Source organism: Haplochromis burtoni, unplaced genomic scaffold (assembly GCF_018398535.1).
Source record: "Haplochromis burtoni strain Fernald_Lab_line unplaced genomic scaffold, NCSU_Asbu1 Contig_107, whole genome shotgun sequence".
NCBI classification, from domain to species: Eukaryota; Metazoa; Chordata; class Actinopteri; order Cichliformes; family Cichlidae; genus Haplochromis; species Haplochromis burtoni.
The window spans coordinates 1,223,775-1,295,863 of NW_024582468.1; the positions used below are offsets into that span (position 1 = coordinate 1,223,775).

The 72,089-nt window shown below is 40.4% G+C and overlaps 3 protein-coding genes across 4 annotated transcripts; all 3 read right to left on the reverse strand.

Moving 5' to 3' along the window:
• Positions 1-20,279: 20,279 nt before the first annotated feature.
• Positions 20,280-29,391, reverse strand: LOC102307867 (TNF receptor-associated factor 2). The gene is made up of 11 exons (XM_005929817.3): positions 29,027-29,391; positions 27,392-27,601; positions 26,488-26,566; positions 25,999-26,097; positions 24,913-25,074; positions 24,726-24,800; positions 24,272-24,346; positions 23,011-23,583; positions 22,249-22,426; positions 21,905-22,053; positions 20,280-21,740 (listed from the first exon to the last, which is right to left on the reverse strand). Exons 2-11 carry the CDS (start codon positions 27,577-27,579, stop codon positions 21,522-21,524), a joined length of 1,797 nt encoding a protein of 598 aa, XP_005929879.1. The 5' UTR covers positions 27,580-27,601; positions 29,027-29,391; the 3' UTR covers positions 20,280-21,521.
• Positions 29,392-31,013: 1,622 nt separating this feature from the next.
• LOC102292384 (GRAM domain-containing protein 2B) lies at positions 31,014-40,183 on the reverse strand. 2 transcript variants are annotated; one of them, XM_014335998.2, is made up of 14 exons: positions 39,932-40,183; positions 39,261-39,395; positions 38,726-38,813; positions 38,533-38,602; positions 38,355-38,458; positions 38,169-38,264; positions 37,605-37,676; positions 36,534-36,614; positions 36,282-36,393; positions 35,752-35,868; positions 35,113-35,203; positions 34,859-34,963; positions 34,634-34,718; positions 31,014-32,418 (listed from the first exon to the last, which is right to left on the reverse strand). In XM_014335998.2, the coding sequence occupies exons 1-14, from the start codon at positions 40,024-40,026 to the stop codon at positions 32,380-32,382; spliced, it is 1,290 nt and encodes a 429-aa protein (XP_014191484.1). In that variant the 5' UTR covers positions 40,027-40,183; the 3' UTR covers positions 31,014-32,379. The 2 variants fall into 2 exon arrangements, with proteins under 2 accessions (XP_014191484.1, XP_005929915.1); XM_005929853.3 differs by having other exon boundaries at positions 31,021-32,418; positions 39,270-39,395; positions 39,932-40,182.
• Positions 40,184-46,197: 6,014 nt separating this feature from the next.
• LOC102308191 (zinc finger protein 703) lies at positions 46,198-56,553 on the reverse strand. The gene is made up of 2 exons (XM_005929818.2): positions 55,837-56,553; positions 46,198-55,040 (listed from the first exon to the last, which is right to left on the reverse strand). Exons 1-2 carry the CDS (start codon positions 56,077-56,079, stop codon positions 53,487-53,489), a joined length of 1,797 nt encoding a protein of 598 aa, XP_005929880.1. The 5' UTR covers positions 56,080-56,553; the 3' UTR covers positions 46,198-53,486.
• Positions 56,554-72,089: the final 15,536 nt, after the last annotated feature.

The window sequence follows — 72,089 nt, forward strand, 5'->3', positions numbered from 1 at the left end:
AAAAACTCATCGATTATTCTTATGGTCCCCCATAGACCTGCCACTTCCTGTCTCTCTCTCTTCCTGTCTCTCCTACATGTGAGTATATGCTGCCTTTGTGTTTACTCGCCCACCTGATCTCTATCTGCTCATCACCTACCTGCGGTGTAACAGGACCAGCTCTCCGCCACATCCTTCCATCACTCTTCATGGTGGCGTCGTTCAGCTCACTTAGTGATAACAGTTTTCCAGTTGTTTCCAAGTTACCAGGTGCACTCTTGTACTTCAGATTCCTACAACCTCTTAAGTTTAGTCCACAGTTCGCAGTGCACATAAACACTTTAAACTGACTTCCTGTGTTTCGTCTTGCTTCAGAGTCTGCCAGTCCTAACACAGAGCAGGGAGGACATTCTAACAGAATTGTTTCCAGTACTTTTATATCAATGCATCACAAAAATGTACCTCTTTGCCACATTTAAGAAATTTCGATCAGTAGAGCTATTAGGGGGAACACGTAACAAACTTGAGTTTTGTTTAAATGCTTGACTGTTTAAATACACACTGTACATGCCCACTTGGATATAAACTGGCTTCCAAGTTTGGAGTTTTCAGCCCGAGGTCTTGATCACTTTTGTCAGCCCTGCAGGCCAGCGGTCAAAGTTCTCGATGTTTGAAGTAGAACATTTTGAACAGTTTAACATGACAGTGGAGCTTGCTCTCCTGCTTACTGCAGAAATATATTGTACAAGATACATGGTAAAGTCTGATTTAGACTTCTGCAGGGAATATTCTCGAGCCTACAATGTAAGTGGCTGATGTCATTACCATCGTTGTGGTCCCAGCTGTTAAAAACAAGTAAAACAAGTGTGTTTCTGTGTGTGTGTTTCAACTTCTATATACACTCCATCAAGTCCAAGTCATGTTGCTTGTATTATGATGATTCTCTCACTGATAGATTCAAAGACTAGGGTGGAAAAAGTAGCTGGAAATCAACACGAGGCATAGAAAATACTGAACTGGACAGTCACAATAGCTGCATCGGCCCAATGTCACCAAAAGTTCTAATGAGCTGCACGTCAAGTTATGCTGTTTTTGGTTTTCTGTTTTCGTTTTGGGTGAAAACAGAACAGAGGTATCGGAGGTACCATTTGTTTTCCAGACACTGTAAAGATAATAGCGCTGTTCATCTGAATTAAACTGACAGCATTTTTATGATCAGTACATAGCACATACTTGTGGTCTTTTTTTTAGGACAAGTCACTTAGTTGTCACACTTCTTCCATAATTGAAGACCTATAACGATTATATTATCCCTAAAGGAGGACTTCGCTCTCAGATCGCAGGCTTACTGGTTCCTCTGGTTTCCAGTAGAATAGAAGGCAAGTCCTTTGGTTATCAGGCCCGTCTACTGTGGAACCAGCATCTGTAAGTTATGCTGCTATAGGCTCAGTTACGTGAAAATAAAGCACAAGAAGTCTCTTCTGGAAGACTACCCATAATGCACTGAACACTTCCTGCGCTTTTCTGTGCCATTATTGCATGTCATTAGTTTTTTTTTTCTATTCTGTCCTGCATTTCTCTTTTTTGTCCTGTTTGTTGTCCTTTTCTCTTTTCTTTTTACCATCACCCCCACACATGTCGCGTCATATGCCTCATCTCCCTGAGCATCCGTAGAGGTCACTTCCTGTTAAAAGGGAGCTCCTCCTCCCCACAGTCACCAAGTGCTCGCTCATACTAGATGGTCTGACTGTTGGAGTTCTCTTCCTTACAATATAAGCATTTTGGGACAACCGTTGTGATGTTTTGGTATTGAAATAAAATAGAATTGAATTGAACGAAAAATGGGAAAACAAGGAGGAAGGTTTGGCAAAAGTGGTGGACAAATTAAATGCGCAAGAGTGACATTCTTAATATGTGGTGCAAAGAAACGCTGCTGCAGATATTTGCTGGCAGTCTAGTAAGTATGATTAGTGTTGGATAGCAAATAGTTTGCCCATTGTAACTGGGTTTTATTCATTGACAAAGCAGCATGGTACATTAGCTTTCTCAGCAGTGTGAGTTCACCATGACCACACGCCGGGATTCTCCCTGCCTGAGAGAAAAATCATGGAAACGCATAAACAGTTTGTGTTGAGCCAGATGCCTTTTAACTGATGTTGCCATAAGCTAATCTTGGGAACAACTGGAAACTTTGAATGCTCCATTTGAGATGATGTCCATTGTTAGGTCGTTCCACAAAATAACTTTTAAGCCAGTAAGTTCCCTTGTCTTGTAATATTCAGACAATGATCTGTAGTCAACAGCCCTCAATTCACTCAATTCATCAAAAATCCCCAATGGCTAATGTTTCTATTTTTTGAGGTTGTTTCCATGAAAAACCCTCTGACAAAGCATCATTTGTTTCTAAAAGTTGCAGACAACAGTGCTTTTACTGTGTATTTTTAAATAAGCTGTAAACGGTCTAACCATAGAAGAGCATCCTACTTGGCACCAATCAGATGTTTGACACCGCGCTGAACTATGGTTTATAATGTTTGCAGCAACACCAGGCCTTTACTTTCAGAAGGAATCAACTAGACCAGGTAAAAGGTTGAGCAGGTTTTTAAGAGGAAAACAAGGCTGCCAACAATCTTCTGATAATGATCTGATTATACAGGCAGGATTATACTTGTGCAGAAAGCTGAAACAAAACTAACGCAAATGCAAAAGCATGACGTTCTTCTCAGAAGCTTTCTCTTTATTTGGGGATTTTTGTATAAAAACATGACTTTGGCAGTAATGTTATTGACATGTCTGCTCATACATATATAGACCCGGGATGTATGATGGAGTCACTGTAGATTAACCTGTTGGCAAGGTGTTTCACAAACTAAATCGCATCTTGCTGCAAAGACATCATTTGACTGCGCCACCATCTGTTCAGTTGTGATGCTGCTCTGCTACATTTGCAGCAGACAGTGCTGACAGGATTGGAAAACAATGGGTCAGAGATCCTTTGCTCGAAAAACTGCATTTCACATTTGAGAATCGTTTTCCTGCATACATACGTACATGTTGTGCTATTGCTGCAAAATGGAGAAAATTCAATTCAATTTTATTTTATTTATATAGCACCAAATCACAACAACACTCACCTCAAGGTGCTTTATATTGTAAGGAAGACCTTACAAATGGTAAATGGTAAATGGCCTGTATTTGTATAGCGCTTTTCTAGTCCCTAAGGACCCCAAAGCGCTTTACACAACCTGTCATCTGACAGGTTGTGTAAAGTTTAATAAAAAAAACAAAAACAAAAAAAAACAAGACCTGGCCACAGTGTGTGTCTTTGAATGTACTCTCAAATATCTGAACCACTCACAGCACTTGATTCATATCAGACACTTGAACTGGCCTCAGGGGGGGAACGGAAAATCAAGCACCGCTTGCGCTTTTTCAAGCGCAAGCGTATGTATCAAAGAATACATACAGAGAAAAACCCAACAATTATATGATCCCCTATGAGCAAGCACTTTGACGAGAGAGGGAAAAACTCCCTTTTAACAGGAAGAAACCTCTGACAGAACCAGGCTCAGGGAAGGGCGGGGCCATCTGCTGTGACAGGTTGGGGTGAGAGAAGGAAGACAGGATAAAAAACATGCTGTGGAAGAGAGACACAATGTAGCCATTTGATGCCCAGCACTGTCTGTATCAATTCCAACTGTATTAATTCATGGAAAAATTTGATCACATGCTAAAATGAAACTATTTAAAGTGCTTTGCGGGGTCCCTGGGTTCACTGGATTCAGGAAAGAATTCTTACCCCGAAGCACTGTTGCTCATCTTCAAACTTTTGTAGTTTTGTATACACAACCATCAGGGTCATACATCTGAATAAAATATGGCATACACGTTTCAAAAGCTCCACAGATTGAAATGAATGTTGGACACAATGAGTGTTGGACACAGTTTTAGTAGATATCCTCAAATGGAAATGGGGAAAAACTACAAAAAAATAAATCTAAACAGTCTCAGCTACTGAAGAACTTTTGGCTTTTTGATTGGGATGATGTAATAATGCTTCTCTAAATTTTGTAAAGTACCCTCTCATCAAACCTCTCTACATAAACAGTGTTTATAAAGTTGTTTAGAAGTTGCTGTGAATTGATATGGCCAAGCTGACACTGATCAGATAAGCCAGCCTGCTAGATCAATTAAGTGGAGAAACACTCAAACTGATACCACTGCACAGTTTTCATAGGAGCATCCCACATTCTCAACTCTGCTGCTCAACCCACAAATGTGGTGCCATTTAAGGATAAATAAACAGGTTTTCCAACGGTATAAGGTTTATTGCCAAGAAGCCTCGTTACACAAAAAAATAATCAACCAAATTATTTTCTTTATGATTATTGTGAGAGATTATACAAAAGTATTGGGACACCTATACAATACACTTACATGAGCTTTTATCACATCATTCTTAATCCACACATATTAATATGGAGTTGTTCTTGCATTGCATTTGCTTCCATAAGATCCTGGAGTGTGTTGTTGGAATTTTTTTGGGCTCTGTGTGAGCCGGTCAAAACTTATCCAACCATTTTTTTTATGGACCTTGCTTTGTGAATTGGAACACATTCATGCTGGGACGGAAAAGGGTTTTCCCAAAAACTGTTACGGCAAAGTTGGAAGCATAGAATTGTCTAAATTGTCCTGGGAAGCTGACACATAAGATTTTCCTTTATTACCAACCTCAGGGAACAAAAAAAAAACAAAAAACAACCCCATAGTGTTATCCCTCCACCACCAAACTTTATTCTTTGCATGGAGTCAGACAGGTAACATTCTCCTTGCAGATCCAGTCAGTACCAGTGATACCACTTACAGTTGAAAATTGACCTCTAGGAGGCAAGAATTTCACAAACTGACTTTTTCAACCATGGTAAACAGCTTGATACTGTTACAGTATCAAACTTGGATGCAGTGTGCCCAATTCTTTTTATAAATATTTGCAAAAGTAGACTACAGATTGTATAAACGTGGCAATGTCAATACCCTGTATACCTGAATTCGTTGTTTTCTTACAGGGTGATGAGCGCCACTAGGCGATGTTAAAAATCTTGAAAAGTGCTGTTTTTACAACAGACTCCTTTACGAACAAATCTTATAGCCACCCTGATACAGTTTATTTAATGCAACACCCGAGTAGAAGGTAGACCTCTGTTTACCAATATCTCTCTGTGTGAATGTCCCGTGGCAATCTCATTAATTGCGTAATGGATATAAAAGATCGAACCATAAATGTTCCCTCACTTAATTCCAGGAGTCTTTCCAAAAACAACAAAGCCCCAGGATCCCCCGGATGACCCTCAGAGTCAGGAAATTGTTGAACAACACAACTTGATCCAGCAACACCAATAAATGCAGTCCATTCTTGGAAGCTGCAGGAGCCCTCATGTATCTTAGTGAAAGACTGCTATTTTGGAAAGAGCAATATTCTAAACACAATAACATAACTCGTGTTTATGGAGACAAATCTCCATAAACACGAGTTATGTTATCCTGTTGTATTTCTACGTGCGAGAGACTGACTTTCGTGTCTTTTTCTCTTACCCAGCACACAGGCTCCATCTGGTTAAAAAATACTCAGTGTTCAGAGGAAACCATAGACTCGCTGTAAAAGTGGGGGTGTTTTTAAAAAAAAAAGTTATTATGCCACAATGTGCCATTGTTAACCCAGTACTATGCAACAGCAATTCCTGACACACCACAGTGGTTCATTGTGCAGAGAGTGCACAAGAAGTGTGACTGTATCCTGTCTTTTTAATTATGTATTGATAAGACCCCAGGGAGTGACCCAATTTCAATCCCAACAAGCTTTTAGTCAGTGTGGGACATGGTAATGTGCAAAAACATGTATGTTCCCTTTCTCAGAATTAAGTGAATTATTAAAGCCAAACAATCTGGATCTTCTGTGTTTGGGTTACTTTAGCTGCGGTCCAGTCCTCGAAGAACTCAGCCATCTTGTTTGACAGTGAACACAGAGGAAAGACAGGCTGTGATTTAACACAACTGATTATCCCATCTTGAGAGGGGGAGATGGATGGAGTGGGGTGGACTGGGGGAGGTGGCTGTTACTACTCCGTGCAGCAGAAGCTCACAATGTTAGAGTCTGTAAATGTTCCTGAAACTAAAATGACCTAACGTGGCAGGATTGTTAGAATATCTCAAGAGCATTATAAACAGAACGGCAGAAACTACCTGGGTTTATGGCCTGTTCTGAAGAAGGTGATGGTGACAAAAAGCAAAAAAGAACAAAAATAAAATGTAGTTACACAGAAGCCCTGTTATAAAAAGGATTTGTTAGTAATTATCTGGTACCAGCTACCATTTGGCAGGGTTTTTTATTTCCTGAAAAATGTCATTACCACAATGTCATTTTATTGAGAACTTTTCACATTTAGCTGCTAGAATGCTTTACGTTCACCTACTGCTTGTTAATCCAAATATCTAATTCATTAAGACATGAAGACGTCATCAAGAAAACCTGCTGATGCTCAAACTGAGCATCAGGATGAGAAGGAAAGGTGATTTACGTGACTTTGAACAGGGTTTGGTGGCTGGGCTGGTCTGGGTAGATCAGTAACTGCTGATCTGCTGGATTTTCCCACATATCTCTAGGTTTGACAGAAAATGGACAGGAAAAAAAGAAGAGTGACTGTTTTCTGAGTGCCAGAGATCAGAGAACAGTGAAGCAAACTGCTTCAGTACGGCCATTGTGATAGTAATGCAAGAGTAAGTCAAATAACCACTCGATACAACCAAGGAATGTAGAAGACCATCTCTGAGTGCACAACATGTTCAAACCTTGCAACAGACCACACTGGGTATCACTCCTGTTTGCTAAGAAAAGGAAACAGACTACTCAGAACACTGATCAGATCAGAAAGTTAGACAATGGAAGGCTGTAAACTCTTAACCTGGTCTGATGAGTCTCAATTGCTTCTGAATAGAATAATAAACAGCATGCTACCTGCCTTGTATCGATGGTTTGGGTATGGGAGATGTTTTCTTGGCACACATGTGCATCCTAAAAATCTGCAGCAACTGCAGAAAGTGTGTTTTACTGTCATGTCAGTATCGATCAAAACATCTTCAATGTTTCCAGCACCTTACTAAATTGATGCCATGGAAAATTAAGGTGTACCTAATGAAGCGTCCATTGAATTTATGTGTAGATTCTTTTTCTTAATGATCTTTAAATCCACAGATCATCTTCACAAAGAACATACAATGTGCTGTGTACAAGGTTTCTATTTCTTTTTTTTTTTTTGCAACCAATTAAAGGTGATTTCCTATAGGGCAGAGATGTCTTGATTTCTCATTTTACATTGTGGGCCACATACAGCACACTTTGATTTTGAGTGGGCTTGACCAGTGAAACCGGTCAGACTGAAACAACTGCTTCAGCAAACATTTGTGAAAGAGTGGGTCACTCTCAGGAGCTCAGGGAATTCCAGCGTAGTACCATGATAGGAAGCCACCTGTGGAGTAAGTCTCTTTGTGAAATTTCCTCATTACTAAATATTATTTTGGCAGTTGTATTATAAAAAAAGTGGAAGGGGTTGAAAATGACTGCAATTCAGTCATGAAGCAATAGCCCACATAAAATCACAGAGCGGGGTCAGCAGATGCTGAGATGTTGTCGACATCTGCAGCATCTATCGCTACAGAGCTCCAAACTTCATGTGGACTTCAGATTAGTTGAAGAACAGTGCGTAGAGATTGTCATGGAATGGGTTTCCATGACCGAGCAGCTGCATCCAAGCCCTACATCCCCAAGCACAATCCAGTGGTTTAAAGCACACCACTATTGGACTCTGGAGCAGTGAAGACGAAGAAGATCACGCTTCGCCTGACAATCCGATGGCTGAGTCTGGGTTTTGTGGTTGCCAGGAGAACGATACTTGTCTGACTGCATTGTGCCACGCGTAAAGTTTGGTTGGGGGGGGGGGTTCAGGAGATGGATTCTGCCCCTTAGTAAAAAGAACAAAGTAAAAGGAGACATTTTGGACAATGTCACGCTCCTACCTTTGTCTGAACAGCTTGGGGATGGGCCCCTTCCTGTTCCAACATGACTGTGAACCAGTGTACAAGGCAAGGTCCATAAAAGCATGTATGAGTGAGTTTGGTGTGGAAAAACTGCACTGGCCTGCGCATAGGCCTGACCTCAGCCCAACAGAACGCTTTTTGGATGAATCAGAGGAGCTTTCTTTTCCAACATCACTGTCTGACCTCACGAATGTGCTTTTTTGAATGCTCAAAAATTCCCACAAACTCACTAAACCTTGTGGAAAGTCTTCCAAGAAGAGTTGAAGCTGTTAGAGCTGCAAAGGCTGGGCCGACGTCATATTAAACCCCATGGATTAAGTATGTGATGTCACTCAAGTTCATATGCTTGTGAAGGCAGATGAAGGAATACTTTTGGCAATATAGTGAATGAGAATGAAGAAATGTGTCAGCTTGACTGTTTTGGGCTTAAATATGCAATAAGTGTTTAAAACTACATAGAAAATTCTGGAAGCTCATTACTCAGTGTGTGTAATTATAAAATAGAAATATAGTTCATCATAGACTTAACTTGTTCATGGTTTTTAACAGTAGAACTGCTGAAAAAATGATATGGCTATCTGTTACTGTACTACTTTGTTGTAGTAGTTAAACTGTTTTTTTAATGAACAAATAATAAACAACAAACAGTTAAAAGTCAAAATGTCCTCATGACCTTTGTCACATTATGCAAAGCTCTTCGGACGGCCAGATTGGCGTCTTTGCTGGGCCAATTTTGGCCCCCAGGCCTTATATTTGACACCCCTGATGTTTTTTTGTCTTGCTTATGTTGCTGATCATATTGCACACATATTACCATTTGACTTGGTCTGTGTCTGACTTGCTGGATGTCTCCAGCACATTAATGTGAGGACAATAATAGCACTTTTAGCCCATTCCAGTCTGTTTTCAGTTGAACGCAGTTGTTCCTGGCAGCTCCACTGTGTCCTTTGCTCTAACCGCATTGCTTTGAAATATGTCTTTCAAAAGTATGAATGCTAAATAAACAGAAGAACTGCAGGTGTTTCTTATGATCCCCATTAGACCGACTGCCAACAGACATCAGAGTCCAGGCATACCTATATGATGACTATTACGGAAATGTGTCTTCTTCTCAGTGACGCAATGACTTCAACCATGACAGTTCAAATAAATGTTCAAATTTTAAAGGGCAAACAATACAGGTCAAAAGGAATAGGCTATTTTTTTCCCATAGGTTTGTCACTATTAGTTTCAGAAGAGGAATCCACAAGGGCGGCATATAAATTGCTACTAGTGCAAATGGTTGTCTGTCTCTCTGTGTTAGCGCTGTAACTGGGAGTATTGAGGCTTTGTTGTTATTTGCACTGTTGGCCTCATATTACAAAGGCAAAGAGGGTGACATATATGACACAAAGCTTACCTTCTGTGCATCATCGAGGGAAATGTTGGGATCCACTTCCACATAAAACCAACCATACTACCAAACAAGCTGCCGAAGCTGAAATAAACAAAGGAGTGCCAAGTATTGCACATGATGTCAACTGAGTAGCTTTTTACATTCAATAGTTTCATTAATTATTTAACCCTTGAAAGCCGCCTAGGAGTAACTTTTGAAGCTCTTTTCTAAACTGAGCGCTTTGTGCCATATTTCAGGTCTGCTTATGGAACAAAATAACTTTTTTAATGGTTGCCAAACCACGTATTTCCTGATATGTATTGAAGTGTAAAAACTCGTCATTAACACACAGGCAAGGGCATTAAATGTTGTGCTTATCTTAGAAAAGTTAAGGTCATCAGAAAGCCGCTATGATAGCTTCCATTTCAAGCATTCATTTTAAAAGCACTACATTAAAATTATATTTGTAGAACTGATGCATTTTTTTAAATTTAAAAATGTGAAAAAATGTCTCAAATGATCAAAACCTCCCAACATGTTTTCTGAGTGTTTCTTGGCTAAAAGTAACAAAGTCCACTGAATGCATTGTTTTTAAAGTTAAAACAAATGAAATAAGTAATTATATAATTGCTTATTAGGAGTTCAAATAAACTTTTGCATTGAATATATTGAATTTAAGAAGAATAGATTCTCTGCAAAGACTCACCTCTTAGACTCCACCTGTCATAGTCTTGAATTGTTATTCAGCAAGGGATTCAGTCAATCAAACTTTATTTATATAGTACCAAATCACAACGACAATCACCTCAAAGCACTTTGTGAATCCAAACTGGGAGCTGGCTCAACAGAAATGGGGCCTGAAACCTGAAGGCTCTGCCTCCAGTAGTAGCCTTAGTAATAATAGAAGTACTAGTAGTTATATAGTAGAAAACACTAGGAACCACAAGTAAGCAGTCTGAGAGCACAGTGCTCCATTTGGGTCATATGGTACTATGAGGTCTTTAAAATAAGAATGGGCCTGATTATTTAACATGATCATGCATTTAACATGAAGCCAATGAAAACAAGCCAATGTGGGGGCCTCACTAACTCCATAATTTAAACCAGAGATGCATCAGAAAATGGCTAGATTAACAGGTACATCAACTTATGCCTCAATGTGGCTCCAAAATGAGTCTTTTGCATGCAGATCATTTAAATAACTCAAATCAGAGGCAATATTTCAACTTCATTTGTATTTTGCGGTAACACCGAGTACTGCAACTGATCTTTTCATCTGAGTCATTTTGGTTCCTCCCTAACTATAGTTCACACTTAGCACAGTAGACTCAAGGAGAGCATGAGCGCTGTGGAATCCACCCTTTGCTGCATGTCTCCATCAATTACAGGCAAAAGCACAAAACACCTAACCGTATGTTTAGGCAAGAGAGAGAGAGCGCAGAATGATCAAAGGGACAAACATCAGTTCAGGCAAAGTAGTTACATTATATACCTTTTGGCTCATTTAAGTACTTCAGCTTAGCGTCACACTTTAATTTAGGCTAATATTTGCTGACATTTTTTCCCGCTGTTTGCCTGATTAAGTTACCATTACATAACTGGGTGGCCTGGCTACCCACTTTGCAAGGCATTTTAGTGAGGCTGGAGTCCAGCTTCTTTTAGGATGCAGTGGAAACTGATGGCAAAATTTGTCGCCTAAAGTATAGTCCTTGAAGAACGGACCTCTTGCAGACAAAAAGGGGTCTCTGATTCACTTAAATTTACTTTCAAAATCAAGATTTTCTCACAGCTTCTACAAACCAAAACCTAAGAGCTCATCTTTTAGATCAGGCCTCAAAACGAATATGAGAAATATGGTGCTCTCTACCCAACTTTTTTATATTTTCATGGACTTCTGTTGTACTTTCCTGCACTTGACCTGTAGTATCTTTTGATAATTTCCTTCCAGTTTTATTAATGTTCTTTTTTTTTGTTTTTGTTTTGCTTACTTCAGTTCCTGCATTTGGGTCCTCGATTTGAATTAAATATAACACAGAGTCCTCCATGCCCCCACCATTTTTCTGACTACTCTGTCACAGAGCTTTTTGTTTCAAAGATGAATTAATTCCAGTTTTGTTTGGAATTAACTGAGTTTCTTTGTCTCAGACAGTCTTTAATTAGCTTTCATGTTATAGATCAAGTGTGTGACAAGTTATTTTATCCAGTCAACATCCATGAAAATGACTGATGGAACACACAAAGAGAAGAAATGTGGACAATGCAAGTCAATAAAACTCTATACACAAAGTTTAATACACACAGTCATTCCAACAATCGAGCCTGTGACCCCTCACAGGGGATCAGTGCATTCCATGAAACCAAATAACATATTTGTTACTCTGATTGTTTAGTCTGAAGCATGCTGCTGGCATCAGTGTTTAATGTCTGACCAAAGAAGCGTTCCAAAGTGGTGAGGTGTTTGAGCTTTTAATGTACTGCTTGAGCTTGTGATGTCTGGCTTTACCTTTAAACTGGATGATCTGTCTTGTCTGTTTTATTCAAGCCAAGTCTGAAACAGAACATGCAGATATCCATGTTTTAATATAGGATAGTGTTGTTATTTTAAAGATACAGGGTAGGTCCAGGTTCATCCCCATTTCTTTTTGACTTATGATGGTTTGTGAATTTCTGGGGAATTAAACTGCTGTAAACTAACTGGAGCAAGCTACAGCTGCTTTCGTTTAGCTTAGAAACACCTGTCGGTTAAAGGTCTCTGTTGCAACACTGCACTTATAAGCTAGGTTATTTTCACTCATCATAAATTTCTGCACAAATCAAGATGGACACTTACCCATGTGACTTTTCCATGGTATTCGGCAACAGCATGAACAGCTTTTTAAAAAAACGCTGCATCTCTGTGACCCCAAAACATGTTACAACAAAAATTTCAGCCCGATCGTGTCACCCACCAGTAACAGAGCAATACAGTGTACGTATCTCAGTGCAAAGAGGATTTCTGTGACTTATACATCAGGGAAACCAAACCAAACTCTTGGTAAGAGAATGGCACAACTCAGAAGAGCTACTTCAGGCCAGTACTCCACCATCTATTTACATCTACAAACCAGTGGCCACTCCTTCAGTGATGAGGATGTGCACATCCAGGACAGGAAGGACTGCTGGTTTACAAAAACCTAATTTCCAGCCTGTAACTGAGCACTGAAGATGGCTAACCTCTTAGACCTCAGACAGTCTCATCACACCAGGATTTCCAGGAACAGACCATGCTGTCCTCAAAGCTGAAAGACCTGAAATAAATTGCTAAAATTTGGTTTGGGTGCAGAGATTAAGATGCCAGATAGATAATCTGTGAGTATGGGAAATGAGTTTGGTAAAGGAAAACCCCAATGAAGAGGTAGGTTTCATATATCCAAATGTGGTTTATTTGAAGGAAAAATATAAAGACAGAGCTATAAGTATTATGAATGTTTTGGGTATAACATTTCAGGCGTCCACAAGTGGGAACATTCAGCATGAGTCAACTAATGGAGTTGGAAGAAAAAAAATAGGCCATAAAATAAAAGATAAAAGCCGAGGAAAAATAATGAGAAGAAAAGATTTTACTAAAATGGAAAATCACCTGAAGACATTGTATGTGTAGAAATATGACACAACGCAGGGACAGAAAGAAATCTAAAGAAAAGGCTCAGAAGGACGAAGCAAATAAATCTTCTCAGAGAAACAATTGTCTGCGTCCTTCTTTAGAGCCTCAGTGTGACACCACTGCCATCACCATCATACAATAAAGATGGTGGCGCCACCAGACTCTTCCAGTGACTCATTAATGACCGCAGTCCACCATGGCCACCTCCACCATTTCTCCACTAGCCCACCACAACAGACAGCGACACGAAGAGCCTCCAACTACCCGTGGTTGAAATGGAGGGCGCCCAGAGACAGCCCCCATTCATCTTTCAAACCTGATCAGAAGGAAGCAGTGACTCATTTGGCACACCCGAGAGAAGTTTGCAGGAGAGTTGGAGGTTTTCTGCTAAAATATTTAGCCCCACTATGGGAGAATTACAACACCTGCTCATGCACTAATTAGGAGCTGGCAAATGAGCAAAAATATCATACACGAGACATCTGCAGACATCATCATCCTGTACAAAAAGCCATACAGGATACCTGACAATTCTGAACAGGCCAATCACAATAGGAGACTGCTCTCAGGCTGTCTGTACAGTTGCTTGACCTCTTTTCAAGGGTAAATAAAAATCACAAAGACAACCTGGTTGTGTCCACCTCGATTTAATGCAGATTCCTACGACACCTTACCGGCGGGGTATGTGTTTATTTCCAAATTCAGGTATCTGTATTTAATTCAAACTGAATAGAAGTGGACAAATACTTCTTTAATTTAAAGTGCCAAACCATTTCTGTTAGGAAAAACACTACTCTTATTACTAAAGCTAGTGTCCATTCTTACAGTTTCACCTTAGAGTAGAAGGAGAAGCGGGAGGAAAAGCAGATTTTATATGTCAACAATTCCTTGATTTTCCATCTGTGTTCCTGGCACCCACTGAGAAGTAAAGACAACTTATATCACACGTTCACATACTGAGGAGACATTTCCACACTGTGTTATGTTAGCAGTCCCAACTCTACATGTGGCTACATCCTGGTTGTTTCACCATCAGAATGCCTGTGCAACTACACAACCACAAAATGTAATTACATTTAAAATAAAGGTGCAAAATGTTGAAACTTTTGGCAGCACGGTGGCACGGTGGTCACAGCAAGAAGGTCCTGAGTTCAATTCCACCATCAGGCCGGGGTCTTTCTGTGTGGAGTTTGCATGTTCTCCCCGTGTTTGCGTGGGTTCCCTCCGGGTACTCCGGCTTCCTCCCACCGTCCAAAGACATGCAGCTTGTGGGGATAGGTTAATTGATTAATCCAAATTACCACAATGTGTGAATGAAAGTGAGTGCGAATGGTTGTCTGTCCCTGTGTGTTGGCCCTGTGACAGACTGGCGACCTGTCCAGGGTGTACCCCGCCTCTCGCCCTATGACAGCTGGGATAGGCTCCAGCGACCCTGAAAAGGATAAGCGGAAGCGAATGGATGGAAAATGTTGAAACTATTTCAACAAAACCAGGAAATTAAATTATTCATGAGAGCAGTAATAGTTTCAATCAGACGTCAGATTTAAATGAACCAGCAATATGTTGTCAAAACTCCTGAACACCACAAACGCTTTTTGTGGGACCATCATTGCTGTCTCACCATAAACTGTATATAAAAGATGGACATGGCAAATGCGAACTCATCTGATTGTGAATTCCCTTCCTGAAACCTCAGCTTCAGGATTTTGGTTATCACCATCTTTGTGTTTTGAAACCAGACCAGACATGAGGAGCTGTCATTACTGAGAAAAAACAATAATACTGTGGCTCATATTTGACAATTAACAACGCCTTAAAGGATACAATCATTAAATTATTGTCATGTTTTTCTCAGAAAAAAACACTTGAAATCCATAGACTTGTGCAAAAAGTCATAAACATATGCAGAATACAAACACAGTTTTGTAACTCTCCATGTTGTAGCTATTTATCGTCACCAGGGGTTAAAAATATGTGGTACAACCTGTCTTTGGGCTACTCTAGTTTGTGCTGTTGTTCTGCTGGAAATACAAAGTGAGTTTTTAAAAATGATGGTTTTGGAGCCCTTCACACTGAAGAGTTGTGTAAGCAACCAATCAATGCAGAGTATCACCGCAAAGTCAAAATAAATGAACACACAACAGATAAAAACAGGTTGGATAGTAGCAGTCAAAGAAACAACAACTTTTAAAGGCCCTAAATCTGCCTATATATAGTAGTAGGAGGATATTTATACAAACAGAAAACAGATGACTTAGATTGACAAGGTGAACCAATAGGAATTGAGGATTCCATCAAATCTAAAAGGGACAAAACTGAGACATTTATATTACAGTGCAGGTGGCAGAATTTAGCAGTGCTAATTTTGCTAATTACTGCTGCATCTAATGACTATACTAATGTCCTACGCTAATGGCCTACCCCCAAACTCACAGAGCATCGCAACACTGGAACTGCTGCACAAAAGCATGAATGATTGTTCTTTAAATTTCTGGCCATATTGCACAGTGAGCACAAACACCTCATATCTACTGTCAAGCATGTTGGAGGAGGGATGAAGCCATGGGCTTGTTTTAGGATACTTTGTAGTTACTGAGCAGGCCATGAACGTTTTTAACAGGCTTCTTTGCCATCCAAATAAAAACTAATTCCATATCACAGATGAAAATCCTAAACATAGCTAATTTGTTTTGTGGGAAAAACAAACCGACCGCTTTATATATATCACATAATGAATTATAATCACAGATTTATGTATGTGTTAAAATAAACAGATCTATATGCAGTGGGTTAAATTGCATTGGAGTTTGTAATATGATTTTAAAAAGACTGCAGAAAGTTTTTTTTCCTTTCTGTGCTCAAGGTGTGAAGAAATAACTGAATGACTGTCCCCATCTTCACACACAGCCACATCCTGTCAAAGTAACCACTCTGCGTCAATTTACTTCCTTGACACCGTGTGACTCAGAGCTCATCAACTGCTTCAGATCACATTGATGACATAAGTAATATAACAAAAATAGATTTGTTCTCTTTTGCACGAAAGGTTACGCAAAAGGCACTCAGCTTTGCACAATGTACCGTGTGGGTCAAACTGTCCTGTGTACATAATTTACACCTAATGAAAATGTCCCAGGTGTTTACCTAAAGCAATGAAAGGCTTTATTCAAAGATAAGAGTCAGATCTAAATTACCCTGCCTGTTATAGTGCAATGATTGCTGCTAAGACTCTTATTCTTAAGGAGAGTGAAGAGCTCACATAGAGAAATTAACTGAAAGTCATATACTGCCCTCTAGTGAGCAGAGATCCACGTAACGTCTAGTACATTCAGGAACTTGCTTTTAGAGCAAGACATGATGAGTTTGCATTTAGGAAAACAATAATAATTAAAATTATTTTAAGATTAATTTAATAAATAATAATAAAAAATGATTCTGTTATTTCTGAGTGTGAATGAGGTTCTAGTTCTAGATGCATTGAGTTTTTCCTTTCCACTCACCTTTCTCACTCACTATGTGTTAATAGACCTCTCTGCATTGAATCATATCTGTTATTAACCTCTGTCTCTCGTCCACAGCATGTCTTTATCCTGTCTTCCTTCTCTCACCCCAACCGGTTGCAGCAGATGTCTCCGCCCCTCCCTGAGCCTGGTTCTGCCGGAGGTTTCTTCCTGTTAAAAGGGAGTTTTTCCTTCCCACTGATGATTGTTGAGTTTTTCTCTGTATCTATGAAGTGCCTTGAGGCGACTTTTGTTGTGATTTGGCGCTATATAAATAAAATTGAATTGAACTGAATTGAATAGTGAACCACTATAACTTTACTTTATACTGGTATCTCATCTGTTCACTCAGTGACAATGTTATCTGCTTATTTACTCTCAGGGATGAAGGAACTATTTCAGTACATGAAAGGTATGATTATCAGTATTTATTTAAATAGACGTATTTGATCTTAAATTTCATTGAAAACTAAGTCTGTTTGATCATCTACTATAGCTTGCATTGCATTACCATCCTTCACAAGTTATGCACCACACTTTCCATACTGTTATACTGTTAAATACTTTTAAAGATACAGTAAAGATACAGTTAGTTGGCTGTCTAACAGAACACGTCTTCTGAGCTGAAAAATGAAGCCAGTGTTCCTCTAGTGGCCACTTGAGGCTGGCTCCCAAAGGGATCTGACTCATTTAACTTAAATAGTTGTTATAAAATCTGTTATGCTGCTGAGTCGTTGGCCCAGGGTTTTGTGTTTGTCATTATGTTTATTATTATTATTATCTGATTTGATATTAATTTCTTCATGTATATAGGTTTCATTCTCAGGGTCTCCAGTCCTAAGGTTTATTTCCTGCGTCGTCCCCGGTGATTTGTTCATGTCCCTGAGTTTGTATTATGAATTTCCTGTTTTACTTTGAAGGTCTGTGTCTGTTATCACTGTGTTCAGCTTGTGAATAAGGATCAGCTGTGCTTCCCTCCCGTGTGTCATTGCCTGATGTGTGTGTGTGTGTGTGTGTGTGTGTGTGTGTAGTGGGTTTTATTATGATTTCAGGTTTGCGCTTTAGTTTTCCCAGTTTAGGTTTCTTCAGTAGCTTCTCGTGTCTCATTGCCTGTTTTTTGTCACTCTGCCACTTGTAAATAAACTCTCACTCATATCATTAGTCGTTGCCTGCATTTTGGGTCCTTTTCCTCCGACACCACACGCATCGCCCCGGCAGCCTTGACAAAATCATTCCAAAATGCAACAACAACGTGCAAAATCCAATTTAAAAAATAATGAACAAATATTCTGATAGAGTAGATTCTAAATATCAGCCTAAGAAAGTCTGCATAGCACAGGGAATAAAGGAACCAGCTTCCTTTAGTTGGAGACTTTAGAATAAACATGCAAAAGTGACTCAGCTCATCATGTAGCACAGGTTGTAACAACATAGTGAATGAAAGTCTGTTTAGGATTAATATGTTCACACGGAAGTGTGACTGTCCCTCTCTATTGAACTTGCAAAGCCAAACCGTTATCACATTACTTCAGAAAACCATTTATAGCAAGTCTTTCTGTTGCAGATGGAAGCCCCAGTGCTTAACTGTAATTCAACAAGATAAAAATAAGCTGAAGAGAATTCTGATGAGAGTTTCTCTTTTTCGAAATCATTTCTCTTTTATTAAGTTAACAGTAGTTTTCAGCTTGAAACAGCAGTGCTTAGTGGCATCAGACAACCACTCCACACAGTGTGATCTCTACTGACGTGCAAATCCCCCTCCAGCGAGTTATAGTTGCTGTGTCTTTTACAGCTACTTGGTGTCCACTAGGCCTCACCTCTGTTAATTGTAGTCAACGAGCTCTCCTCTGTGTTTGTGCTGTCGGTGCCTTTTGGAGCATTGCGATCGGATTATCTAATGTAATGGGCTGCAGTGTTATAAGGACTTTCCAGTAGATTGTGCTTTAGTTCTGGTGTGTGAAAAGCTAGCATTTGATTAGCCTGTTACTTCTCACTAACAAGGCGAGTCTCAGTGTTCCACCCATAGCACTTTATCTAGAATATCTATCCCTAAAAAATGGCAAGGCTGATTATCAAAATGCTAACTGAAGATTCAAAATGCTCTTTTTTCCATACTTTCTATTAAAGATGCACTTTAAAAAATCAACACAGGCTGAAACCACCACACTTTATTACATACTGCATGTACTTTTTTCCGCATAATACATCAATTATCAACATCAGAATATATATATGGCTCTGATTTCAAGGTACATAAATCGCTCAACAAAATACCCTGTCTGGACAAACAAACGATAGAAAGTGCACAAAAAAAGTTGGTTCAAGTCAACTGCATCACAAGACAGAACGGCTGTTGTGTGTTTTTTGAAAAGGAAAACCAACTTAATTAAAGCTTACATTCAGAAACCTCATCTGAGGACATTTTAAATGGGACAGTATTAATCAGCTCCTCTGGTGCTTACAGAAGTAATGACGCCTCATATTAAAATCTCACACACGCATCTTCATAGAAAAATTAAATAGAAACATATTTGGCACCATATTTTAGCATAGAACATAAAATTCAACTTGCAGTACAACAGTGTTCATACATGGAGGTAATATTTGAGTTTGGCACATTACGAGAACACTTTAAAAAGTCCATGTAATCCTATTTTATTACATGCTCAGCCTTCACTGAAAGGTTTCTAAGATAAGAGTATAAACTCACTGTATGGAACAAGAATTCCTCAGCAATAAAATGATCTTTCTAAAAGCCCACAGAGCCAGTAATCCTCACAGATAGCTACTGACTTGTGATTTTCATGTTACTGATAAAATAGCATATGATTTATGACAAGGAAAGCACCATATTTCCTCGGAGAATTGGGTTGCGGTTCTTCGGCGCCAGAATGGGTAATGAAAACAAATGAGTCGAGCGTGACCTCTGTATAGCCTAACAGACATGATCATATATTGCACTCTAGAAAGAATCACAAGTCACAAAGGGGTTGTCCTGGCCTGTTCAAACCATCAAACAAAAAGTTGGTATATAGATATAGAATTAATAAGGTATTCAGTAATACTATGTTTATTATAACCTCTTGTGTATATTAACATTGATATATAGATTATTTCAACATTATGATATGAAAGATACATATTTATACATTGCTATGAATATAGGCAGCTGCTTCTGTTGAACGGAAGCGGCGCCAGATATAACATAATAACTATTCTACGTATTTTCATCCAAACAAATACAAATAAATGCATTCACACGTGGCCCACGAGGAAAGCCGCTGTGAAACTCCATAGTGAGTATGAATCGAAGCCTCCCATGCACAGAGAGGTTTCAATACAGGTCGAGACTGGTTTCCAAACAGGCCAGCGTGAACCTTAAAACCTCAGGATGCGTGCCGAAAAAGTGCATCCCAGTTTAACCAGAGTTTTTGTTCGATGTGTGGTGCTGTGGGGAAAATGAGTGAAAGAGCACAAAAAGGGAAAACAAAAATTCGGGGGCTGCGCTGAACATCAATCTGCAACAATACAACAATACAATCTCTTGTCTCCATCCTCTCTACCTCCACACACATAGCTCATTTATATTTGCAGCGAGATATATATATATAATATATATATATATATATATATATATATATATATTATATATATATTATATATATATATATATATATATATATATTCACATGAGTATTCTATCATATAGCAGCAGAAACACATACGCACTGTATACTGTAAGGACAGAAAACAAGGAACATACTATTCCTTCATTTCGTGGAATCTGCGTTGACCTCAGTCTGTGGTGGGGCACGGTACTATGTGTTGAGATGTGAGCTAGTGAGCATATCCTTGGGAAAAACTCCAGCGATGTATGTTTGTCAGAGACAAAACCACATGTAAGTTTTACACCTCAGGCTTGACTGGCAAGCTGCCCTGACTCCTTGGTAACTCCACTGTATCTTCCACAGATGTACCAAACCACCAATCAGAACCACGACCCCCTTATTAGGAACAAATACGCAACACTGACTTTACATGTAAATAGCCTGGCTTCATAGACATGCAGGCAATGTCCACCATCACAGATGGATAAATCACTAACAAGTTTAATATCAAATGATGAAACTTTGTGAAGCTCAGTTGAAGAAAAAACCAAAACAACCCCCCCCCTCCCAAAAAAAGAGCATTTTTATACTTTATACTTAAAACTCCAGCAGCATGCATTTTGTTTAAAAGAAATGAAGAAATAAAAAGAAATGCCTGTAATCTTATTCATAACATAACTCCACGTTTGTCTATGCAAATTTACTCCACACTGGAACTGAGACGCTCACAATATCCACAATCTTTAAGAGGAAGCAAAATCTGCATCAAGCCACGCTCTAACTCTATTATAATTCTACCGCCAGCTTCACCAGAGTGATCACATAAAACACATCTACAGCCCTGCTCTAACACACTCTGCATGTTCTGCAACATCCCCCAGCCTTCGAAAGCAGGGGACGAAAAACAAAGACGCAGTTCTACCTTTTCACTCCCCTCTGCTTCTGCTCAACACCGCTCTGACTACATCGCACTGCTGCCTGCTTCCTCTAACTGAAAACTCGCCTGCAGAACTGAAACGGCACTTTATCACCGTGGATGGTGATGCTGTGATGTCAAGAAAGTAAGTTTTGCACCCAAATGTACAGCAATGACGGAGGTGAGGGTTCTCACACAGAGACCACCAAGGTATAAGAATGCCTGCATCGTCTGGTCTGAGCAGCTACATGCAGCAGACTGTCGCAAGCATGTCTGTCTCCCCAAAGCTGCGGGGGACAGCAAGGTGCCCAAATGGCGCCCTGAAAGGGACCGCGACTGAGCCAAAATGAAGCCTTTAATGGTCAAAGAGCTGCCTGGTTGCCAAACTGTAACACCCAATGGAGGTCGTCTAGAGGCCGGTGAGGTCCACAATCGCCTTGATGAAGATGGTGTCGTCACGAATGTAAGTGTTCTTGCCATCGAGCTTAGAGAGCGGGCAGAAGAGTGGACAGCCGCTGGCGATGTTCATCTCGCTCACGGGTCTCTGGAAGGAGGAGGAAGTGACATCAGGTCGAAAGGCATCGATGATGTGCTCTCTGTTGCTCTGGTCCAGCAGCATCAGCGTAACCTGGAAGTCAAATAAGTAAGAGATTACTGTTGGGATAAAATAGGCAAGTTTCAGCAGAACAAACCTCACTGTGGTCCTTAAAGAAATAAGAACAACAAAAACAGTAGACTGGTCAACAACCAGAAGGGGATACTTGAATGCCTGCTTGTTTCTTAATCTTTTACCTTCTGGTTGAAGGGCCATTTAAGCAGGGCATCACTCAGCCCCCTCATCACCACAAAGAACAAGGACAAGTGGCTGCCACGCCCTGTCCCATCTCCATTAAGATAGATCCGTAGGCACATCTTATAGCCATACTTGCTGGTATAGAAGGCTGGAAGAGAACAAGAAAGAGAACTAATTATTCGCACAAGACAACAACAGTTTCAACAATTTAGTAATAACTTTTTCAACGATTTTAATTTTGCAGGCATCTATTGCTGCTCTTCTCAAACCAGTTCACTGATCATGCTCCTGGTATTCTAGGCTGATGATTTTGGATCAACACCGTGATAATGCGCAGTGTTACCAGGCGAGAACATGGCAGGGGCTCGGCCTGCGATGGCATCTTGTCTCTTTTTGGCAAAATCTGAAATCCTCCAGATAAAGACGCCGTCAAAGGTGGTGGCGGACATTTCTCTCAGCCGTCCCTCCATCTCTGCGACCGTCAGGTCCTTCAGCCCCACAGTCCGCTCTAGCTGTCGCACCTGGAAAACAAACACATATTCATTAAATTGGATATTTTCCAGCAGTGCAGCTGAGAGAATAACCAACTAAAAGTGCAGTAGTTCTGGTTGGTTTCACAAACATGCTCAGACATTACAAATGACTAATTCATATTAGCATCAATTCAAGGTGATCAACATCACTCTGCCTTTAAGGAAGAAACTACAAATATTTTGAAAAGACTGAGTTTGTTCAAAGTATCACTTTGAAGCATCTCCAAGCCTTTTCCTGAGTTTTCTAGGATTTTATAAATTGGCAGGCAACATGTTTTCTCAAAGTAGCAGCCTTTACACACCGGAAGTGTAAAATCTGTGCAGGTATTTTGTGTGTGCTAAAAGTATTTTTTAGACTCGCCTATCCTTAAATCAGCCATTCACACCTTTTTTTGTATGCAAATAAACAGATTCAACCACAACCTGAGATCTCTCCAGGATTCTGGATTACATCGATACGGAAGAAAAAGTAATGGTGAATCTAAAAATGAACGGTCCATTGTTGTGTGTTCAGATTTGACTGAGTTAAAACTCAGAGAACAAGGAATGCTGCAGTCATGGCTCGAGCTTACCTTGTTGCTCAGAGCCTCGATCTTATCCTGGTCCAGTTTATGCTGACGGTTGCTGGCTTCCATGGTGGTGGCGAACCTCTCCACCTCTCTGTTCAGGACGCACACCACATTTTCAAACGTGCCAGCTTTGACTTCCAGTTCCGTGCACCTGCGGCCGAGCTCGGCCACCTTGGTTTTCTCGCTGTGAAGCTGGAGCTCCAGCGCTGCGCCCACGGAGCTGGGCAGAGGCGTGAAGGATGTGGACACAGAGAGAGTGGGAGGCAGAGTGGGAGGTGGAGGTAGAGGAACTGAAGCAGGTGGACCAGGAGGTCCAGAGCTGGAAGATGATGAGGATGCGGCGGCGGCGGCTCCCTGCACGGGAGGCCCAGAGGAGGTGGTGCTGAGCTGGGAGACTCTGGCCTCGAGTTCCTTGAGGGATTGTTGGAGTTCCACCAGTTTGTGTCCGGCTACTTCCAGTCCCTGGGGCTGTAGGCCCTCCATGCTAACTTTCATGCCCATAATGTAATGCAGCAGAAGATTGAGGTGCTCATAGGCATATGCGCGCTCATGATCATGAATCTTTTCCTTCTCCACCTGCAAAAGTGCAACAGAAACCAGAAACAATATATGAATGCACAGAGTAATTACTGAAGTAAAGGAGAACGGTAAATCTAACATAGTCTTAACTCATTTGTTGCTTATTTCAAATCATATTTAATATAACATGATTCATTTCCACCAATGTATTGTAAACTCCTGTTTTTATTTTTTAATTCAAAACATCTCTCACTAAGAATATATAATAGTCTACTGTCTACTATTAGCCGTTTACTAGCTTGTCCCGTTGAGTATTAGCAGCAGTTTTTTAAACTTCCACTGTGTTTTGTGTGTTTTTGTGGCGGTTTTCTATTTGCTGGTGTTTTCCTAAGTTGCAGTGACCTCTCAAGGCCACGATAGTTTTTCCAATAACAATTTCAATCCCAAACATTATAATGAATAACACTGCTAACCAAACTGGCTAACTAGCACTTGTGTTTTTAAAGAACTAAGCAGGATGGTCATCCTTAATGCTCAAAGTTTCAAAACAATAGTCCACAAACCAAATTGTGACATCACAGTGGCTCTGTTCATCTTTTATATACAGTCACTGGAAAAAAGATACCTCCTCACTCCTCCTCATCCCTCATCTTGGTTCAGATGATGTTTTCTCTCCTATAGTCTCGTAGCTGACTGTGTGCTCAAATACTGAATTTGTTATTGAGAAAACAATCGGGCTACTTACAGACATATCGCATCCCACCACATGAAATCGACATGGAGTTCTGAATTTGCTGCAGAATTTGATATGGTCCACATACTGGGAAACAAAAGAAATAAAATAGTCAATTTCTAACAATCGATATAAATGATTTTCCATCTGCTGTGTATTAACAGCGAGTGATGAATCAGTTGTGTCTTTTTCTTCTTATATTTGTTACTTTGTATCTTGTGACATTTTACATATTGCATCTTCAAATTTGTTTGATCGTTTTAGTCTGAATATCTTCAGTTTCTTTTTTATTAAACATAAGTAAACATGACAAAGTACATTCATTATTTTCAGAAGCTCAGTTGCATACTCTCTGCCATCACATTTGATTAGTGAAAAAGAGAGTGTACAGCAGCTACATGGCCTATGGTCAGTTTTACACCATAAAAGTTTTACAACCTTTTCTGCACGTTGGTCTCAGATTTACCTTTTCTCTGGGTATTTTCTTCTTGGCACAGCCTTCACAGATCATCGGGTACTTGGGGCAGATCTCATCATGAGCCTGAAAAAAACGAAAAGGCAGCAGCGTTTCTTTTAATGCCACACAAATAGCTGCTCTGATCTGCCGCACAGGCCCCGACGAGCATCTTTGGTCTAAATAAATCATTTCCAACCTTAATATTCTTAAAGTGGAACGGCTCCTTGCAGTACTTGCAGTTGAGCGTCCTCTCAGGGCACTCTCGCTCATTATGGCGCTCCTGTTCATTGAAGCGGATTCGTTCTTTGCAGGAGGGGCAGGGGATGATCATGAACTCGCACTTCCCCTCGTGGTTCATCTGTGGAAAGTGGGAGCTTATGCTGAGGTGCTGTGGCAGAATGGTAACCTCTGTACTGCGCTGGGAGGCTTATTTGTCTACGTACAGAACAGCGCTGTAGCTTTAACAATGTTAGATGTTTAGAGTCTTATCCTTCACGCAACACTAGCATTCTGTAACAGGACGATGAGTCCAAAGGTAAAAACCACAGCTATAAAGAACCATCTTCAGCCACAAGAAGGAGAACAACAGCTGCAGATGTTACGGCCCCCAGAGACCAAAGAAAAACATGCAAACACAATTTCCCACAAAGAAACTGGTAGATATAAAGACAGGAAGTGTGGCAGCAATATGTTTACATAATGTATGCATTTGTCTAAAGGCAGGTGCTGGACATGTGATACGGAGGAGACTGGATTTAAGTTGTTTAACTTGATTGTGCTTTTTCAAATCTAAACAACAAGCTGTACAAGTTTTATTTGCACCGTGGCCATTATTCCCATTGAACTTCATCCACAGCTGCGAGGCAGTCTACTGGAACCTGCCTGCAACACCCAAACAAACCAGAAATTTGGTGTCCCTGTATTGATGCAATGTCACAATTTGTGATACTATGCTTTATCGATTTTTCCTCCCACTTCTTGAAAGCAGTAGAAATATCTGCTCTGTTTGCACATTCCCACGTTATCCAAATGCCTCCTTTACACCGTTTCATAAATGCACCAGCCTCATTTCCACCTCCCACAGGCTGCCGTAGAAACTCTGTTAAACATCTGTTTGCAATCCAGATTATGGTTGCTCAAGAAGAGCGCCAAGGCTGCTTTGTCTCATGCAGACAGTACTCTCCATGCAAGGCGGGGCTAGCGAGCGTTTCAAAGTGACAAAGACAAAACATTAGGCTACCTGGTTACTGAAAAACAAGTGAAGGAAAAAAAGCCGCCTCACCTCGTACTCCTTTATACTTCCTTTCCAAGTGCAGCTTTCATTGATACAAACAGCTGGCAGATTTTCAACTTCCCTTCGAACCGCATTGTCTGGAAAAGCCTGAAAAAAACGAGAGAAAATAAAAAGGGATCTGCTGTTGAGCTGCATCTGTGAAACGCACGTCCAGCTGCTGTGTTCATCAGTGTCAGAAAAGCTGCACATTCAACACATGCACGCAGTTACTTTACTGTAAGTTTACATATGATTTAATTTGGTGACGATTATATTATCTAAGCATTAGCTGAAACTCATAATCACCAGCATCATCACGCTGCTGTTACTACTGCACAGACTGCACATGATGTAAACGGGGCAACACGCAGAGCTCACGTCAGACATATTTTAACTTCAGAAGCTTGTTTTCTGCTCTTTTTCTTTTAATCTTTCACCGATTCAAATCAAGGTGATTCGTTTCATTTTTTAAAAAGTAATCGAAAAAAGAGTACTCACACATCCTTGTTTTAAAATCGAGGTAGGGTCCTCAAAAATATCCTCTTTGATGCAAGCATTGCATTTCTGAGGTCCATTACTGCAATTAAACAACAACATAGCCAATAATTTATGCTACTGACATATGCAATGACAACTTAAATTATGAGTTAAAGATTTAGCTGCTGATTTATATGCACTTTAAAGATATTAATAATATTAGCAGCTCCCGATCATGTTTGTGCTTTTGGTGCATTTTTTAATGTACTTTATCAGAACAGTAATAGAGTCAGTTCATAGTTATTTATGCTAACATTCTGTCCACTGGGCTCATGAGTAAAAATCTAGCATTTTATGCCATGTTAGGCAGGATTCTGTCCTACAGCCGACCCATCCAGTCTATGGAAGAACACTGCAAATCAAGCTCGTTAGCTTCAGCTGATTACTTTCAGCTCCACGCCCTCATCCAAATACGATCAAGTATCTGTCATCGAAGATATTTTACAGAGATGCATCAATGGTGTCAAAGCAAAGAGATCCACTCAAAAAATACTGAACCGCTGACAATGTGGTTTTACAGCTTTTGACAAAGAATAAGCAACACACAAAGAATCAGTGACACATCAGTCTCCCACTTCAGTGGGACACTAATAACACTAATCCAGTGTAAGCACTAATTTATTACCAGTTGAGCGCTAATTACTGCTGGAATTAAATAGTGCTGGATTAGAATCATTTAAGTAGTAATTAACTTTTTCATTTCTCTTAGCCCGATAGAAGCTCTAAAAGCAGCTCCCTGAAACTGAACAAAGGAGAATGAGCAACATTACTATATATTAAATGATTAAAGGTTTTTTTTTTAATCTAAATATTTACAATCACTTCCAAAGCACTTATTTTAGCCTTTGGCCATTCCACTCCTCACCTCACAGTCCTGTTAAAGCAGTAGGAACAGAAGCGATGTCCACACTGGGCTTGGAAAGGCCGTCTGAGGATATTGTGGCAGCAGTTGCACAGGTGTTTGTCCTCCAGCTTGTTGCCCAGGATCTTCTTGGGGAAGCCGGGCTTATTGCTCTCCATGGATGAAGGAGGGGACGGTTCCTGTGTGGCCATGGTGTCTGTTCACACGTCACACCTAGGAAACAAGCGAAATGTCAAGCCTGGGAGGTGCAACAGTTTCACTTTCAGAGTCCATTTGGATTGTCATTGTTTTTTTTAATCACACCCAAAAGGGAACCAATACTCTACATCTTTAAAACCAAGTTTCAATATTCATATGGCCATTAAAAGTCCAGGATTGCATTTTCTGGTTGGTACCCCTTTATACTGTGGGTGCTGTTGTTACTTTTAAGTAATAAAAGTGTCTTTCAGGGCAGCACAGTGGTTAGCACCATCACCTCATAAGGTCCTCTCTCTGTGTGGGTTCAGTGTGTTCAGTCAGTGGTGTACTGCCACAGTCCAAATACAGGGTTAACCGGTGATCCTAAATCAGCGGTAAATGTAAGTGATTGTCTGCGTTCCCCCCTGTGACAGACGGGCAACCTGTCCAGGGTGTATCCTACTTCTTGCTATATGATGGCTGAGGTAGACTTAAACCCAACCAATCCAGCGGATGGATAAATAGGGGAATGAACAGGTGGACGGATGGAAACATTGTTTTATTTTTATTCCAAGCACAATAAGATATATATAAAATCTTAGGATTTTAACTCATTGACCTAAAGGTTTGGTGGACGCATGGACAAGAATTACTGTAACCAAAAAATCTGAAGAGTTTTATGATGTGAGTGTATTTCAGTGGCTTTGCTATTAAACAATACAAATATAACATTAATGCTGTACTTTTGAATTCAGATAAACTAATTAATACAGTGTTAATTATGGCTTACTGATGTTTGCACAGCTATTAAAGCTATTTAAAATGAAGGAAGCATTGCTGTTTGATCTATAAAATGTCAAAAAATAGTGAAAATCGTTTTAGACTGTCCTGAAGTCCAAGGCAATGAAATTTAAAATAGCTTGCTCAACAATAGAAAAGCAATCCAGCACGGCAAATAAAAGCTGGCAGCTTGAAAACTATTGCAGAGACCCAGTATAATGTTTGGGACCCCTGGGTTTCTGGGGCTCTGGAGCAGCTGTGATCCAGAGCTGGCTGGCCTTCTTCTTGACATGACTACATGATGCTCATGTGTGTGGCAGAGCATCACAGGCCAGCTGGAAGGCCCACACCCTTTGTTTACATTTCCACTCTGCATCCACGGCTCCTTGCTGCTCACTTGGAACAAAGTGGCGAGGATCGTGTCTCTCTCTCTAGTCCAGCAAACACGCGCTCAGCTCAGCCTGCCCAGTAACGATGCTGACAAATGGCACATCCATTGTCTCTGCTCTCCTTCCCCGTCGCTGTTGCTAAGCTATCAGCATCCGTTAGTCAGAAGTAGTACCCAGCATACCGCCACGCCCCTTTGAAATCTCAGGCTTGCTGCCTGCAAGAGACCATTTACTGGAAAAGCCTTTTTTCCCTTTGGCGAATGCTGTTGCAATCAGCAGAGTTTGGACTCACCAGCGATTTATTCTAAGCTGTCATCGCGTGCAGAGGCTGGGAGATCACCTTTCCTGGTCGCAGGTTGACACTCGCGCTCTGTGCCGATATTATATGTGGTTTTGCAGCCGGCTGGAGGTGTTTTCTTGAACCTTAGCCACATAATATAGATGTGGACCCCAAGCGCGATGGCTGTTATTGTCCAATATCGCCATTGCACTTTCAGATTGGGCGTTACGTCATGCGAGGGGCTGAACGCGGGTTGAGAGGCAGACGAGATGTAGAGGCGTCCGAGTCATTGGTCCACAATCCAGAGGAGGCGGGCTGCTCTGCTGCCGGAGACTGTAATGTAATGGGCCCGTTTACACTGGCCGCAAACAGTGACGTCGGTACCATTTATTCCAGAGCTGAGGGCGCGAGTACTCCCTGCAGTATTCTCCTGAACGGCAGGTGTCGCTGTTTAGACACACACGCCACAACAGCGCTGGTGTGCGTGTTTGCTCATATGACTGTTGTGTTTTTTTCTCTTTATGTATTATTGTAGTCTACCTTGTCATATAAAGCGCGTTGAGGCGCCTGTTGTCGTGATTTGACGCTGTATAAATAAAATTCAATTGAAATAGGAGGTGAAATCCGGAAGCAAAAAAATCGCGAATTTTATAAGACAGTTTTTTTTCCTGACAACCAATTTTTTTCAGTCTGTTTCAACATATGTATTTCTATCATTTGTAAATTTCTGAGCATCTGTACTGATATATCATTAAATGTACTTTAAAAACCATTCACTGGTGTCGGCTGCGCTTTTCATGGCCTCATATTGGGCCCAATATGTAGTACAGTACAGTACAGTAGTTGAATGACTAAGTACATGTATTAGTGTGATTAGCATGTTGAGCTGCTCAAGGTTTTTTTTTTTCTTTCTACAAAGTACAATGCAAAGTAGGGAATGAAGTACAAATACTGAAAGTCACCCATTTTGTAAGTGAATACTGCACTGTAAATACTCTTTTTAAAGTAATGTTTTGTTCATTTACATGATGACTTTTTCACATTTTACTTAACTGCAACTACACCCTCCATGTATTTATACACCACTTTGCATTTAATCATTAGTTATTAATATAACTCTGGCTCTCATCCAGAGAGCCCTCACACCCAACCAGTCACGACAGATGGTAGCCACCTCTGAGCCCGAGGTTTCTTCCTTTGAAATGGGAGTTTTCCCTTCCCACTGTTGCCAAGTGCTCACAGAGGGTCATCTGATTCTTGGGGTTTTATCTCTAATGTTGTAGGGTCTTTACCTTATAATATACCATGTCATGAGGTCACTGTTGTTGGGATTCGGTGCTATATAAATAAAACTGAATGGAACTGAATTTGTACTTTATTGTTGTAACTGAGTAAACTTACCTTAAGGACAATTTTAATTTCAATCACACAATAAAGATCCCTTAAATGTCACACATTTTAAAGAGGCATACAATAGGCCTATATACATAATTTTTGGTGAATTTGACCACATGTCCACTCTTACCTGTTTCTTTTTGCTCTCTCTTTGCTGTGTTCATTCTACTCTCTCCCTCTCTATCCTCCTCTCTCAGTCTTTGTGCCGTCACCCAAAACTTAAACATAACAGTGAATAAAAGGCATACACTGATCCATTTCAGTTAATAGCAATATTAAAGCTTAATGCAGGCTTGACATGCTGGACAGGTAACATAATTTTGACTTGCTGTCACCTGGAATGTTAAAATGAACTGATAATCTCTGGTGATTTGGGGTAGCTAATGTTGGTGACACTATTTAGAGAACAAATAAAAATAAGCGGACACTTTATAAGTCACAGCAGCATCCTCATCATCGGAACAGTTTGAACTATGTTTCAGTTTTAAATGTCCATCACTTATTTCTCAACATAAAATTACAAATAATGTGGTATTATCAACGATTATGGTGCATAATGTTCTGAATTGAAATCAGAGAAAACTACACAAGGACAATGCTGAGCACCATTACTGAACTGTACTGAAGTGTGACTGAACAGCAGTTCACAAATGCAAGATAACATTCAATGCAAAGATTAAAAAAACAAGATCAATATGTTTTCTGAGGCCGAGCTTGTTTAAGATGGGAATTTTGGAGTAACACGTTGCCATCCAGATGACGTCTTTTTCAGGTAAGGTGTGGCTTATGTCAAGAAGCCAGTTCCAAATCACTTTCTCCATGTATTACTCCATGCCAAACTGGTCTACCTTTACCTGTCACCCAATAAAAACACTGTAGGGGAAAAATTACAACAAAAACAAACTCCCACTGCAGAATTTTAAAAAGCGCACACATTAGTCTTTTATTTGTGGTAAAGTGTTATTGTACACTGTAGTAAAGAGAGTTCTTCTTTCACTGCTGTGAGCAGGCCAGTCATCATGTTCTTGGGTTACATCGGTGCTGTTTGCATTCATTTGTCTGTGGTCTGCAGGCGCGTCACCTGGCTGAGTGATCAGCCTTATGTAACCTGGTGCTCCTAAGTAAAAAAGCTGTTAACGCCAGTTTCAAGAAACACTTCATGAAAAACCGTTTATTTTAGAGCTGTGATACAATCACAAAGGCACAAGCTGTGATCTGAAGGGTCACAACTAAAGTTAAACACAATTTTTTTTTGTTTTTCATACACACAAACAAAGTGAAAACAGAATGGGAACAGGGTAAATGCAGTACACGCTGCTAGGTTTGAGAAACTATACAATTGCATCTGAATGAAACAGCAGTTGGTTCGTATGAAAATTAAAAATTCCACACTTACAATAAAAAATATATTTTAAACTCTGATTTGCTCTTACTGTTGTGTGATTTCACAAAGCAAAGTGTATATTTATACATATCTGTTGACATCACACCATAAGAACAAGCTGAGTGTTGTACAATCTTTTGATGAGTGAGTCATAAGCATGATAAAAATATAACTTACTGACATTTTAATGCTGACAAAAACATTGACCTTGACATGAAATAGAACCTTTGGACCTGACAACTTATTAACAATCTTACTACTGTGAAATGTAACATGAAAGCTACTAAATAAATAAAACATAGTCACTTCGCTAACACTACCACTAGCAAACTAGCACACTGCTTCAGCACAGCTTTCTGTTAAAAAAAAGTGATCAAATAGTCCTGAGTGCAAAAAGGAAAGAAGCCATTATTGCACAATTTCACTTCACACAGTCTAAAGAATGCTTTGTGTATGAGCTGTCCATGCTTTGGCAAGAAAGTTATGACCAAATCTGATCACGGCTGATCTGCACAGCTCAAGCACGATCTCTTCTACACAGCACTCGCTCTTCTCTGTGGACACTACAACAGACCACAGTCTTCTTTTAAGTCTCCTCCAGGAGTTTCTGGAGGTTTTTCTGAATCTGTGGTGTGGAAAAAACAAACGCAAGTGAGGGATACTTTATAATTCACAATTATGTTAAACATGTTACAGCTGATTAGCTTAGCTTAGCATAAAGACTGGGTCCTTGAAGGCAACAGCTGGCTTTGTACAACTGTGGTTAGATTTAAAATGTGACACCATCAATCATCATTTCATTCCCAGTAAAATATTTCTGAAGCCAAGACTTCTGAAATTTCTTTTTTCTAAAATTGCATCTTAATAAAAGTCACCTTCACCTTAGTCTTACTGAATCTCTGTTTTTCTGTTTTTTGTACCTTTCTGTTTCTATCAGAATGAATGTAATGTAAATTAAAAAAAATACTTTAAACAAAAAAACCAAAATGTTGTGGTTTTACAAGGAGTCACATTTCTGGGTGTGATGTCATTAAAATGGGGGTAAAAAAGATGATCCTACACTCGCATCTTCAATCCAGCTGCGCCAGGTTACAAAGGTCAAGAGGTGCACACACGCGTACAAGGATTGTCACACGGTGAGCGCTTTGGCCCCAATAATTAAATCCATGTGCATAAATAAATATTTAAGTAGTAAATAAATATAGTATAGTCGTTTTGGGGGGTTTTTGCACTTTATTATGACAGCGCCATAGTAAAGTGCATACTGCATCCAGGACAGAAACAATTGCATTATGCTGTTAACACAACTTCAGCTCTTTGCAGGCACCTGCACAGATAGCATGCTAATGCTAAGCTAGCCAAGAACCCAGAGTGATGTTAGCTGAATGAATCCTGACCCCAGCCTAGCAGCCAGACTCTGAACTTCAACAGGTACTGTCTGATGACAGACTGATGAGCAGTCAGTCTGCAGCCTCCTGTTTGTGATCGCTTTAAAGCTTCTTCATGCTGGTTTTGATCTTTGCTTTGTGTTCATATCTAAGAGAAAGATCATATTTGCGTCCTTACTGATGGCGATGGTGGTGACTGTCAGGCAGGGTCAATGAGAATCGATAACTGATATTGAAAGTGGAATCAGCTAAATTCTTATCAATTCCCAGTCGTGCTTTCTTTCATTTACTACATTAGCATTTCTATGTCATTTAGAAAAATGACTTCTTTCTCATTAGGGTTAAAAGTGTAGTTAAACTTCTGTACAGTAACAAAAAGAAGAGTTTCACTGGTTTGGCTCGCTTAAGATTAAAGTGGGCTGTATGTGGCCCACAATGTAAAATGAGTTTGCTATCCCTGGTCTGTCACCCTTATACATGTTTTCAGTATTTTCACCTGTTTCAGTATTAAAGGGAATCCTGACTTTGCAATCAGGAGAGAACAGCACAGTCAGTGTCAGTCAGAGTGACAGTAAAGCAAAGAAGGTACAATTTATTAGACTGGATTCCCTGGATTTGTTTTAGCATTACTGGTTTATGTTACATTTTTCTATCACACTGCTAAAAGTCTCCTGTCAACAGTGCATTGCGCAGTACTGACTGTCTGTGTTGATTGCATTTACAGCTGCTTGGAATGAGGCAAAGTGCACTAGCTGCAGAGGGACATCAATATTAAGATGATGTCAGATGAGGAGGACAGCACCTCTGAGGGCACATCCGGGCTCAGCTGCTTACAGCTTTCCGGTGTGATTGGCTACTTTAAAATGCACTAGTTTGGCCAGAAGTTATAACCCGACCAATATATTGGCCCCGCAGCTATTTGCTGATATATCAGTATCAGCATTTGTAACGGCCAGTAAATACAAATTTAAAGAGTAAAGAAGCAACAGGAAAAAAAAACCCTGCAGCTACCTTATAGCTGTTTGCACAGTTTGTCCACCAGGGGGCACTCTGCAACACAACAATAAACAGCTGATCCGAGCAGAATCGGCCAGAAGGTAAATGAGCGACTTGATAGCACAATAACGGAAGAATATTTTTAAACTGTATTGTCATATAATCTTAGAAATAACTCGTAAGTTACTATATATAAGAAATGCTATGAATATCTATTTTGTTTCGGATATCTGAGAAAATATCAGCCAATACTCCAGATTTCTTAATCACATAAATATCAGTATCAGTCTTAAAAATCCTATGTTGTTCAGGCTCTAATTATTGCTTTGCTGACTCTATTATAATGACAAATCAGCCAGATCTAGTTTGCAATATTTTAAGTTCAAATATTATATCTAACAATACAATTTTTATTAGCACCTATAACTGCTGTTTAGCTCACAAAATCTGACAAACCTTCTCCAGCTTGAACAGGTTGGTCGACAGTTCCCCGTAGATCTCAGCATTCACTTCATCCTGTGACCTTTGGCTCCCAGTGTTGCTGCATTAAGATTTACACCAAATTATTAACCAAATAATGAGAAAGTTGCGCTACCTAAGAAAAACCATGCATTTGGAAATGTGGTGAATGTGTATTTCACAATCCTTAAAGTTTCTAAAGAAGTTTAAATCCTTACTTACTCACTGTACATATGTTCTCCTGTTGAAACCAAAGAGTTCAAACGTTGCTCGAGAGCCACAATCTTGAACGCCATGTAACAGGAGGACAAGACAAGAACGCCGACTCTGTTAAATACACAGAAACACAGTGAAACACGAGGATTCAAATCATAGCCAAAAAGAACAGTCCCTAAGCCAAATGATTTTGACATCCTAACAAGTGTCTGTCAGACTGCTCGGGCTTCTCAAATTCCACATAATGAGAGGCTGCTCACAGAAACAGATAGATGAGGAGGATGGCTTGTAACGACATCGGCTGTGAGGACTTGTCTTTTGGAGAAGCTCCCCGCGTTGGCTTGCTTGGGTCTACATGTGAAAGCAACAAAGGAAAAAAATGAGTATCTCTGGTAATGTTCATCAACAAGGCAAGGAACTATTTAGAAAGAAATAAAGAAATGTTACAAATACTTTATGATAGAATGTCAAATTTCTAATATCTGTGTTCTGCATCTGTTTCCACAAGACACGTGTGCCTCTAACTGTAGCATATACAACAGTATGAGTATGTCAGCTGTCTTTAAACTTGGTCTTTAAACTATTGGTTATCAAACAAAGAAGATATGACATGCTGACTGGTAAGCTGGGGTGTGATAGCGGCAGGCTGGGATATTGAGCTGTTCTCAGGCCTTCTTTTGTAGTTTGCAGATATAATGTACAAATATAATTCTTCTAATTTTGTCAAAATAGTTTTTTTAATAAAGGTCAGTGGCAAAAGCGTGGATTATCCTGATATCCAACTGAAACTTTTCCGTTTATCAACATTCAATAGCTCCTGCTAAACAGTGAAATCGAAGACTACAGAAGCATTAACAACAAAGCATCTTTTCTTTTTTAGAAAGCCATTATCAAAGTACCGCTCTTGAGGGCGGGTCCGTGCTTTTGGCTGGGAGTCTGGAGGTGAATATCTGCGTGGACTGAAACTTCTCCGCTCTTCGCTGTGTTCAGAAATGTGCCTGGGAGGCCGCTGAAGTCTGCTCAAAGCAACAGAGAAAAACGCTGTGACTGCAGTGGCTGGCGACTTTGAATAAATGTTAAGAGGCTAACAAGCTTGCAAATGTGACAAGTCCTTTTAGTCTGTAAAATAGAAAAAAAACAAAACTAATTGTGTCAGTGCTGATGGCTGTCATTGAGAATAAAATGGAGATTACGTTAATTATTTAATGAGATTTCTTTCTGTGAAAAGTGTCTTCACTATAATAAAAACAAAGTCCCAGAGGCTCACTTGGCTTGACTCCAGCTAAATACTAAAGGCTGTCTAAGCCACAGTGACACCTGACACCCCTTACAGAGACAAACAATGACTCTACAAACTGTGTACAGTAGATTAGAGCGAGTACACAGTAGCTATATAATTACACAGGAGGAAAGAAGATGGGTGACACACCAGCTAACTTGTCATAATCTGGAGTCTGAGACCCGGAGCTGCTGCTCTCCATCATTTCCTGCCGTCTCTGCTGCACAACTCCATCGAGGTCAGAGAAGTCTCTAGAAAAGTCCTGCAGCCCACATGAAACATGGGTCACCACATACAATGTAGGCGTTGTATCACATGAAAACAAGGTATGTGTATAGCTTTTCTATCGCAACAGAACATAACAAATAAACATCTCAGAAAAAGAACAGACCCCTTACTGACCAGAGGAAGTGACGATGGGCACTTGATTCTGAAGCTGTTTTCACAAGAGGAAGTCACGGGGCTGCCACAGGACTTATCCACCTGTAATGACAACAGACTTAGCTGGTATTGACTTATGAAACTGTCTGCAAACAGTTGCCTATTCAGACAGAATCCAGCAGCAGAATTCATTTGGTTGTCTGTTTCTATGCACACAACGTGCACAAAAATGAAGTCACTCCCTTCGTTTTGGTTAGACGCTGCCTTTTCACTATTTGCTTTAGCAAAGTTTTCATCTGCATTAGCAAACAGTTGCCTATTTAAACACATGTGAGGAAAAAAAGCTAAGCTAGAGTTGTGTGTTTACAGGCACTTAGTGAACATATTTCTCTCTGTTTAGCTGACTAAATTAAAAATCACCCCCTTCCATTTGCTTGCAACTCCTGGCTCATTGAGTACCTGGCTCTTTAGCAGCTAAATGCTAAACTGTCTCTGTTAGCTACTTGCTAACTAGTTGCTAACTTTTGAATTTTGATACTTTTCAGTACTGGGCCTTTGCTAGAGCCCAGTATTGGATTTAGACACATAATTTAATATACGCAGAGTTTACAGTGTAACAAGAGAGGAAGCTGGAACACACTAATGTTTAATATACTGCGTCCAAGATACAAAGTAACTTCCGGTAACTGCCCAGTCTTAAAGAAACACAGAAGAGAAAGAAAGTACAGACACTCTCTAAAAAATGTAGTTAATTTGATTTATTAAAGTGCAAAGAACATGACGTGTTTCAGCAGTAATGCCTGAATTATGGTTCAGCAGGAACTCTAACTGGAACGTTCCACATGACCTGACGAGCACATCTCGACAAATGTAACAACACCTCAGGTTTACGTAGCCTGCAATGACTCGAATGGTGTGGAAGGTTGTGGTGCAGGGTGAAGAGAAAATGCTCAGTGTTTTTGTAAAGTAATATATTCTAACTTACAATGGTTGTGTTGTAAATTAGGACGTAGATTTCCTGCAGAAGACTAAATGTAGCTAAAGAATACCGCTAGAACAAGTTGCATAACCCGTATAGAAGATGCCATTTACCTCTAAATGAAGGCAGATTGACTTCAGGAGCTTGTAGGTGGCGTTTCGAGAGAGGAATGACACAAACACATGCTGGAAAAGAGAGATTTAGCATCACTTTCATTTTAATTCCATTTTACTTTTAGCGTATACTGCAGAAGCGGCATTTGGTGACTGTGGAGATAAAAAATTCCCCTTTTAACAGGAAGTAAATGGTAAATGGCCTGTATTTGTAGAGCGCTATACCAGCCCCTAAGGACCCCAAAGCGCTTTACATTTTTCAATCATCCACACACTGGTGATGGCAAGCTACATTGTAGCCACAGCTGCCCTGGGGCGCACTGACAGAGGCGTGGCTGCCGTACACTGGCGCCACCGGGCCCTCTGACCACCACCAGTAGGCAACGGGCGAAGCCGGGGCTCGAACCGGCAACCTTCCGATTACAAGACGAACTGCTGACTCTTGAGCCACGATCGCCCTATTGACTTCTAACAGAACAAGACTCAACTACAGCCCCCCATCTGCCAGGTAGCGGGTTGAGAGGAAAGTCGGGGAAAAGCTGACCGCATCAAATGCTTTCTTACCTGCTCACTCGGAGTTTCGATCACGAGGGCGTTTGGCACTAACAGCGCTGTTTTCGTTTTTTTGATAAGTGTCACGGACATCGCCGGGATTGAAATCTGTGAAGGACAAGACCTCATGTTCTTTAACAAACAAGCTAATCGCAAAGATTTCAGATAAATTCCTCACTGCAGTTAACAGTGACGTACCTTGGTATCTTTGCCAAAGACTTTGGAGTGGAAGCAGATCCAGTTATCAGAGACAAACAACTTGCCCTGATACAAAATATCTCTCTGGAGGGCACAAGTGTAACCTGTTGGTTACATTTTCACATTAATACTGTCACATTCCTTTGTTTTTTGCCTGAAAGCAAAAGGTGAAACTTACTTTGCTTGAACTGCTCATCTTTGCTGACCTCCTTAAATAACTTATGGAACTGGGTGTTTGTTTTTGATAACTGAAAGGCAAAGTTTTAAATTAAGAAAATGGCAAATGTATATACATAAAAACAGTTTGGGGTTTGGTGGTATTTGTCAATGGATCAGTATGTGGGTTGTTTTTGTTGTTGTTGTTCTTTTACCTGGGTAGGCTGCCATTTCTTCCTTTCAAACTTTGTTTCTAAGTCACATGGACTTAGCACTGGCGAAAGCTGCTCCACAGGTTTCAGTCTGGCAAATGAAAGGTCAGTGTTTACAGTTAACTATCATGGTAACACCTGAGGAGGACGAGTAACAGTAACTGCAGAAGGAAAAGTACTGTCACAGATTTATAACTCAAACTATCACTAAACACTGTTATCAGGCAAAAAAGTAAACCCCTCTAATTTGGCTCCGCAGCGTGTCATACGTGGTTAAGTAAAAGCTGCTTGAACAGCAGCAACATAATCAGTAAACAGCTCTCTGGTCGTGCAGGTATGTAGGAGGATGGGCGCAGCTGCAGAGCTGCAGTTAAAATGGAAAACTAGCACATTTTGAACTAAAAAACAAGTCCAAAAAAATCCTTTCTTTTCACTTTAATTTAGTCCTTTTATGTTTGACATTAAAATGAACTTGTTATTAATTTATTACTTGTCATTAAAGGTTTATATAGTGCTTATAAACAATAAAAATATACACATTGTCCACCTGACGCCGAGTGGTTTCCTCCTGCTCTTGGACTGGTCGGACGCTGTCTCCAGACAGAGCTGGAGGTCCCCAGGTGACCTTCCGTGCTTCCGCTGCCTCCCTTCGCCTCCATTGTCCACCTCAGACCTGCAGACATGACACAGTTAAGTCGCTGCTCTCTGTTCTCCTGGGAAAAGCTGGTAAACTTGTGCCGTAGCGAACACCTCTCACGTAATTTTTAAACGTTCTCAAAAAGCAGCTGCCTCAGGTTTCCACTTGTCTCTCCCCGTGCTCGTATTACCCGGTGTTGCTGTAATGGTTTATATCACAGGAACAAAACATGTTGGGGCACCGAGATTCTGGAGATTCCCATTCAAACGCACAGAAACATCTCTTTGAGTTAAAGAGACGGGGCAGGCGTAAAATTGGCCTTCGGCGCTACAACATAACTTTTGCCATCTGGAATGCAAATTAACCCTATCTTGGCTGTATTTCGTGCCACGTACTCGCTAAATTCGTGCTTTTACAGAGCCAGCAGAGGCCTTTAATTCAAATCCACACTCTGAAGCAGGATGCAGATGCAAATAAGCCCAACGCTTAAACCCCCACCCCCATCGATTGCTTTCCCCCAACTTAAACTGAAAGGCAGCCCCGGGCCCTGGCTGCATCTTTCCCACACTCACGTCGAGCGGTTCCCTCGGGAGTCCTTGCAGGGAAGTTGTTCTGCTGAGAATAACGGGGTCAGAGGTCTGTCCGCCTGCTCGGTCATCAGTACCATATCTCATACTTCATTTCTCGCTCGCCTCTGCCATCGGCTTCTGCTTTCGCTCTCGCGAAGATAAGGGAGAAGCTTCAGGAAGGATTTAAAGTTTGGGACAATCGGTCTGTGGACCAAGAAGCCACACAGAGGAGGAGCCGGGAAGGGGGAGGGAGCAGCTGGGACCAACGTCAGGAGCAACAGGGAAAGAGCAAAGAGGACTCCTGCTGGGACAGGCTGTTATCTGCTTGTAATAAAATGCTCACGCACACTAAATGTTACGTCAAAGCTTTGCGTAAGCTTTAAGTGAAGGTTTCCAGGACTTCTCTGAAAGAGTGACTGTTTCCCTCACCAAATGTTTATACGCTTAAAACTCCAGAAATGTGATTGTACTTATGGTAGACCTCCAGCAGAGGGCAGCAGAGTGTAAACCGTGATAAATGTGTTTTCAAGTGAGATTACCTGAAACTATTCTCTCGGTTAACCGTTCATCAAAGATCGCCTGTGTGCCGAAAAGTGATTCCCAGTGTTTCTGTTTGTTTTCTATTTGTAATGCTTTTGCTTATACTGATAAATAGAGCAGGGGTGTCAAACTCATTTTACATCGTGAGCCACATAATGCACACTTTGCTCTTAGGGGGGCAGACAAGTGAAACTCGTCTTTCTCTCAGTGCAGAGAAGTTTAACTGCACATTTAATCTCTCAGATATCCCAATATAAGAGGAAAAAGTTCAATTTATCAGTGGGCGTCATCTGAGTCTTTGGTTCTGGGTCTCGGCCTTATGTTTGACATCCGCGATGCCCCTTGTTGTCCCTACATTATAATCAGGGCAGTCCTTTTTGGCTGCTTAAAATATCTTCAAAGAACTGTGCTGTTATATTTGTTGCAATTTCTCTTTAAAAGAGACATGTTTTAATGTCAGGGACACTTTTCAGCTTCATAATTATTTATGAAGCTGAAAGATTATATAAAAGTGAGTTTACCAAAAAAAAAAAAAAAATGAATGCAGTTTCTGTGACAGAAGTGTTCTTTCTAGCTTGGTGTACAGATTTTAGGCTAGAAAGTTACAACAATTTAAATACCAGTATTATTTATTTATTTATTTTGGCAATTGTTGACAATAACATTTCTGGTTTGAGATGGGGAGGAGACACAAGTCCGGAGGGTTGTATTAGGAATAGGGGAAAAAGCCTGTACCATAGCAAATATGCGAATCCATCTGAAGTAGTGATCCCAGAGCAGTTGAAAGAAACAACAACAAAGAGAGACAATCCATGATCACATTGTAAGGATGCAAGTAAATAGGTAATGCAGAGAAAATTGCACATGTCATGTAACAGATATACTATAACAAACTTGAAAGTTTCCAGAAGATTTTACATTTAAAATATGTAATAGTTTCAAAAAATTGCAACTGAGTCTTCAGATCACATCCAGTTTGGATAGTATTGTGTATTATGCAATCAAGACTCTTTATTTGTGGAGTAAAAAACACACGTGCCTGTTGGTCTTTTTTACTTCTGCCGATCTCTTCTCAGTAATCATGGGTAGAAACATCCTTGTCTATGAACTTGGCCTCCTTTAGACTCCAACTTCAAACCTGTAAAGTTTTGTGACCTGTGTGAATGATCCTCAGCTTCCTGTTCTTAGCTGACAGCAGTGACACTTGGTGTGGTCTTGTGCTGCTGCTGCTGCAGTCCACCTGTTTCCAGGTACTATGTGCTGTGCATCCAGAAATGCTCTTCTGCGTACTGATTGTAACAATATCTGAGTTGCTGTTGCCTTCCTGTCAGCTAGAATCAGACGGGCCATTGTTCTCAACATATTATATCTCTGAGAAAATTGTCACCCTCTGGATATTTTTTCTTTTCTTTTCTTTTGGACCATTTTATGTAAACCCTGGAGATGGTTTTATGGGAAAATCCCAGCACATCAGCAGTTTTTAAAATAATCAACCCAGCTCATCTGGCATCTGAAGTCACTTAAATCACCTGTGATTAAATCACCTGTGATTCTGTGAAGTGGCCTTTGAGTGTGTGTGTGGTGTGTGGAGGATATTTTGTGGTACACTTTGGACCCTCTGAGCATTATTTAAACACCACAGCTCACATGAGATATTTTTGCTGGCCACGTCTATCCTCCTGTCCTTCTAGCATCTCAAACTGATTTTTTAAAAACCTGACATTGAGTTCACAGTGGCTCCCACAATCACCTGGTCTCAGCTGATTGTGGGGGCCTTTGGGATTTGGTGGAATGGGATGTTTGCGTCATGGATGCGCGCAGCCAACAACCATAGCTTACAGTGCAGTGAATTACATTGTACTGAATTAACTAAAACAATCCCTGGTTTGATTTAGGAGGCAACACAACTCCCAGTGTAAATCTGCAAAATCTATAATTCAGAGTTATCTCCTGTGGTAATGCTTTATGGCAAAGGTGCAGCTCAAAGTAGCCTATGTTTGGATGTCACTACAGTGGATACACCCAAGAAGATTGAATTTTCATTGTACTGTTAACCTAATTTTGCTATAAACTATGCTAGTTGAGTTCAGATAACTGCAGTCTTTATCACTAAAACCGAAGAAAGTGTCACTGTGCTGCATGTAATTTATTGTGAAATTGAATGAAACGCCCTTTTCTACCTCCAGGGGTCGCTGTTGCTGCATTTAAAGTCAGTGCAGGAACAGAAGACTTGTCAGAGTTCATTAAGTATCCAGGAGACAATGGCACGGCCAGCAGTGCAATGCAAGCTAGCAGCTAGTAGGTTTGCCATTAATCATGGCTGACAAAGAATTCGGGATTAAAGGAAGGAAAGCTGCCAGAGTGACTTTACGCTGAATGAGCGCTGGAAAACAGCAATCCTGTGTGTTTGGTTCTCTCTCTCTCTCTCTTTTTTTTTTTTTTATAAATACTGGAATTCAATAACTAACAGCCAAAACTATGTTCAGTTTCGCTGTTTTGGCTGATAATAATGCATGCAACAATGCAAGTGTGAATACATAATATAAAGAATAACCATTTGTCCAGACTTAAAGGAGCTGTACGATTTAGTGAAATATTTGTCCTTCTTTGTTCCTTGAACAAATTATAACAAATTACTCGTACAATAAAGACACACTTGTTCCTGATTCAGGAATCTGTATAAAAATGTAAATCTACTTCAATTTTAAAATTCTACTTCAATTTTATTTTCAAAATACTACTTTATTTTGTTGTATTCACAGTCTACTATATGCTGTTCCCAAAATAAGGCCTTAGCCCTTCCAGAGAATCAGATTTACTGTGAGATCATACATGGTGGTTAGAAAATCTCGTTACAGACTTATTAATTATTGTTTTTTAAGTCTCTGTACCTTTGACATTGAATGAAGTGGAACTGACACCAGTTGTGAATTACTGGGTAAAAAGGAGTTTAATCTTTAATATTTAGTATTTAATTTTATAAATGCATCATGTGCTATTTAATGGTAAATGTATATGAAAATTTACAATTAAATAAATTAATATTAATATGAAATTGAATTCTTAGTATAACTGGAAATGCATGACAGTTTGGTTGAAGGTCCCACTAAAATGAATATGTATAAAGCAGCAGAGGATTTTTCAAGGTACGTTAGCAAGTTCTAGATACTGACAAAACTAATGCCGTTAGCAAAATTACCATTCCAGGCATCTAATTGCTGTGTTCACTGTACTTCAGGCAACTTTAAAAGAGAGTTGCTGCTGTACACGTCAAGTAAAAGAAGTGGAGCCGTGTTTTGAAATCTTTGTTTCCCTCCCGTGTTTATGCTAAGCAAAGCTAAGCTAGTGCTTGCCTCGCTCTAGCTAAATAATGTTTACAGGACAAGAGAGCATTACCAATCTCCTCACGTAATACTCAGCAACTAAGTGCGTGAACACATTTTCATTATTTTAAAGCCCAATCAAAAAGGGTGATAATTAGATGAAGTCGAACTTTAGCCAGTATGTGTTCATGTGTGTGAGAAAGAGTGCTGCTCTCTGCTGCTGTTGCCTTCTAAGAAACATCTTCTGTAGGCAGAAGCCTTTTCAGTGCCTGTCATATGTTCCACCACAGAAAGACAGAGAACAAGGAAAGCACAGAGAAAGGAGGCTGCTGTGTGTGTGAGAGAGAGAGAGTGCAAAAATGGTACTTGTGACGGGGGAAGATTGAAGTCCTGTTAAGTGCTCTGCTTGAAAGCATGTCTGGCCTCATTAGCTGTCAGTTGTAACAATACTGAACTGGCAGTGAAGACAGGTTGGAGTCTAGTGGTCATAAATCACTCCTCGACAGCTGCCTGACAAGCTGGGAACCAGTACACAGGCACGGGCACCCTCTCAGCTTCGACACTACACAGGCACACACTAATCTAAAAAAATCATTGCTCTCACCCTGAAATTACATAGAGACTGCAACAGTGGTATGCAGTGTTTTGTAAGCGGTAAATTGCTCTCATTTTGAGTCTGCCTCCATATACGCACGTGCACTCATACGTAACCCCTCATCTCCTGTGCCTGTCTGTCGCTGGCTATGCCCATTAGCTAAACGTGCAGTGGCTGCAGTGACTTCTGCGGGGCAGCGGGGGTGTTAAGAGCAAGGCCTGTGGGTCATTAATCACGGCCCCTGACATGCAGAGCAAGAGGCCAAGGCTCCCCTATGCATACAGCTGCTGGGCCACACTCATTGCAAAGGCGATGTGTTGACCCTCGTACGCCCCCGCTCCCAGCGCCTGTGGCTCTCATCTGTCCAACTCCCTCACTGTTTGTGTCAGTCATTGGTGCTGTCAGACACCACCTCCTCTTGATCAACAGCAGCACTTCTGGTGCTGTTTCCTTTCATGCTCACAGTTTTTTATTGATAACTTTACCCTGATTAGACTGTTAATACAGTCAGTCTGATATCTGGAATATTTTTAGCCAATGGCTAGCGGATGCGTATTTAATTATTGGATCCTTCCATATTTCAGGTCTGAATTTCTTGCTATTTTCATTATCAGTAGGAAACTTTTAGCCATTTAACAGCTGATGAACGCAACTTGGAGCAGGATTATTTATGCTTAAGTTCCACATTCCCATCATTGTATGTGATCAGTTAGCCAGCAGAGACTCCTTCAAGTCAAATACATCAAATATTCAAACACACAAAAATGTGAAAAACCTAATGTACCATCTCATTCTCACTCCCATCCGCTGACATGATGTCACCCAGATTCACAGCTGCTTGAATAATGATAAAAGACAGTCAGGCTGCGAGACACTGAAACACTGTTTCATCATTCACAGCTACTAAATCAGCGAGTCCAGGCACAAGACATCTGTTGAAAGCTGATTCCTTATCAGCCTTCCAGCGCGATTTGCCGAACATCTGGAGTTTCTGAGGACTTTGGCATGTGTGCACTGGAAAACTCACAAAGAAGGCTAATTTTCTAGAATGTGTTGACACTTACAACTTCAGGCCAGGTGATCTATTGCAGCATAACATGAACTTTGAATGAATGTGGTGCACATGAGGGAAACCAGAAGACAGCATCTTTAGATTGCTTTTCATTAGAAATCGACATTTGAAATTGCAGGAAACGTTTTTCTTTATAACCAATATTGAGGAAAGAAATCATTTTGGAAGCTGACCGTTTGCTAAGCCCTGCTGGTCTACACATCCTGCTTTAAACTCACAATTTGTACATGCAATTTGTGATCATGCTGGCAAGGTTTTTCTTGAAATTTTGTTAAATATTTCAAACAATGGGTCCTTGATTTCAGCTTAGAATAAACAACAGCAGGCTTCCGTGGAAATGGCTTTCATAATCCTAGCTAGCTTTGTGGAAAATGTGTAAATAGAGAAGCAGCTCATATGTAGGAATGGGTACAAAAACCTGGTATTAAACAGTCCCCAGGGCTAAATTGTATATGGATGGAAATATCAACAAGTAGTGGTGCAGGCTTAAAATAGCTTGATGGTGTTGAGAATTGAATGCTCAAAAGTGCAGTTGCAGTTTGCTGTCAGTGCTCATTGTCACAAATGCAATGGGTGTTGTTGTTTTTTTTTTTTTTTCCGCCTGTCCCATTTGGTTCTTTAGCCATCAGAATTGTTGTCTGAAGACCAACAAGGATAACCAATGGATTTACTTTGCCAAATGGATCATCGTGGCATTGCCGTATTGGTCCATTTGGTCGATCTTTGTTTTTATTATTTATTATATTTTATTGCAAGGGGTGTTTTGCTTCAGCTTTTGACTGCCTGACCCTTCTCCAGGTATGTACCCCAGAGTGCACTTATTATTTTATCCTAAATATCCTAAATGCAGGTAGCTACTAGCAAGGTAACTGTTAAGGACGCGTGCATTCCTTGCTAATGGTATTAGCTTAGCTTTCATCTGGCATAAAATTAGCAAATATTAATTAGTGAATGTGCCGTTTGAGATAAATGTATTGGTTTTTTAACATAAGCCTACAACATGTTCATTTGTGGCTAGCCACGCATGCTAATAAAAGGCGCTAATATGAGCGCAATAAAAAGAAGTATTCCTTCATACTTCATGTGGAAAGGTAGCATATGACTGTGCATTTACATACGAATGATCTGCTAAATCAGTGAATGTTTAAAAGCAACTTGATGTTCAGTGTGCCCCAAACTGAGCAGCATTTGTTTGGGTAATGGAGTTATAAACATGACATTTTATGCAAATTCTTGTACACGTTTGCAAATCTGCTTTTTATTTGCAGATTATGTGACGTGCATTTCTCATCCCTCTTGGAATACTAGTAGCAGTCACTACAGGAATGACAAAACGTGTGACACATTCTTTTCCCTGTATCTATTTCAGTATTTTGCCTTTTTTTCACTTCAACACACCACATTGCTGGACGCACACATCATTTCTGTTGTAACATAGTGGCAAAGATCAGGTCTGCTGGTTAGACTAAACAACAGCATTTGAGTGGAATTTGCTCTCGATCATTAATCATCCTGACAGCTTGAAAAACAACGTTTCCTCCTTAATGACTGTATTTGAGTAATCACGTCTGCTTATTTCCATGAAGCTTCTCTCTCTCTCTCTTTCTCAATCAGATAGCTCTCTCTGTCTTGCTTTATGTTGCCGTCCACATGTGTGTATTTTGGAGCCTTTTCTTTGACCTCCCAAAGTCTCCGGCGTGGCGTCTGCTATGGGTCACACTAGCCAATTATGGCGTGTTGTGTTCGTGAAGAGGGTAAAAACCACGAGGAATGAGAGAATGTGGCTGTGAGGATCCAGATGCGGAAGGCAGAGGATCGTGTCCCCCTCTCTCCATGTGCCAAAACCACCGGCAGCCGCTGCTGGCCTCCAGGCCTCCACTGGTCACTGCCAAAGCACGTTTCTCTGTTAAGCACTGGGTTTATGATGCATGAGAGCTGACAACTGATCTAGGAGCCCTTACAGCTCAGCCAGATAAAAACCAGCTGGGGCCATGCACATTAGCAGAGAAGCCATAATTGCATTTGCCCTCTTGTACACCACTAAACTCATTCTGTTGACTTAAAAAAAAAGCCATAAGGCAAGAGAGGTCTCAGTAATTCTTTTTTTCAGAAATAAAAATACCTGCTCCAGTGCAGGCAGATTTATTGTTGGATGTGGGTAATTTAACATACGAGTAGTAGTGTAGTGGATGGGGTGACAAAGCTTTTTTTCTTTTTTCTTTAAGCAAGAAAAGTGTATTTTCAACATTTCTCCCAGCCCGTGGGTGGATGTAAGTGATGGGTTTATGGTGGTTTAGAAACATCAGTACAGCATGGCTGACATCTGTGTCCGCTTTATTTTTGGACTGCTTGAAAAGCCCTCATAGTCGGATGATGGATGAAGTGATAAAGTTGGAGAGAAGACAAAATGAAAGCAGAGGAGTCCATTTCTGGGAAATAGTGTGTGATCTGTAACTCAGAGACGAGTCAGAAAAGAAGCATCGGGGCAGATGTTTGTAATTTGTGACTACGCCTAATGATTTTAATGCAGGAAATTTCACAGCGTCTGACATCAAAGGAGAAGACACAACAAAAAATTCTGGAGATCAATCGATCGATTTAAAAAAAATCTGCATTTCTTAAATCTAATTTCTCCCAGTGTTTCATCTGCACCGGTTTGGGCTGATAGAGAGGTTAGAGGCTTGTCATGTAATGAAGGGGCAGCTCCACAGTCTGTCACCATTAATCATCAGGGCTGTCAGGCTGCTCCAAGGACTCACTTATATCAACCAGAATAATACCAGAAGGCTTTTTATACATTACAGCGAAATGTGTTCGCAACACTGGTTTTAAATTAGAGTGCTAAATTTAAAAAGAAAACAAAGATGTCTGCAACCAACACATTGGAAAAGCAGCGCTGTTATGTGATGGATGAAACCATGGGTAAACCATATTGTTTAAATATAGATGTAATAGTCAGTGGGTGCCCTCCATCTCCCCTCCTGCTGCTTCTCAGTTCCCTTTGCACAGAACATTTCGTCCCCCCAAAAAAGGTTTGAGGAAAAAAGAAATAAATATAACGACTACTCAAAACAAACCTGAATCAGTGGTTAATAAGTAAAGTATGTTTACAATGTTTAAAATGCAAAAACTGTAAACATTGTGTCCCTTTCTATGAAGATTTCATACAGTCAGCAGCTCTGTGAGGTTGCTGCAAGTCAGCGCACACATGACTGTGTTCACTGACTTTTATACAGTCAATGAGCTGTGCCAAGTGGTACTCTCCAGAGATAAAAAACATGAACCCAATGCAGAAGATCCTCTCGGTGCCATTTCAGGCTGGCTGCTAAATGGAGTCATTGTCCTTAGACTCCCATGTTAAAACGTTCAACTATACAGCATAAAAAAAAGCATATTAACAACCTGAATACAATTTTTGGCCTCTATGTATAGTCTTCCCATGTGTAACACATCTCAGTGAGTTTTTTTGTTGTTTTTTGTTAACAACACATCCATCTGAATACTGGAGTTGGGTGCATGACCGCATTGACTGACAGGTGATAGTGCGGTCATGTGTCTGCTAGGCCTCATCCACTATGTTGGAGCATTTTTAATGGTTTATCTGAATAATACTGTGATGTGCTATGTGGTGCAGACCATCCTAGAATTTACCATAAAACTGAAATATTTCATTAGTCTGTTACGTGGCGCTAATTAGCCTGTATGTTTGTTAATGGTTTTGCTAACCAAGCTAGCTAACGCTAACTGAGACCGTCCAGCTTCTTAATTCATGTTATTTAGTTGCAGTCAGGGTTGCTGTCTGTAATATCCTGCAGCTAGAAAGCCTTGGTGTGAGGGCCATCGCTGAAGAAAGAAGAAATGTTGTGCACGTGGTTTGTTGGCTTTGCAAGTGATGATGCAGCTGCTGCGATGGGCTGATAGAGGGGAACAGTCACGCTCCCTCGTGGAAAGATCAACCATAACCTAACCATCATTCACTGCTTCATTTACTGACTCATTCATGCAGTGAGTCTTTTTTTCCACACATTTATTGACTTCAAACTTGGACATCAAGACATCAGTGGAATAAGATGTCTTTATCGCTGTCTAGTGATTTTCATATGTGGGTAGAAGAGGGTAAAGTGCTGCAGGCACAAGAAAGCAAAAAAAAAAAAAATCTGGCAACAAAACAGTGTGATTTCTCTGGAATCTACTATAGTGCAATATTTATTAATTCTTTCTTTAAACTAACAGTATTTTATGATAATGCATTTTGACATTTTTTTATATTTAATGTTAAATAAACGGTACAACTGGCCAAACAAGTGGAAGGATGGTTTAATGCTAGCATCTTAAACTGTTTGTATTGTTGCATTTGATTGTGAGTTTCTGAAGAAGAAAAGTTGAGATTAGAATTATTGCACATATTAATTAGATTTTTCTTTTAAAATTAGATTTAAAAAACCATTACAATGCGGTTATTTTTTTAAGAGCTGGGCGGGACTCAAGACCTCTGTGGTTACTGAATTATTTTCATAGCATTTTTCTGTGTTTTTATAATGAAAATCCTGTCAGAGATTTCTTCCTGTTAAAAGGGAGTTTTCTCTTCTCACTGTCTCCAAGTGCTTGTTCATAGATGGTTGGCTGGATGTTGGGGGTTTCTCTCCATGATTTTAGTGTCTCTACCTTACAATATAAAAAAGCAACTTGAAGTGACTGTTACAATTTGGTGCTATATAAGTAAATTTTAATTAAATGTCACTTGCCTTATTTAAATTAGTTGATTTAGATCTAAAATTTTATCTATATATTAAATTACAGAGAATTTTGTTTGTTTTTTGTAAGCTAGCTAAACAGGCTTCAAGGTATGGTGGACCTAAAATGAAAAATTAGAAAGAAATAAAGAATATTTCACAAAACAATAAAATGGAAACATATCCTGAATGCTTTTGTTTCGTGAAACCGTGTTCTTCATCTTGTTTTGTTTTGTGTAATGATGTTGTTTGTCTCACCTCCAGGTCAACGCAGAAAAGTTATTGTCTGTAGAAAATTGTTTGGTAATTCATCCCATAGGAGTTGAGTTGCTCTAAATCAAACATACTAACCTCATGGGGCCACTAGGAAAAACAAATTACCAGTGTCACCAGGATTCATTGCAAAACACCCCCTCAGTGTCCTGTGATAATATCACAGCACTGGACTGGTTCAGTTTGCCTCGGCATTAGTAAATATAAAGTCATAGTGTAATTTAAACCTTAATATCTGAAGACTGTAAATGTGTTTAAACACCAGATTGGATATTACAAACGTAATTAGAAGTTGCCAAAAGCCGCTCTATATTTTTTAATAACTTGTGGTGGTGAATGAGTTATTATCACTGTTGTAGAATGAGCTAAACATCCACTGGGGGTTGAACCCCCTAACATTTTTTGCTACCCTAAACTAATATAAAGTGGATCTGCTGATATTTTGTGACCTCAAATTTATAACTGATCTTTAATATTAAACTGAGGTGATACATTTCACAAGGAAAGGGTTAAATCTAAATTTGGGATGACAAAATGTTGAGAGGTGTTTTCACCTCCGAAAGAAATAAAAAACTGGGTTACTACCCTTCAGCAAAAAGAAAGGCGTGCATGGCCTTTTTCCATTTTTGGCCTCTTGAATAATTTCATTAACATTACTTAAACCATTTTCAAGCAAATGAGTAGAAGATTACCACAGAGGCAGGTGATGTTGCCTCCTGGTAACATACAGATATCACTGGTCACCAATAGGTGGCATCCCAATCCAACGCCATAGCATCTTTGCTACAGTAAACACAAGTGACTGATAACACCTGAAGAGGAAATGTGGAGAGAAATCCAACGAAAACAACTCAAAATATCCTCAAGTCTGTCACTGAAAGAGAGAAGTGAAACTTAACTGGTAACAACTGCCAACTTATTTCTTAGAGCTAATAAACTAAAGCGTGTCTGTTTTCTGGGGCATATCTGACAACACAAAACACTCGGGGGGGGGGGGGCTGCCGAACTCAGACAGCCCCACAACAGCAAGTCAGACCACTGAAACAGGAGCACTCTCTCTTGTTACAGGCCGCTTTGACCCCTCTGGGAGCCTTGTCAGAGTTGTGATTGACCAGCATGGGTCATCTATACTTTGCCAAGGGTGTCACGGAGTCATGTTGCTAGGAAATGGCATATTACTGCTGCCAATCACGCGCTGGCTGCGGTAACCTGAGCAACTGTCAGGGCTCCGTCTCGATCGCACGGAAAGCTGCTGCTAGTGGCTACAGTGTATATACATTACATCTCGACAGGCTCGACAGGCACAAATGTCGCCATTTTTCACGAAGCGCACTTGAACGCTAAATCTGGGAGCATTAAATCAGGATGCTTTAGCTTGAGGTTGACACGGAATAAGCTGGAGCTCAACGGTAAAGCACACCCGACGTCGTCAATCAAGTAACTGTTTTCGCTGCAAGAATAGCTGCCTGTACACATCTGGATCACCTATACTGTCGCCTCGCTGACATATATGCTCAGAAGGGTTTACGCCTGCCTTTCACCACTTCACTTGTTTTTCCTTTAAAAGGTAGGAATCTGCAAAGTGGCAGAACTGGTCTGGGAAATGTTTCGGACACTTTTCTTGTCGGTACTGATTTTTCTGAGAAGTGCTGACATAAGTAAACGTCTCGTTATTAATCAAGAAATATCATTTGTCAGGTGTTGGTTGTCAAGTATTTCCAACAAAGGCAACACAGTGAATTAAACCTTGGGTTAACAAATGCACTACAAAAAGCTAATAAAGAGAAATCTTTGACTGAAAGCCATTCACATCAGAAATGAAGACAACAAAATATACATCTTCAGTGTTATTTATTTACTAAAATATGACCTCCCCTTTCATTGGATCCCACCACAGGGTGCTCCAAGTTTACAAAAAATATCACATCTCAGTCGATTTGCCGTGTGAAAATAAAAACAATCAAAAGAGGCGAGGAGCTCGGAGAGAGATGTGACTGTAACATTCATTCTCGGAGAAGTTTTAAGACACAACGCATTCCACACCTGCCGTGTGTGCACTTGAAAACGAGGAGAGATTTATGTGGTAAACTTTACAGTCAGCTCCCCTTTTATAAAATAAATACAAGTTCTCAGTAGGAATAAAAGAAAAAAAAAAACCAAGGAACCAAAACAGATGATCACAAACCACGGGGGCAAACCAAGTGTGTGCACTGCGCTGAGCTTACAGGCATCTGATGCAGGGAGAAAGCCACTGCAGTCACACTAACACCGATCCCGATGCTGGAGCTCGCTGCCATTTCAAAATCATCATCATCAACATTTGCAACGAGAACCCCCTGAAAATCCAAGAGCTGTCACGCAGCGTCCATCCATCAATCAGGCGAGTCCACAGGGCGGCAAGTGTCCTCTCAGAGCAGTCGCGCCTGCTGCAGAAGCATCCGAGCAATGTGCAGACATGCAAGAGCTGCGTGTCCACTGAATTTTAGCAGTAGGTCCTGGTTTGAAACAACAAATCTTGTATAAACAGATAATGTATAAAGAACCAAGAAAAAAAAAGTTGAAGATGCTCTCAAGTTAAAATCCAGGAGTCGCAAGTCCCTCCCAGTTCCACTTGAAGCTGCTGCGAAGTCAAAGGAAGCAGCAAGTTGCAGTGATTAAAGTTAAAGTAACCATCAAGACGTTTTGGGGAGGGTGCTTATTAACGTCCTGGCTGAGCAGATGAACACACACACTCAATATGAAGCGACAGCCAGCAGATACTAAGCTTAGCATACAGGCTGAAGATGGAATGAACTCTGTGAGGGGCACGTGTTAACCTGCTCCTCAGCTAAAATCTCTGCTAGCTCGTTCAGTATTTTACCCCTTCTCCATGCTAAGCTAAGCTAAATGAACTGGCTTCATATTTAAAATAGAAATTCGCCAGCGGCGTCAATCTTCTCATCTGACTCTTAGCCAGGATACAAATAAGCATTATTTCCCAACACGTTGAACCATTCCTCTAAAGATTTAAGTAGGTGGTGCATCACTGGTATCCCAGAGCCGACGCAGACCCCAGTCTTTGACTGTAGAGTGCGTAATGAGGGTAGTATGGACCTGTGGTGGGCAGAGAGTGCAGGGAGATGGAGGAAGGTCCAGAGGGGAGATGGACCTTACTGTAGGGGTGATAGCGAGCCAGACCCAGGCTGGGGGGAGCCCTGAGAGAAAGAGAGCTGGGCATGGAGCCTGGACTGTTCTGATGTGGGAGGTGAAGGTGGCAGGAGGCAGGCCCTGAGGAGGAAGCAGAGAGCAGCTTACTGTCCATCCCCACCGGCAGGGCTGTGTGCGTGCGGAGGTGAGCCAGGAGTTCGTCTGACGTTGCGAAGCGCTTGTCGCACGGCCCTCCGGCTGAGACCCAGTTGCAAGCGTGTGGCAGGGGATCGTTGGGGAGCATGAAGCCGTACGTGTAGAGGGGATGAGAGAGGGAGGAGGATGCACTGGATGACAAGGAGCTTTGGTGGAGAGAGTGGAGGTGGTGGGAGGGATACACCAGTGGGAAGCTGGATTTGAGGGTGGAGGAAGGGTCGTGGATGCAGGAGTTGCAGTTGCTTCCACCAAGATGGGATACACTTGGGTAACTTAGACAGTAAGGGTCCCTGCATAAACCCTGCATGAAGGAGGGAGGGGAGGCGCCCGTAAGAGGGCTGGAGCTTGGGTGCTTTCCTGGTACGCCCATGCTGCCCACGCTCAGGCTCGACTTGGTCGGGTCCAGTCCAGGAACAAACTGGGATGGGTAGCCTGCGTAGCCCCCCACTACAGATCCATGGTAGCCCATATTTGAGGAAGGCAGAGGGAAGAGCGGCTGGCTGGTCTTATAAGGAGAAATGGGCGTAACGTGTCCAGGGCCGAGGTTAGGCTGGGTGGGCTCTGCTTTGCCTGCGTCATGGTTGGAGCCTCCGTCAGAGCTTCCGTTACTGCAGTTTGTGCTGGCCCGAACGTGACTGGAGTTAGCGTGGTGCGGGCTGTCCGAGCTGGCCTTGTTTACCTCAGCGTCTTTTTTGGGATTTATGTTATTGTTGTTATTATTATTGCTGCTCGTGCTGGTGGGACTGCTCTGGTCACGTGCAGATTCACCAGTGGGACTCTGGGAGTGTGGGGCGTGCTGTCCACCTGGAGAGTGGCTCTGTTTGGAAAGCTGCTGAGCATGTCCCGGTGGGGTGCTGCTCCTGGCTCTGGAGCTGGGCGACACAGCGTGAGGCGGATAGGACTGCTGGCCACTGGTTGAATTTCCATTAGCGGTAGTGCTACTGCTGCTGGGCACCCTGAAGCCGACTTTGTCACTGCCGGAGCCGCTGCTGCTGGTGGCTCCGTCTCTGCGACATTCACCGCTGCCTTTGTTGTAGGGCTTGAAGCTGGATTTGTCCTCCAGGGCGTGGCGGTGCTCGCCGAGCTTCAGGCTGGAGACAGATGACCGACTGCTGGGCTCCTTGTCCCCCTGACTGCAGGAGGAGTTGAGCTTGGAGGAAGAAGGAGGGTCTGGTTTACCAATTTGAGAGCAGGTCTGAGCAAGCAGGGCAAGGGGACTCTTCTTTGCATCCAGCTACAACAAAATTAAACAAGTTTTACTACATTTTTTAAAGCTTTCCAAAAAAACTAAACAACAAAACACCCAGAAGTTTTGTGTGATTTTGTGTAGGCCTGCTGACAGTTATTATGTACCAAATGCTTTATTGCTCTGTGCATAAAATGCCAGAGGGGTCTTTGTAACTTCCTGGAAGTCAGGGGGAGGTGTTTAAGCTTTAAGCTTCAGATGATTACAAATTAATCAGCATTTTTAAAGCATAAAAACAAAGAAAAAAATGCCTTTCTGTAACATCCATTACAGTGCACTCGGTGCCTTTGTTCTTTAGGAAAACATCTGACATTTGAGAACTTCACCCTGTGCTCTGGGAAGGTGGGATGGCTTCTTTTAGACACTAAAGCAGGCTAATAAAAAAAAAAGCTATTCACTTAAGTTTAAAAAATAATAATTATTATTATTACATCACATGTTAGCAGACAACAAAAGCAAGAAAAGGATTTGATTATCTAAAACAATCTTCATTAACTTTAACAATTTATCAACAAATCAGTTTTTAATTTTGGAGTAAATTGCGAATAGAATTAAATAGATATCAGTTTATCGCAGTGCGCGTGTCAGCGTGTGGAGTTAAAAAACACAGACCACAGCATATTATCAGCTCCCTGCAAATGCGGGATTGTTTTTATCTGTTGTCATAGCAGATTTCAGCCCTGTGTTGCGACATATCCACAGATCTGCAGTGTAAGAACAGTCCTCTCTACAAAGGAACGCTAAAACAAACAAATAAATAAATAAATAAAAAGTCCATAAATACCTCGATGCTCACTGGTGCGGGTGTTAGAGGCTGTAAATATTCCGGGTGTAGCAAGTGTCCGGTGTGCGCCGTCAACATCTTGATAACTCGGATAGGAAGCCGCTTTGCCTGTCGAAGTGGGTCCAGAGGGGTCAACAAAGAGAGCGCAGCACCGGGACGGGACTTCTTAGGAACGCTGGTCTCACTGAGCTCGATCCGCGCGCTAACTCGATCAGCAGCTGATCCTGAAGGGAGATATTTCATTGGAGAGAGGGCGCAGGGGTGGCCGTGGACGTGCGTTACTTTATTTTTAAAAAAAACTTATAAAAAATAGTAATAATAAAATAAAGGATAAAAAAAGAAAATAAATAAAAATAATGATTCAAAATGGGTTTGGTAAATATAATCCAGCGGACATGAAACACAGACGGGCGTCCTTAAATGTCCCGAAGGACGGAGAAGCCTTTCAGCCCCAGTGCGCTACTTCATTTGGAGCATCCTCGTCCCAAACACGTCTCCTGTATTCCGACTTCAAACCCCACAAAATAAAAAAATAAATAAATAACAATAATAATAAAGTCCACAAAAAAGAGCACGGTGTCCTTTTTGGCAAGGCGCAAACGAGAAAAGAGCCACTTGAGAGTCCGAGTGCTCGGGAAACGTCCCACTGCGTGTCTCCGTGCAGGACTTCAGCAGCTCACTGATCACAACTGGCGGACTTCAAAGTGCAGCAGCCGCCGTCCGTCCGCTGGGTGGCCGCATCGGTAATAAGCGGGGCGGGGCGGACGTTCGTGAAGGCGGAGCCACCTCGGTCTGCAAGTGACGATCGTTACTCTTTTGATTTGTTTATATGATCATCCGTGGGGGGGAGTGGTGTCACAGGGTATATTTACTCAAATACTATACTGAAATATCATTTTCAAGTATGTGGAGTATATGGAAAGCCACGAGTGCCAAAAATGAATTAAACGAATAAGTTATGAAATATTTAATTAAATGTGTCCCGAGTTTATTAAATTGGGAAATAAATAATTGATGATTAAATAATTATTCGTAGAATTATTTGATTAATTCATCATCATCATCATCATTTATTTATATAGCACTTTAAAAACACACCTGGTAGACCAAAGTGCTGTACAATACTAATATGCACATAGTAATAAAACCAGACATAGCAATAAAATTAAAAAATAAAATAAAATATATAAATATCAGTTACCCACAGAGTTAAAAGCCAGGGAATAAAAAGAGGTTTTTAATAAAGACTTAAAAACTGGCACTGATGTAGCCTGTCTAATATGGAGAGGAAAGTTATTCCAAAGCATCTGCGCTGCAACAGAGAACGCTCGGTCTCCTCTAAGTTTCAGCCGTGACTTTGACACCGAAAGCAGCAACTGCTCAGCTGACCGAAGGGAACGAGTGGGGACGTGGGGCTTCAACAAGTCAGACAAATAAACAGGTGCCAGACCATTTAGAGATTTAAAAACCAATAAAAGGACTTTATAAAAATCGTGCCGCAGCATTTTGCACTAATTGCAAGCGTGACAAAGTGCCCTGCCCAATTCCTATTAAAAGAGAATTGCAATAATCTAAACGTGAGGTAATAAAGGCATGAATATCACTTTCCAAGTCACCCTTGGAAAGAAAGGGCTTAACCTTCGATAAACGTCTGAGGTGATAGAATGCTGATTTTACCACCCCGTTTACATGGTCATCAAAGGTAAGTGCAGAATCAATTTTAACTCCGAGATTTGTGATCGAACTCTTTAGTTGGAAAGTCAAAGCTGCAAGATCAGCATCTGGAGTATGAGAAAAACAATTTGGGCCAAATACAATCGATCATTAAAATTTAAAAAGTTTTTTGCCATCCATGCTTTGACATCAGTAAGGCAGTCAAGCAGAGGTCGACTTGGGAGACTATCAGAATAACTAAAAGGTAAATAGAGCTGGCAGTCATCTGCATATAGATGGAATGGCACTTTATGTTTTCGGAAAATCGCACCAAGAGGCAAAAGGTACAGTGAAAACAATAACGGCCCAAGAATAGATCCCTGTGGCACACCCCAAAGCAGAGGGGCCACAGAGGATGAAGCCGACCCCAACTTAACACAAAAGGTCCTATTTAAGAGATAGGACTTTAACCACAAAAGTGCCGAACCAGAAATTCCTACACAGTGCTGTAAGCGGGAGATCAGCACTGTGTCAAATGCAGCGGTCATGTCCAACAAGACCAGCACTGTATATTTACCACGGTCTGTCGCTATCAGGATGTCATTCATAACTTTTACGAGGGCTGTCTCCGTACTGTGAAATGGCTTAAAGCCGGACTGAAAGATTTCTGACAATTTAGAGTCATTCAAGTAGTCCATCGACTGATGGACTATAACTGATTAAGAACATGCAGTTAATTATTGAATGATGTGTTTATTTAATTCATTTTGGCACTCGTGGTTTGTGCACAGCTAAATCTGAACTGGACCACAATACCAAAGGGTTCTGTTGACACCATGCTAATTATTATGGCTCTGAAGAATAACAGTTGTATAAATTTTTATTAGATAAAATCATAGTTTTTAAAGATACATATACAAATGAGCAGAAAGTAGCTGTTTGTAAACAGATATATGCATATATAAACTGCTAGTCCATGGTTCCTATACAAACCCATGTGCATTAAACAATATGCCCATACAATTTAGTGACCGTTTTGTTGTTTTTGTTTATTAAAAACTTATAGAACAGGATGTCTCAAATACTAAATGATGGTGCGAGTTTGCAAAAACAGCAGTTTTACCACAGTATTATAGGATGTTGCTTTGGCACTGCACAAGTACTCTATAACGCATGGATTAAACTGTTACCAGGAGATATGTTTTAAAAAGTTCTGTGATATTATTACCCCCATTTGGGGTGGGGGTAATAATCTAAAGCAAAGAATAAAGTAAAACTTTTTAAAGCAAACACAACAGTGAAAACTTTTGTGTTTGTGGAATCAAACTATGGAATAGTCTTTCAGCAGGTCTGCAGCAATATTCAAACATTTTACAGTTTAAAAAAGGATTTCAAGAAACAATTTATTTGTATTTAAATGTCCATATTTAGTGTACATATGCATATACATTTTAAAGTGAAAAGTGTCTACTTGTGTCCATTTGTAATGTGTCAGTTGTAGCAGAATTAACTTGTCATCTTACTTGCCTGTGATGGTCCCTTCATAGTTTTTGAAACTGCACACAACTTTCAAGCTCCCCTCACCGATCCACATGCTCAATTACATTACAATCCACTCTGATTAGTTAAGAAGAACCTGCCATAATATGGATCAGTGTAGTGGCTGAATAGGCCTATTTGCTGTACACCAGCACTAACACACCAATAAGGCAAGAAATTCCACATATTCCTCATGAAGCTGCTTAAGATACAGCTGATAATGTGCAAAGCTGTCATCAAGGCAAACTCTGAGGAATCTGAAATATGAAACGTGTTTTGTTTACACAGTTTCTCACACTGCAAAATTCCATGTGTGTGATTTGATGATATGGATGTCTTCCACTATGTTCTACAGAAAATACATATGTAGAGTGAAGAAGAAAAATGTGGACATTTGTTTATGCACAGATGGCCTTACATATGACTACAGAATAGTTGGGCATGCAGAGGAGTTCATGGCCTACTCAGTAACTGCAAGGTATCAGGTCCTGCGGCTGCAAGCTCAAATCTTCACCCTGGTTTTTGCCAAATATGGCAATGCATTGTGACCAAACATCTCCAAGTTGGTTTCATTAGTCCAAAGGACATTAATCCTGAAATCCTGTGCTTTGTTCAGGTGAGACGTTTGCAAAGGTTTGCCATGTTGCCATGCTCTTTTCACAAACACAGAGGCCTTTCTCCTGGCAATCTTTCCAAACACGCCACACCTGTTCTGCCTTTTTCTAATTGCACGGTCATGAACTTTAACATTTAACATGCTAACTGAAGCCTGTAACTAGAGTCTAAGGTGTAGCTCTTGGAGTGGGAGGGGGTTTCTTGGACTTTTTTTGAGCCCTGCTGGTGAATTTGCTGGAAGTCCCAATAAATTCACCCCATTTAATCAAATCTTGAGGCACAACATGATCCCAGAAAAAAATCAATTTAAATTCATTTAAATTTATGCATAATTACTTTGTTTTACGGTGTTTTCTTCTTTTCCCCTTCCATTAATAATTTCATAACCTCAGATATTTCTGTTGGCCCATTGGCGAAGCTTAACCCAAAGGTCAGAAACCACTAACTGTAGGGGAAAAAAAGAACTCCCTCTAAAGCTGCTTCAATATTTAATTAATGATAATGTATTACTCACAGGGCTGACCTTCTGTTGGATGAATACGTTACTTCTGATGCTATAAGTTTGTTATATCCTGCATTTAAGACATTTATATGATGGAGGTTAAGTAACTGGATAAAGTATTCAAACCATTTACTTAAAGTAACAATGCAACACTCCAAAACACTCCATTAACATTATTAACAGAATCCATAAAAAGAGTTAAAATAAAAACAAACCAAAAATGTCTTGTTGGAAAAACAACCAACCAAGAGGTTGGGCTATTTCAAGGAGTAGGTCAATAAATTTAAGCAGTTGTGAGATGATTAAATGGAAAGTAAAAATGAGCAAGATAAATTTCTATTAGATTTTAATACAGTGTTGACTTTTTCACATATACTGAACATTTGTAGAACTTTGTTGAAACAACATTTTCCTACAGGGTCACAATCTAAGGATTTCCAACCACGATTTTAATCTTACAAAATCTTATGATTTTATGGAAGAAACTGAAAACAGTACGGTAAACTAAATGTGTTTATTTTACTGTATACAGGAGTTTATAACTCTTTGACTTTGTTTTCCATAAATGGCAAAAGAACTTCCAAAGTAATACTGTAAAAATATTTATTTTGGCAGACAAATTAATAATCTGCATCTTCAAATCAGATAATTATATGCTCTAAACCCCTGGACAGATGTTATCCTTCATTTTAAGCCAAAATTGCTTAATCTATGGTTTCCTACATCTCAATTTGCACAAACATAAAGGCTGAAATTGGTGGGCATTTTTCCAAAGTCGTGTCAACAGTTAATGATTAAAAGAAAATATCTGATAATCGAACTTTTTTGAGGTCATGGAAAAACAAGTTTGTTTAAGCAACGAAGTAGACGCTCTGTGGGGACCACAAAATCCCAACCATTGGATCATAAGCTTGTGTGCAACAAATATTTGGCATGTGGCGTTTCAGCGTTTAAATAAAACCACACAATCACGAGCAAATTTGGAAGACGAAACTTTAGTCAAATGCCAATTCGAATCGTATCATTTCATGAAACAAGGATCAAAGGGAAGGACGAGAACTTTCACCGAACACAAGAAAATAGTCTGCTGTCAACTTCGCAGAGAGGGATACCATGAGTCTGCTGGGACGCGGTTCAGAAACCTCTTATTAAAACTAAAAATGCTCTTTTGTGAGGGTAATGGTGCAGAGAACAAAGTGTGCAGACACATTAGTCATCTTTCAGTTGACGACAAGCAAAGCATTGCGTAAAAGGACAAAAACCAAAAGGGGGTTTGTGAGTCCAGATGCTTGTTTTTCATTGCCAGAGATCATCATGCCTCCATTATTGCCAACAGCATCATTCTAGAAAAAGGAAAAGGAAAAAAGAGCCCATGTTTATGTCCTTATTTTTCTTGTCTTGTCACACTGGTGCACATAGTGTTCCTCAGTATCAAAGAAATCCATTAACTTTGGGTACACTGTAAATATAAACAAAATAAAAGTCATGGGTTGTGGGTACTGTATTTCTAAAAGTTCGTGCAAAATCCCAATAACCGATGGTAATATTTTAACACTGATTCAATAATTTGCACATTGTTTAGCATATTAACATGCCGATATTTATGAACTACACTATTATGGTGGGGATGCACGGCATCAATGCGTTAATGAGCTAACCGCGCTAATGCGTCGACACCGTGCAGCCCATGCACGGGGCGATCCGCGGTAACTCGTTAACGGAGATTTGCCAGGTTAATGCAGTTATAGCGTTAACGTCACTTTAACAAGATTAACGCTGACAGCACTACAAAGCATGGATCCATCCTGCAGTGTATCAGATGTTCAGGCTGGTGTTGCTGATGTAAGAATGTAGGTGTATTTTTGTTGGATAGTTTCTTGGATAGCACGGTGGCACGGTGGTTAGCACTGTTGCCGCACAGCAAGAAGGTCCTGAGTTCTGTGTGGAGTTTGCATGTTCTCCCCGTGTTTGCGTGGGAGCACTCCGGCTTCCTCCCACCGTCATGCAGTTTGTGGGGATAGGTTAATTGATTAATCTAAATTGCATCAATGCAGGAATAAATGTGAGTGCGAATGGTTGTCTGTCTCTGTGTGTTAGCGACAGACTGGCGACCTGTCCAGGGTGAACCCTCTCGCCCTATGACAGCTGGGATAGGCTCCAGTGCCCCCCGCGACCCTGAAAAGGACAAGCGAATGGATGGATGGATATCCTGGCACACTGAGCATCATTTATAAACCACATTGCACTGGTGATTGTAATTTGATCTCTAAATATGGAGATATGAAATGTTTATATCTGTATGGTGTCCAGAAAAACCGGATCATGTATGTGCTGTGCAGTAAATCTAATAGCGTGACTTACTTCTTTTCTTTCTTTCTTTTTTTGCATATCTCTGTCATCGCATACTGCATACATTACGCTGTACAGGGTATTATTACAATAATAAAAGTAAACACATGGAGCAAACATAATAGGCAGCTGAGAGAAGACCACATACTTAATGCTAACCCTTCTAAAGTGTACCTGGCTGTTTACAAGCTGCTTCACATTGAGTCATTCTTATTCCATTAAGACTTCAAATGTCACTTTACTTTGCATTTGCTTTTAACCTTTTGCTTCAACTTTTAGGTTTGCGTTTACTTTTGACGTGCAGAGTGACACATCGTTTGTCTTCTGGCTTTTGCTCTGAGCAACTCTACACACACAAAAATCAATAAAGTATACAGAACGTGTCACACTGCAGTCTAATTTCTTTTATTAATTTATGCCACTTTCACCAGTGAAGAAAAATGTGATAAAGACAAATCACCTCCATATTAATGGTTATATAAATCTGGAATGTTAATAACTTTATTGCATTACCGCCTGCTGACTGACTTTGCAATGAGCTAATTTTGTTAACCTAATTATACAATGAATTGGTTAAAGTACTTAAAAATTATGGCTGACAAGAACTATTAGCAGAAGCCCAAAATAGTCTGAATCTAAGGGGCTTTGATTCTCTGAATCCTTTGCAGCCTCAATTGAGTGCAAAATCATTCCTAATCCTTCATAACCTGTGGGCAAAAGGCTGCATAATGTGAATTAGCTGACGGATTTTTGTATATATCTCGCAGGGTCCTCCTTAATCTTCAAAAGCAATGGTTCCCATGTAAATATAAAGAGAGGGTGATAAGTTTATTCTTGTGTTCCTTCTAGAAATGCTGTCAACTATGAATATTTCTTTTTTTTTTGGCATTCCTTCCAGCTCTTGCTAGTGATCTAAAATCTGCTACAGAGCTGTGGGTTTTATTCTCCCAAAGGTCCACATGTGGAACTGTTGCAGAGAGCCACATCAGTAAGTTGAATTAAGTTCTTCTTAATATTAATTTTATATCTTTAAAAGCGTAATGGTGTGGTCCCCCACAACTGTCAAAGTTTCTCATGTGGCCCCTTGAGAAAATTAATTGCCTACCCCTGAATCAGCAGATCCCTAAAAAAGCAAATATTTGGTTAGAGTAGCTGGTACCTTGAACTCATGGATTAAACAGCAGCACAGCTACTCACAACCATCCATCAATGTCACATTTGTGATAAGAAGTAGAGAATGGAAGCACCATCTCATCAGGAAACAAGGTCAGAGTCTGCACCACTGTGGAGCACACAGCAGGGAAACCAGAGGAGCAGTTTGATGTATGTGTTGGTAAAACAGTCTAATGTTGGTAGGGAAGTACCAATAGGAGAAAAAAGTACACAAGTCATTACAAGAGACTGAGAAAACATTAAGACAGTCATAGGATTGTGGGGGAGCGATCGTGGCTCAAGAGTTGGCAGTTCGTCTTGTAATCGGAAGGTTGCCGGTTCGAGTCCCGGCTTGGACGGTCGTTGTGTCCTTGGGCAAGACACTTCACCTGTTGCCTACTGGTGGTTGTCAGAGGGGCCGGTGGCGCCAGTGTTCAGCCTCTGTCAGTCTGCCCCAGGGCAGGTGTGGCTACAACTGTAGCTTGCCTCCACCAGTGTGTGAATGGGTGGATGACTGGTTGTGTAAAGTGCTTTGGGGTCCTTAGGGACTAGAAAAGTGCTATACAAATACAGGCCATTTAGGATAATTGAATTTTATTTATAAAATGCCAAATCACAGCAATAGGCACTTTATATTGTAAGGTTAAGACCCCACAATAATACGGAGAAAACTCCAACAATCGGATCACCCCCTATGCACAAGCACTTAGTGACAGCAGGAAAGAAGAACTCCCTTTGGACAGGAAGAAACCTTCAGCCAGCCAGGCTCAAGGATGGGCAGCGTGGCAAAGCGCTACATCCAGGTCAACACATTCAGCTTTTTGGGATTTCCTTACCTGGATGATGGAGCGCGCGTCAGGTCATATTAAATATAACCTTTAAACAACTAATAACAGGCAACATCTCAACCACATATCCAAGGCATCAAATGCTGCTGTTCTGTCAGGTGATGCTAGTGTTGCAGTGTCTTTAAATTTGGTGCCTTAGTGAACAGGACACAGCAAAATGGGGTGCTGTCAATTGACAGTCGCCTTTTAAAGAGTTATCAGATCCTTTGCAGAGTGATAAAGTCCAAATTTGCAGAAGTTTTTTTGCTTTTACTAACACTGGGTAGACTTAAAGACAAAAAAGCATTGTGGCTTGGGTTAAAATATACACATTAACATTATAAACCCATAGGAATACATTAAGTGTGGTTATGTTGTGTTTTGGTTCCTAGAATTTCGCCAGAACTACTACTAAAATAATACTTATTATTACTTATTATATGTATATTTTAAAGTAATCACATCAAGCAGCATGGAGCAGGTGAGGGGCGCAGGAAGTCAGACAGAGGAAGAGAGTACAGAATCTAGATCAACCTTCAAAATAAAAGACCCCAGGCAGACTAAACATTGTGGTTTCTGCATTGCGTTTAAAATATGTTTTTCTTTAAAACATATTAAATGGAAAAAATCCAATATAAATAATCTTAAACTTATAATGGAATAAAATACATAAATATACCCGTGAGCCCTCCAACACAGTATATACAGTCTTGTATATCAATTCCAAGGTAGCAAAAGTGTGGATGTATTCATAATATAAGTTGGAGAATGTTTGTGGAGCGAGGAAAGACAAAAGGTAGGCGAGCAGAGAGGAAAAAATAGCCAAGGTCAAATACTAACAAAGAGGTCCCAGAAAACAATCAAGCTCTTCTCTTTAACCTTCCATGACTTTCCTTGAGGTTGATCATTAACAAGCTGTGGCACAGCCAGCGATAACTACTTCCTGTTATTTAATTTAAAATGACTTTCCTCTTGTTCCCTTATCTCAAAATAATCAAAGGAGCAACACTTGGCAAAACAATGGAACTAAAATTGAAAGACAGACTAAAACAACTATTAAAGAGCCCCTCTACGACACCGTATCATAAACATTGTTTGCACTCTGCTAAAAGCCAAAGACTGATTGATAGTCTATTCTTTTTTGTCTTTGATGTGGTAACCCTGTGCAAACACAGCAGATATGACCTCATTATTTTGGAGTTTTTATTCTAAATCAAGATTAAGTGAAATTGATTAAGAGAATTGCCTGCATACATGTATGTATATACCTACTCTCATTGCAGATTACAATATTATAGACCATATAGCCCAAAGAGACTCTTTCCTGACCTCACGTGCCAGCCTGCCCATGACCACTACAAACATGTAATCCCACACCCACCTTAAACTCATCTGTCACTCCTATGGCACATTCTCGCTGTCCTCATAGATGTCCTGCACCGCCCTCACATAAAAAAAAAAGCATGCAAAATTGCATCAAAAAAATCTGCGAAGCAGTGAGACAGCGAAAGGTGAAATGCGTTATAGCCAGGGACCACTGTATTTATCAATAATATTTATAAATAATATTTATTCATAGATTTATATATAATATATATAATTTATACTTCTCATAAGCATATGAATACTGTTCAGCAATGAAAATGAATTCATTGGGCAATTAACCAGATTTGTCATCTTAATGCTTAAATTTTATTAAAGACTGTTTTTCAAACTGTTTTAAAATGTCTTTCTTACACATTTAAAGCAAAGCAGCTCTTCTGTACACACCTAGATGAGCGTGCAGGAGACTCACACTCTCAGAAGCACAGATGCATTTTTCCTGTGGGTGGAACGATCCAGGGAGATGAGGCTGCCAGAGGATGCCAGCCTGCAATCAGATTTTGCTCTGCTGTTCAGTGAAATCTGACATCAAAGATGTTTTTTCACACCCCTCGAGATTTGGTGCTTTTTCCCTTTTTTTGGGAGGAGATCTTATTCCAAAAACTCTGAGCTGCCTGCTGGCGACGGTACTCTAAAATAAAAAGGTTGGAGTGCCAAAGCAGGAATTCTGTTTTAACTGATTTGATGGAATTATGTAGACCGTTTAATGCAGCTTGTTTTATCTAAGTTGAATGATACAACTTCCCAGCGATTATTGTGAAAATAAGGGTGCAATTGAAAGACTAATGCATAATTCCCAAGACAGGATTAGAACAAATTATACTGAGCATTTCAAGTTACTAACTTACATAACAACATGTGGGATTAGGCTGAGTTAAAGCTATTATAGCAAAAACCAGTGATCTGATCTTCTTTTTGTTGGCAGACTATTTGTGGTGCATTTTAGGAAAGGCTAAATACAACAGGTTTAATTTAGTTATTCACTAAATTTATTCCAAAAGTGATTCCTTTAAAATACTGTTTAAAAATTTGCAGTTATAGCCTTTTTCTGTTCTGTGCAGGGGTGTAATTTCCCAGGGGGTTAGGGGGTTATGACCCCCCCTAATAATCAGACCCAACCAATATAATACCCCCCCCCCAAATAAAACATTGAGTTATCTTGCATAAATAGGCTGTTGAATTTCTTTACTCATTTCAGGTATTACCAGAAAAATAGTTGCGTGTTTAATTATCTGGGAATTTACCTTGATTTATTTATTTATTTAGACAGAGATCTTGACCCCCCCCCCAATGTTCAGCACAAAGTTGCGCCCATGGTTCTGTGTATCTTTCAGTTTGAATTCTAATGTGAGTAAGCAATACTAAATGAACTAGCACTAAGAAACCATAACAAGGTCTTACCAGACTGATTTTAGAAAAAATCCATTCTCGACTGGACTGAAACTAAGATACTAATACAAAGTTTAGAGAAATTTAGAAGAAATCGCTAGATCAGATAAACTCTGCTAGTCACAGTAGTCATTTTACCTGGAAATGTGGTTCCTGGCTCTGAATAGGGGGGCATTTGTTTTCTACAATGAATCTAAATCTCTATAAAAAGTGTAAACTGTGCAGGAAGGGGGAAGCTTGAACAAATAAAAGGTGACCTCACAATAGGTGACCATGCCAGAGTATGACCTCCAAAGGGCAGTTCATTTGACTAATGTGTTTGTTGCATGCCAAGACACAGTATGTTCAACTGCTTGAAGATGTGGGTATGTATGCATTTAGTGTGACTTCAACCTGACTGTCCTTTGCAAGTGCACGCAATAGCGAAAGGAGGAAGCTGCTCCTCCCTGAACCTGGTTTCCCTGTAGGTTTCCTGTTAAAGAGGGAGTTCTTTCTCCCCACTTTCACCAAGTGCTGCTTATAAGTGACCAAATTGATCTTTAAGGTATTTATTGTAAATGATCGTAATATAAATATAATTGAATCGAACTGATATGAATGAGACAAGCTGAGCTGTACTCAACCACTTAATTCTAGTATGGGATGGGAATTGTGGTGGTGGTGGTGTTGGGGGATGGGGTGGGGTTATGGCGTTATTTTTGTGCCACTATTCTGAGCGCAGGTGAAAAAAATTTGAGCGTACATAAAAAAAGTTTGCAGATGCAAGTGTTGCTCGCAATGTGTTGCTTGCGCTCTCAATATTTCTCCCCGTGCACGCTCAACTCTATCTCTCTACACTGTTATAGTTGTGCCACAAAACCAGCCAATCACAGACTTGGATGCAAAAAAATCTGATTGGCTGTTTTGGTCTCCAATCAGCTCGAAATGACGAAATGCAATATCCCAGAATCCATTTCATCCAAAACTCAAACAAGGCAGTGGCGAGGAACACAGAGTGGTGGAGTTTGAAATATTACTCTGTCTGGGTCACGAAATAAACTTTTAAGATATTTTCAGGAGAGAATGGTGCTGTGTAAACTTCAAATACCTGCTCGATTTATCAAGACATCACATATTTGCAAAAGTGCTCTAACGTTTTCGGAGATGCCTGTTACCCACCAGCTGACCAGGTGGTCACTCGGGTTAAACATAATATATAAGGCTGAACTGACAAAAAATCGGCCGACTACACCACCAGGTATTATAGGAAAAACCATAAAGCCTTTGAACTAAAACAAACGCTGTTGTGACAGTGATGTACACTGTCTTGTTGGTATATATGTATGATTTGTATGACCTTCAAGTTTCCAAACCGATATCATGAGCAACAGCTTTTGCAGCTGTGGCTCCAGCAAACATCAGCTGATACTAGAAATTAATTTTAAATAAATTCTAACAACAGCTTATCAAGCTTGAACACACTGCTGTTGTTGTTTAGCGCAACATCCGCTGGTTTCCTGTTTCTGGCGCAAAGTGGGAGATAAACAAACAAGAGAGATCAGCTGATCATTGATCAGTTTCATGATTGAAGTAGCAACAGGAGGGGGAGGGGTGAGCATGAGAGAAGAAGAGGCAGCTGACAGCGTAAAGACAGAATAACTCCAGCTTTGTGTCTTTTTCATTGTAGCTGAATTATGGGACAAACTGTTCCTTTTCACCTCAATACGAATGTATTGTAATTGGTCCACCCCAGAGTTGATCATGACCAATTGGCTAATCCACCACCTTTCAGTGTTTATACGTTACAAAAAAAAAACTGGTTGGAGACCAGAACAGCCAATCAGATATTTTTGCATCCAAGTCTGTGACTGGCTGGTTTTGTGGCACAAATATAACGGTGTACAGAAAGAGTTGAGCGCGCAGGGGCAGAAATGTTGAGAGCGCAAGCAACACATTGCGAGCGAGCGCAAATACAAAAACTGAGCGAGAGGGGCTGCTATTGTGTGTGTGTGGATAATAGCAAACACTGAAATACATTTTTTGCAAGCAGCAATGAATTTTGTTCACTCAAATTCAGCTTTTTTTTCGCTCAAAATAAATTTCTCCTCAAAATACAACACTTGCACCTGCAAACTTTTTTTTACGTACGCTCAATTTTTTTTTTTTTACCTGCGCTCAGAATAGTGGCACAAAATTAACGCCATATGGGGTTTCATGCCTGGTATGAGCACATCATAAGTAGGAAGACTTTTGCTAAACCACAAAAAAAAAAAAAATCTCTCTTCAAGGCATTTTAACAGTCTTCCAGACCTTTTCTTGACAGTTGCAGGGAAATTGATTGTGACAGAACAACCCTGGAGGCACTAAACAAAGGTTTCCTTTGCACCCTGTTGCCTTTACCACGTAATCATTTACAACTGATCTTCTGTTCAAAACAGAGGCAAAGTGGAGGTCAGGCTTATCACATTTGTCAGGGTTTATGCCACTGACTTATCTAAAGCCAGTGTGCATCGTCTGGGAAAATCTCACCAAAAGGGTTTATGAAAGGGATTGCCTACATTTTTAAACAATGCCTGTTCATGGAGTTTAATCTCTACAAGTCTCACGTGCAAGCAGTCATTTGATGTGCCACAGCATGAATCACATTAGGTATTAAAAGTGTGGATGTGTCCCTGCAAATAGACAAGAAAGTCGATTCTTAAATAACTAAACAGAAACTTATCCTGTATTTGTTGATTACTTTGACATATCCACTAAGAACGAAGTCGATTGTGGTGACAACCAGTCAGTTTGTAACTGTGCCAAAATTCCACTGCAGTCTTTAGGATGTAGTTGTGGGGATGGGTGATGTGGATACAATTTACATATGTTCTGTAACCACCTGACATGCAGCCAGCTGGAGATTGTTAAAGTGTTATGGAAAACAGCTTTTAGCCAAATTATGAGAACTGTTCTGTCCAAAAAAAATAGAACAGGCAATCACACTACCACGCTTGACTGTTGGGATGAATTGTTGTGTTAGTTTTACGCCAGATATAACGCGACTCAACCTTCCAAAAAGTTAAACTTTTGTCTCGTCAGTCCACAAAAATCTTTCCCAAACGTTTGGGGGATCATTTGGGGATGTCAAATGTGAGACGAGCCTTTATGTGCCTTTTGGTCAGCAATGGTTTTCTCCTCCCCTGGATGCCATTTTTGCCCAGTCTCTTGCCTATTGTTGAATCATGAATGTAACTGAAGCAAGTGAGACCAGCAGTTCTTTAGATGTTGATCTGGAGTTGATTACTTCTTACTGGGCTGACCACTCTGAGAAGGTTCACCACTATTCCAGGTTTTCTCCATTTATGGATAAAAGCTCTCACTGTGTTTCGCTGAAGTCCCAAAGCCTTAGAACTGGCTTTCCAGGCTGATAGATGTTAATGACTTTGTTTCCCACCTGTTACCCTATTTCACTTTTAGCCAGGTTCAATTTATGTGATTTTTGATTTAACAGGACTGGCAGGTACTCTTGCTTTTTCTGTCTAATATTAAAATTGGTTTGGTGATCTGAAGCTTGTAAGTGTGACAAATATGCACAAAGATAAGAAATAACGATTTTTCACTGTAACTTAACTGAAACTTTGCCTTTTCCCCCCATACAAATAAAAAAAAAAAATACTTGTAATGCCAGTCAGTCAAATTAAAGTCTTTTGAGTTGTAAATGTGTTCTCTTTGAGCCATTTAAAATTGGTAATGATTCCTTGTGCTAATGATGAGAAAGCAAGTAACAGAGGAGTCAATTGCTCTCATACTGGATCCCATTAATCCTGGGCCTGTCTATGAAATCAAAGAAAAAGCAGTTAGCTGTAACAGAGCACTGGACCAGGATCTCTGTCACATATTGATTCATCCTGTTCAATAAGCCGCTTTGATGGAAAAACCAGTAGGTTGTTTAAACAGAGCAGAACGAGGGAGAAAATGAAAGAATGAGAGGAAGCAGCAGAGATGACTCTGTCCTTTGAATGTGCCCCACTTTGATGGCTTTATTTACTTAACCCTCAGCACAACCCTCATTCATAAATGTCAAGAATGAATCCATGCACCATTTAGAAACCCAAATGTGAACTATGCCAAACGTAGGCTGTGTTCCCGCATGCATACAGCCACATAATCACTGGTCAGTGGCAACCATTTCCACCCTTAAAACACACCATTACAGAGGAGGGATGCATTTCAGCATTCGTCCCACATCTGTCATCGCTCCACACACCACACGCCTCCTCTGCTCTCCCTCAAGACATGCCAGCAACACAGACAAAGTCTGTCATCACACTTGACTTGTGGTTTAACAGACTATGGCAACACTAGAAGGTGGTAAATGAGATTGCTTTCTTTATTTGTACTTCTGTCTTTCCAAATAAATCAAACCAAGAGCGTGCATGTTGCACATTTTGCCTAATGCGGAGCCAAATAAAATCAAACTGCCCTGCAGTTACTCTCTGTTTTCTACAGGGAAAACTCTGCTTTAATTTCAAATTCTCTTGGACATACAGTTTGTCCCTTAGGCAAAGGTGTCGAGTTTCAGGCTTCGTGACAGAAGAGGGAAGCTGAGTGGGAAGAAGGCAACCGTATTGAGCCTGTCAGTCAGAGAGGAGGGGGGGAGAGAAAGCGCAGTTGTCAAACCACTTGTCAGCCTTTGATGTTAGAAAGGACGGAAGAGCTCAATTAAAAGGCCATTATTGTGTAAGTAAATCAACGCCTATCAGCCACGTCACCTCAAACAAACAATCTTACCCGGCTGCTGCAGCACTCTTAGTTTATTTTCTGCTTGATTTTTGACTGCAGAAGTCCGCACAAAGGACGCAGTTCATGCTCGGCTGCAAACT

Bases quoted from the DNA above. Each gene is read 5' to 3' on its own strand.
- LOC102307867 (XM_005929817.3), bottom strand. From the start codon at position 27,579: ATGGCCACACAGGAACCGTCCCCTCCTTCATCCATGGAGAGCAATAAG. The intron at 26,098-26,487 runs GTGAGTACTCTT...CGTTTTTTTCAG, and splicing joins CGATTTTAAAACAAGGATGT to GCTTTTCCAGACAATGCGGT. The intron at 23,584-24,271 runs GTAAGTAGCCCG...GCACTTTTGCAG, and splicing joins TGGTGGGATGCGATATGTCT to GTGGAGAAGGAAAAGATTCA.
- LOC102292384 (XM_014335998.2), bottom strand. From the start codon at position 40,026: ATGGTACTGATGACCGAGCAGGCGGACAGACCTCTGACCCCGTTATTC. The intron at 37,677-38,168 runs GTAAGAAAGCAT...TCTCTTTTCCAG, and splicing joins TCGAAACTCCGAGTGAGCAG to CATGTGTTTGTGTCATTCCT. The intron at 36,615-37,604 runs GTAAATGGCATC...TTGTCATTACAG, and splicing joins CAATCTGCCTTCATTTAGAG to GTGGATAAGTCCTGTGGCAG.
- LOC102308191 (XM_005929818.2), bottom strand. From the start codon at position 56,079: ATGAAATATCTCCCTTCAGGATCAGCTGCTGATCGAGTTAGCGCGCGG. The intron at 55,041-55,836 runs GTATTTATGGAC...ATTTTGTTGTAG, and splicing joins CCGCACCAGTGAGCATCGAG to CTGGATGCAAAGAAGAGTCC.